This window comes from Caretta caretta, chromosome 2, assembly GCF_965140235.1.
Source record: "Caretta caretta isolate rCarCar2 chromosome 2, rCarCar1.hap1, whole genome shotgun sequence".
NCBI lineage: Eukaryota > Metazoa > Chordata > Testudines > Cheloniidae > Caretta > Caretta caretta.
This window is the reverse complement of record NC_134207.1, coordinates 52,120,172-52,192,260: the sequence shown is the minus strand read 5'-3', so window position 1 is coordinate 52,192,260 and position 72,089 is coordinate 52,120,172. Positions and strand designations below refer to the sequence as shown.

The 72,089-nt window shown below is 42.0% G+C and overlaps 2 protein-coding genes and 1 pseudogene across 2 annotated transcripts; 1 reads left to right on the top strand and 2 right to left on the bottom strand.

Moving 5' to 3' along the window:
- Positions 1–48,205: 48,205 nt before the first annotated feature.
- Positions 48,206–52,775, bottom strand: LOC125632601 (myelin P2 protein-like). Its single transcript, XM_048841072.2, has 4 exons — positions 52,598–52,775; positions 50,119–50,288; positions 49,754–49,855; positions 48,206–48,458 (listed from the first exon to the last, which is right to left on the bottom strand). The coding sequence occupies exons 1-4, from the start codon at positions 52,668–52,670 to the stop codon at positions 48,408–48,410; spliced, it is 396 nt and encodes a 131-aa protein (XP_048697029.1). The 5' UTR covers positions 52,671–52,775; the 3' UTR covers positions 48,206–48,407.
- A 10,003-nt stretch (positions 52,776–62,778) lies between these two features.
- On the bottom strand, positions 62,779–65,810 carry LOC125632607 (fatty acid-binding protein, adipocyte-like). Its single transcript, XM_075124726.1, has 4 exons — positions 65,723–65,810; positions 64,181–64,353; positions 63,857–63,958; positions 62,779–62,968 (listed from the first exon to the last, which is right to left on the bottom strand). Exons 1-4 carry the CDS (start codon positions 65,793–65,795, stop codon positions 62,918–62,920), a joined length of 399 nt encoding a protein of 132 aa, XP_074980827.1. The 5' UTR covers positions 65,796–65,810; the 3' UTR covers positions 62,779–62,917.
- Positions 65,811–68,523: 2,713 nt separating this feature from the next.
- Positions 68,524–70,744, top strand: LOC125631064 (myelin P2 protein-like; annotated as a pseudogene).
- The last annotated feature ends 1,345 nt before the right edge of the window (positions 70,745–72,089 follow it).

Sequence of the window (72,089 nt, the reverse complement as noted above, 5' to 3'; positions counted from 1 at the left end):
AAACCATGCTAGTGAAACCTCTCTGAAACATGTTTTCAAAAATAGTTTCCCAGCACAGTCGTATCTGTCGCATAGATGGAAAGGTGATGTCCACTAAGTGGAATAAAAGCAGAATGCTGTGCTGGAAAATAACTGCAGAGATATAGAAAACTAGTCTTTCTGATTTGAAAATAAAATGAAAATAGCTTTAAATAAAATCCAGTATCTTATTTTAAAATAATTAAATTATGCAAACAATAAAAAAAGAAACATTTCAAATGAAACAACCAACCTGCCATTTATCTTTTGACCTTGACATGTTGATTTAGACAAGGACATTCTCGTATTCCAGGGGTGGGCAAACTTTTTGACCTGAGGGCCACATCTGGATATGAAAATTGTATGGTGGGCCATGAATGCTCACAAAATTGGGGGCTTGGGTGTGTGAGGGGGTGAGGGCTCCGGCTGGGGGTACAGACTCTGAGGTAGGGCCAGAAATGAGGAGTTCAAGGGGTGGGAGGGGGCTCCGCACTGTGGCAGGGGGTTGGGGTGTGGGTTCAGAGGTGAGGGCTCCAGCTGGGGTTACGGGCTCTGGGTGCAGGAGGGTGGGACTGAGGGGTTCAGAGGGTGGGAGGGGGATCAGGGTTGGGGCAGGGGGTTGGGGTTCAGGCTCTGGGTGGCGCTTACCACAATCAGCTCCCGAAAGCAGCAGCATATCCCGCCTCCGGCTCCTAGGCGAAGGTACAGCCAGGCGGCTCTGTGCACTGCCCCATCCACAGACTCCACCCCTGCAGCTGGCCAATGAGAGCTGCGGGGGCGGTGCTTGGGGTGGGAGCAGTGTGCAGAGCCCCCTGGCTGTCCCTACGCATAGGAGTGGAGGGGGGGACATGCCGCTGCTTCTGAGAGCCGTGTGGAGCAAGCCCCCAACCAAGAGGAATTCCAGCCAAACCCATAAAGCATGCAGAGATGATCTCATCAAGTCTGGTGATGTCACCTTTCATACAGTCAGGGATGTGCAGCATGAAGTACACAGAAACAAACCCTTAATAACAGAGGGCCTTGTCCAAGTAGGGGCGATGGGAGGACACTGCCACGTGATTCTCTCTGCAGAGATTTCTCCCATCATTCGGTTATGGGGGAGGTGAATGAAAAATTAATTCTTCATTCCTGAGTGAGCTCATAGAGAAGCTAGCCAAAGGCAATCAATACATGTTCATCTAATTTAAATTAATATCCTAGGCCTGGCATAATCTGGATTCAGGACATAGGATGGAAACAGCTTTAATGGCACTGATGGATGATCTACTGCTATCAGTGGATGCTGGGCACACATCCATTCTCATTCTCCTGGATTTGTCTCCAGCATTGATACTGTCAACCATGAGATATTGCTGTCCTGCCTGGGTGAGTTGGGGGGGGGGGGTCCAGAGGAACGTGGGAGGAAGTGGCTAGTGGACAGAGCATTGGACTGGGACTCAGAAGACCTGGTTTGCTGTGTGACTTTAAGGCAAGTCATTTGATCTCCTTGTGCCTCAGTTTCCTCATATGTAAAAGTGCTTTGTGATCTGTGGATGAAAATCATTATATAAGAGCTAGGTAGTATTTAAAAGGGTTAAGTCCTTCCTGGATAGATGCATCTAAAGAGTAATGATGGAAAATTGAACCTCCATCACTAGAGCTCTCCCTTGTGGCATCCGTCAAGGACCAACCCTCTCTCCAGTCCAGTCCCACAACTACATACAGTGACTAAGATGACAGGGACTCAAGTGCCAGCAGTATGCAGATGACACAGAGTTCTAGCTATCCTTCATCACTTACAATTACTACCACCAGGATGGCCCAGTGCATGGATGAGATCAGCTCATGAATGTAAGAACAGCTGTTGAAGCTGAACCCAAGCAAGACAGAGATGATGCTAGCGGGCAAAGAAATGCATTCTGAAGAGTTTACAGCCAGGATGCAGTCTCCTTTTGCTGAAGGCACACACCTACAATTGGGTGTATGTCTTCAGCACTCTATGATCACTCCATAGTTCAGGAACGCTCCCGGATTCCTTGCTGATGAGCTCTCACATAGCAGCTTCCATTAATAATACTTTGTCATTTTCAGTTGACTAGGAGACTCTGTCTCACCCTGGAGTACAATGACCTGGCTTCAGCTATACATCTTTGACACCTTGCATCCCAAGAAAGGGGAAAAAATTCATAGGCAGGAGTTGTAGACCAAGCTGGATGAGCAAGCATCTCAGAGAGGTGATTAAGAAAAAGCAGAAAGCGTACAGGGAGTGGAAGATGGGAGGGATCAGCAAGGAAAGCTACCTTATTGAGGTCAGAACATGTAGGGATAAGGTGAGAAAGGCTAAAAGTCAAGTAGAGTTGGACCTTGCAAAGGGAATTAAAACCAATAGTAAAAGGTTCTATAGTCATATAAATAAGAAGAAAACAAAGAAAGAAGAAGTGGGACCGCTAAACACTGAGGATGGAGTGGAGGTTAAGGATAATCTAGGCATGGCCCAATATCTAAACAAATACTTTGCCTCAGTCTTTAATAAGACTAATGAGGATCTTAGGGATAATGGTAGCATGACAAATGGGAATGAGGATATGGAGGTAGATATTACCATATCTGAGGTAGAAGCGAAACTCGAACAGCTTAACGGGACTAAATCGGGGGGCCCAGATATTCTTCATCCAAGAATATTAAAGGAATTGGCACATGAAATTGCAAGCCCAGTAGCAAGAATTTTTAATGAATCTGTAAACTCAGGGGTTGTACAGTATGACTGGAGAATTGCTAACATAGTTCCTATTTTTAAGAAAGGGAAAAAACGTGATCCGGGTAACTACAGGCCTGTTAGTTTGACATCTGTAGTATGCAAGGTCTTGGAAAAAATTTGGGAGGAGAAAGTAGTTAAGGACATTGAGGTCAATGGTAAATGGGACAAAATACAACATGGTTTTACAAAAGGTAGATCATGCCAAACCAACCTGATCTCCTTCTTTGAGAAAGTAACAGATTTTTTAGACAAAGGAAACGCAGTGGATCTAATTTACCTAGATTTCAGTAAGGTGTTAGATGCGGTGCCACATGGGGAATTATTAGTTAAATTGGAAAAGATGGGGATCAATCTGAAAATTGAAAGGTGGATAAGAAATTGGTTAAAAGGGAGGCTCCAGCGGGTCATACTGAAAGGTGAACTGTCAGGCTGGAGGGAGGTTACCAGTGGAGTTCCTCAGGGATTGGTTTTGGGACCAATCTCATTTAATCTTTTTATTACTGACCTCGGCACAAAAAGTGGGAGTGGGCTAATAAAGTTTGCGGATGATACAAAGCTGCGAGGTATTGCCAATACAGAGAAGGACTGGGATATCATACAGGAGGATCTCGATGACCTTGTAAACTGTAGTAATAGTAATAGGATGAAATTTAATAGTGAGAAGTGTAAGGTCATGTATTTAGGGATTAATAACAAGAATTTTAGTTATAAGCTGGGGACGCATCAATTAGAAGTAACGCAGGAGGAGAAGGACCTTGGAGTATTAGTTGACCACAGGATGACTATGAGCCGCCAATGTGATATGGCCATGAAAAAAGCTAATGTGGTCTTGGGATGCATCAGGAGAGGTATTTCCAGTAGAGATAAGGAGGTGTTAATACTGTTATACAAGGCACTGGTGAGACCTCACCTGGAATACTGCGTGCAGTTCTGGTCTCCCATGTTTAAGAAGGATGAATTCAACCTGGAACAGGTACAGAGAAGGGCTACTAGGATGATTCGAGGAATGGGAAACCTGTCTTATGAAAGGAGACTCAAGGAGCTTGGCTTGTTTAGCTTAACCAAAAGAAAGTTGAGAGGAGATATGATTGCTCTCTATAAATATATCAGAGGGATAAATACCGGAGAGGGAGAGGAATTATTTAAGCTCAGTACCAATGTGGACACAAGAACAAATGGATATAAACTGGCCATTGGGAAGTTTAGACTTGAAATTAGATGAAGGTTTCTAACCATCAGAGGAGTGAAGTTCTGGAATAGACTTCCAAGGGAAGCAGTGGGGGCAAAAGACCTATCTGGCTTCAAGATTAAACTCCATCAGTTTATGGAGGAGATGCTATGTGGGATAACATGATTTTGGCAATTAATTGATCTTTAACTATTCATGGTAAATAGGCCCAATGGCCTGTGATGGGATGTTAGATGGGGTGGGATCTGAGTTACTACAGAGAATTCTTTCCTGGGTATCTGGCTGGTGAATCTTGCCCACATGCTCAGGGTTCAGCTGATTGCCATATTTGGGGTCGGGAAGGAATTTTCCTCCTGGGCAGGTTGGAAGAGGCCCTGGGGTTTTTTCGCCTTCCTGTGCAGAATGGGGCATGGGTCACTTGCTGGAGGATTCTCTGCACCTTGAAGTCTTTAAACCATGATTTGAGGTCTTCAATAGCTCAGACATAGGTGAGAGGTTTATCGCAGGAGTGGGTGGGTGAGATTCTGTGGCCTGTGTTGTGCAGAAGGTCGGACTAGATGATCGTAATGGTCCCTTCTGACCTTGGTATCTATGAATCTATGAAAACCTTCTGTCTGGACTACAGCAGTGAAATAGTACTGGGCATGAATCCATCAGCAATAAGGGAACTCCATGTAGTACAGAAAGCTGGAGCACATCTCCATAGTAACATGGGCTACCAAGGGGGCTGGGTGCCAGAGCTAGTGGAAAGGGGGGTTAGCGCCCCCATAATGGAAATATTGCATGTGGGGATGGATCAGCTTCTGTTCCCCCACCCCCAATATATTGTGGAGATGAGGTGAGACTCAACGGAGGGGCTGGAGCAGTAACTTTGTCACACAACATTGGGCTGGCTACCAGAGAGTGGGTAGGATGCCCCGGGTCAGCCTGGTCCCACCTTCCACCCACCACAGGTCCCAGCAGAGACAGTGATCCAGGGGTAGGGGCAGGAGCTAGGGTGGGTAGGGGACAAGGCATGGGCACCTCAGCAGGGGTCAAGTGGTGTCAGTGCACAGGATGCCAGCTGCGAAAGGGGCACAGGAAGCCCTGGGTACCAGCCGCCAAGGAACTGCTGTAAGAGCAGTAGGAATTACTGGCATGTCCCTTCCTAGCTTGGGGGCAGCTTCCCTCCCCTCCCCCCAATCCAAGTCTCAATAGCTCCTGTCACTCCCCCACTTATCCCTCCATGTGACACTCACAGGGAGCTTCTCTTCCCCCTCCCTCCCCGGGGGTTACCATAAACACCCCCGTTCTCTATGCTAGCTTCCGTTGGAATATCGAGTCAAGTTCATGGTCTCAGTCATCATCAAGGTACCCAGTAGCCTGGGCCTAGCATATCTAAAAGTTCACTTAAAGCCCTGGGATAAAGACTGTGGTTGTAAATGACACAGTGGAACTTTCCAGCACAAGGATAAACCTCAGCTTTGCCAGAGGATCTATAACACAGTTCAAAAAAGAACTAGATAAATTCATGACGGACAGGTCCATCAATGGCTATTAGCCAGCCTGTGTTTGCCAGAAACTGGGAATGGACAACAGGAGATGGATCATTTGATGATTACCTGGTCTGTTCATTCCTCTGGCATTGGCCACTGTCAGAAGACAGGATACTGGACTAGATGGACCTTTGGTCTGTCCCAGCATGTTCTTATGTTCATCTGTTCATGAGACAGAGCTTTCTCAGGGATTGATCCAAAACTGAGGCACAAACTCCCACAGAGACTTGCAACCTTAAGAATGTTCTTTTAATGTAGTTTTTTGTGTGTCATAGTAAAATATTGGCCATTGTTCAGACTGTTCTACAAAGACAAAAACCTCTTCCTGTATTTTGTCAGATTTATAAATGAAGACAAACTGTGTCTATTGCATTTTGTAACAGGCCTGCCTATCTTTATGAACATGTGAAATGGTACAATGCACAGCAATAAACATAAAATGAAAACTGATGTTATATGAGTTGCCATTAGAAGAAATGTAAGGGCTTGATTCCAGAGAAAATGTATCCGCAAGAAAGATCTGGGGCACACGACTTTTTTTAAAAGATTTTGTTTCTTTGCATTGGCTTTTTGATGGAAAAAGCAGTAGCCCTTCATAAATGAAACAGTTAACTTTCTCTATTTCTCTTTTCACAAAATCCCCAGTTGGAAGATTTGATATGTGACTGAATGCCATTAAAAACCAATGTAAAGCTTGCCATCTGGCTTAACCCACTTCCAGAGTGTAACTTCATAATCTCTAGCTCTGTTAACCTATCTATATTCTCCAGTGTTACTTTTGTAGCACTAGGCTACAAAGTACACTTAGCGCTATGAACAGCCATTTTGACCAAAATGTTTGTATTCACACTGGGAATTTTAGGCACATGAAGGTAAAACACATTCCTCAAGATCTTTACCCTCCTTGAAGATTAAGATTAAGATTAAGAATACAATAGATTGAAAGAATCCAGGAGTCAGCTGGGCTCCAGGGAGTAATCACAATATTTTTGTAAATCTAGAATGATTTGATTTTTGGATCATTTACAAAAATCTTAATAGAAATATTTGAAATATTTTCCAGACACCTTTATTACATGAAGAAAAGCTGTGGCTCACGAAAGCTTATGCTCTAATAAATTTGTTAGCCTCTAAAGGGCCACAAGTACTCCTTTTCTTTTTGCGGATACAGACTAACACGGCTGCTACTTTGAAACCTTTATTACATGGTCTTACTTTCCATCAGCTTTTAGTTTTGACTGAAATCCCCCTAAACAGGTTGTGCCCTTGTTCATGCTGTCCAATTTTTTTTGGTTATACAGCACCCTAATTAAGTGTCAGAGGCCCATCATGGTTTATCTTCACCCTGATTAGCATTTCTCATTCTCTGCTGAGATGTCAGCTCCTGCCTTCGATGGGCCCATGATGCCAGCTTCCGCTACCCACTTGTTACATTTTCAAACAAGTATCTTCAAGATTTTTCCCATGCTGCTCCTTATGCCTGGGAGGAGCTCCCTATAACCTGCACAAACTAACATATTATCTACCTACAAATTCCTCCTTAAAAACCTTTTGCCATGATGACAAAATCCTAACAGGCCACTGGTGTGCTGAGGCGATTGCCGACCATGCTGACCAATATTGTTTCCTTGTACTCCCATCAGTCTGTCTGCATCCATCTGTTTTCTCTTGTCTTATACTTCAATGGTAAGCTCTTTGGAGCAAGGTCCCTCATGTTGTTTTGTGTGTGTATAGCGCCTAGAACAATGGGGGCTTGGTCCATGGCTGGGAGTCCTAGGCATTGCGATAATACTGATAATTAGTAATAAAGTTACACAGATTTATTAAAGCTGGAGTTTTATTCCCAGAAAGCCAGCATTTCAGAAGTGTAGTTGTCTGATTCTAATAATCAACACTTTTGTTTAGCACTTGTGTAACTTGATTATCAGTAAGTTTGAGGAAGAATGACAACGTGATTCTTATGGTTATTTTATTAATGACCATTTTATGTATCAAAGATGAGCGATATGAGATAACAAAGATGAGCGATATGTCTGTTTAGCTCTAAAACCCAAGTAAACACTTTGGGGAAGATTCACCACAGTCAATGGAGCTATGCTGATTTACACCAGCAGAAAATCTTGAGCATTATCTAGGTCACATTAAGAAATGAAAATTGATGTTGGAGTCTTATTTCAGTAACGGTTAGTGAAGGGTGTATTAAGGTAAAATAAGATAAACTCATTGATCTTTTTAAAATATAGAAACCAAACAGTACATATGACAAAGTCACTGAGCAGTTGCTAGCTCGAAAAATAATAAAAACAGCAGCACTAATAAACTGTGAATGGCTCGATTGCACAAAGAATTTATAATTTATTGTTTGTTATGGGTAGCTTGAAAACAGTCAGAACTCTCTCCTGGCATTAAGTGATTCTTTCTGAATAACATCTCTAAAATTCAGCTTTTCTTATCCATCCACACAGCTAAAACTATCATCTTGTGTCTCGATTACAGTGTCGTGATTACAGGTGTCTTAGTTGCCTCTGTCCTGAGCGAATGCAGCTTTTCCCTGCTCTTAGCCATTCAGAATGGTGCTGCAATGATCATTCTCCTAGCCTGTTACTTTGACCATGTTACCGTCTCTTTGTATCCCTACGCTTGTCTTCATTTTCAAGGCCCTTCATGACCTATGCCCACCTTTGTATCCTCTCTCTTTCAGTATTGAAAGAAGAAAAGGAGTACTTGTGGCACCTTAGAGACTAACCAATTTATTTGAGCATAAGCTTTGGTGAGCTACAGCTCACTTCATTAACTCCTGTCTCCAGTTGGTCCATAATGCAGGTCTTTTATTGTTCCATTTGCTAAATTTTCAAACAGACACCTTCCTGCTTTCTCCCACTCTGCCCATGATGCTTGGGACAATCTCCTTATAAACATCTGAAAAACCAACTCCCTTTCCACCTTCAAAGCTCTCCTTAAAACTCCCCTTTCCTATGATGCCTACAAAAAACTTAACAATGGCTAGGCTGCTGGTGCACTGATACCATTGCTTATCATGCTGACCAATAGTGTCTCATTGTTTCCTTGGACTTCCCCATTGGTTTGTCTGTTGTCTCTGGTTTTCTACTTAGATTGTAAGGTCTTTGGGGTAGGTACCATCTTTTTGTTATAAGTATGCATGGCACCTAGCATTATGCGGTCATGGTTTGTGACTGGTGCTGCTAGGTGCTACAGTAATACAAATAATAAGTGCTATTTTAGTAATGTTCATACACACTGAGTGTACAAAAAGAAGTGTCTGTCTCTTTTATGATGGGACAGTATTGTTTTGCATCTTTGCTTGGAACTTTCATTTTCAGCTGAAGGCAGAATCCTAAATTCAAGGTATATTTTGTAGTACATCGGCAGGCTTCCAGTTATGAGAAATTTCAAGTCAAAAGCCAAGAGCTAAATGAAAATCTGCTTTGGGTGAATTTCATCCTCATATATGAATAGTTACATCTTCATCTTTGAAAAAAATATATTTTTCTTTGAAATGGGACAAAATACACCATAAAAGTAATTGTGAAGATTCATTTGATTGAAAATCATGACGTCACTACAATGATATTTACAAGGTACCCATTTTGGGGTAAATATTTATAGAGGTGAAGTTTGTTTGCAAAAAGTGAAAATACGCATAAATATTCATGCAAATATGTCTCTGCATGAACAATTGGGAAGAAAGTGTTCACATGGCCACACTGAAAGCTCTTTGAAAGATTTCAGGGAGCCAAAACACTCCTGTGTGATATAGGATTAGACTATTTTATTTTCTGCCAAGGGTCAGAAACTGGAATTCATACATTTACTTTTTCATTTGGATGCAAGTTGAGAGCACAACATTGTCTTTAGCAAAATTTAAGTACTTAGAGCCTGATCCAAAAGCCTTTGAAGTAAATGGCAAGCCTCCACATATTTAGCAAAAACCATGACACTTGCAAACACTGGAATCTACACTAGTAATTAAATGCAGACAGTGCTATAATCAGATGTTGTTTGTTAATAATAAAGACATAGTTAGACTTGCCCTTTACCCATTTACCCCAGCCCTTTGCATGAATGCCAAGCACACTTCACTTGCTCACATATACAGTTTTTTGAAGTAATTTGGCGTTTCCACATCCTGATGGTTATTCATAATCTCTCTTGTGAGTTTAAGGGCTCCCAATGCTATAGCCTGGAGGGAAATGCAGGCTGGAATGGTTCTATCTGACTCCTCTACAAATGCATGGAGGGGCAGGTCTGCAGCCCCTCAGAGGGTACTGAGGGGCATCCAGGGGACAGCCTGGGCCTATGTTGACTCTGCAGCTGGGAGTGAGCCTCCCAGCTGGGCTAAATGGACTCACAGTAGTGGGGCTTGAGCTAGCACATGAAAAATAGCAGTTTGGACATTGCACTTGGGCTGGAGCTTAGGCTCTGAAACCTAGGCGGTTGGTGGGCTTGAGAGCCCAAGCTCCAGCCTGAGCTGCAATTTTCACACAGCTGTTTTTAGAGTCCTGGAGTGAGTCTGTCTACCTGGGCTGGGCCGCTTGCTCCCAGCTGCAGTATAGCCATACCGAGGCCATGGAGCATTGGTACATGCATCTTAGCAAGCACACCCCTTGATACACCCACTTCCCCTCATGCAGCTTTCTTGTGGTCCTGACAGGAATAGTCAGTCTAAGAAAGAAAGGGGAGAACTGCTGCGGGTATGGGCAAATAGAATGTAAGGGCAAATGGATGCTCCTTTGCAGCATTAATCTGAGCCTATTTTAGGGGCAAGAAAGAAGAGGTACAGAGTTTGGTGCCATAGGGTCTGTTTTTCCATATGCCACTATGTACAAGCAATTTTTTTAGCATATTCCACCTTTTAGGGGCCAAGGGTCTATTAACAAAAAATTAAATGCTTCATTGTTTATGCTCACATGTTTTCTGCCTAAAATTAGAGGTAGATTGGTGCCAGTGGGAAAGTCACTTAAATCTAGCCCAGATTCATTTCTGTGGATTCTGAACCTTAAGATCCTATCTGCTCCAGCAGCCATAGAGCCTGCTTTGTCTTTGGAGAGGGCACTTACTTCTTGGTAGTGGTTGGTGAAGTGCCTACATGGGCCCTGAAGGCTCTCAGACTCAACCCAACCTCTACTTACGGGAATGAGGTCAGAGAAAACTCCTTGAGCAGGATCAAGGAGTCCCTCCTGAAGTTTTAATGTAGTGTGGTGGGTTCTTCGTTGGCTGATAGGAATCATCCAGGAAAGAACTGGAAAGGGGTCACGTCCAAGCGATCTCTGATTTGGCTGTGAAATAGCACTGTTAACCTGTTAGATGATGCGGGGCCATGTAGCTTCCAAGATTACTGCCACCCATCCATCCCCTGAAACAGCAATCAGAGTAGTGAAAAACCTGGGACCCCAGCAGATCCCCTATTTGTTCATAGTGGACATATGATATGTATTTGATTAAACCATTGTCCATACAGAAGTGAGCAGTTAATGGGCTGTGAAACTATAATAATAATAATAATAATAATAAATTCATGCATCCAATGAAGTGAGCTGTAGCTCACGAAAGCTTATGCTTAAATAAATTGGTTAGTCTCTAAGGTGCCACAAGTACTCCTTTTCTTTTTGCGGATACAGACTAACATGGCTGTTACTCTGAAACCTATAATAAAACTGAGTGTGCAACTTTAATCGTGAAAAACTGTCTACGTTTAACAATTGTGCATGTTTTAAAAACATGACTAAGCAATTATCCAAATTGACCAACACGATGAGTAAACATAATAAAGGTTGTTCTTAGTGATGCAGTAATCTGCAATCAGCCTGTTTTGATTCATGTTGCTAGGAGCACAGGAATTACCATCCTGAGTTAGACCAGTGGGCAATTTAGCCAGGGCTTTGTGTCTGACAGTGGGTGAAATCTTAGTCCTATTGAAACCAATGTCAGATGATTTAGAGGACAGTGTGAGAAACACCATGGTAGAGGAATCTGCCTATTGGGAAAGTTTCTTCTGAACTCCCCACAGTTAAGGGTTGGCCAGGAAGCATGAGAGTCATATCCCTTGTATATTGTTATCCTTCCTACTGTAACTTTGTCAACACTTGTATAGCTGGTCACGCAAATAAAGTTTCATTGAATTAAAATGAATTGGGAAGGAAAGGACTGAGTGCATTTTTGGGGGGAGGGGAAGGCTTTCTTTTGCCAATTTTGGCTGGTCAGCTATCTTACATAGTGCGATATTTCAACAACAAATTAAAAAACAAAAACAGCGTTTATAAGAAATTCTGCAGAAAAATTGAAATATTGGTCCATGGGGAGGACTTGCATTTTTTTTGTGAGGAACTCTTTTGATTTTTCAGCTGGTTCCAGTGGAGCATGAAGGTTCAGTCCCTACCTCATCAATGTAAATGGAAATGTTGTCCTAGATTCAAAGAGATGAAATCAAGCCCTCATTGAGCTTCTAAGATCAATAGAGGATATTTACTAAATTTAATTGCAAGAGGCTGGATTGCATGTATCAAGACCATTTCTAGCCTGTGATAATTAGATATATAGCACTTTTCAAATATACAAGGAAAAAATTGTAATGAACCGAGTCATCAATATGCAATAGTGCTGCATCCTTGCAGTAATGAAGGACTTTTACTGGCTAAGATTAACAGAAAATCATTTCACTTCTTGGTGCAATTATCTATGTGCTTCTAACCTGAGGTTCCAAACTTTGCCATGGAGGAGTCAAAGTAACAGCAGCATAGGGTTTACAGTACCATGATCTAGTCTGTAATTGGACACTTGACAATCTGCAACATCAGAATGTATGGATGAGCTCATTGAAAGAGTAGGCTATCCACTATCTGGAACAGTTCCACTGTGTGAAACTTCATGGACAATATAGTTGAGGTGAAAAGTGAGTGTTCAAAAAATCTTAATGTTAAAATGTCCATTGTATGGATGAAAAAACTGAGACCTAAAAAGATTCAGTGCAGGGCTGGCCTTAGGGAAAATGGCACCCTGGGTGAACTTGTATTTTGGTGCCCTTGGACCCTGGTGCCTCTCTGGGTTCCCCACCCATCACTCCTGGCCCCTGCTGCTTCCCCAGGATCCCCACCCACCCCACATCACCCCCAGGCCCATTGCCTCCCTCTCCTCCCAACCCGTGCATTGCCCCTGGCTCCTGCTGCCTCCCCATCCATGTCGCCATCCCCCTGGCCCCTGCTGCCTCCCTGGGCTCCCCACAGCCCATTGCCCCAAGCTCCCTTCTCTGGCCTCGCACACACAGCCCACCCTGCTCTTTGCCTCTTGACCATGGCGCCCACCCCCCACGACCACGGCACCTGGTACAGAAATCACCTTCCCTACTTAAACCATTGGAGATCTTCCTGCACCTCCAGTCTTACTGCTGGAAGAGATAATGGTTATTACATTTCCCCAAGAATTCTGGGTCCCAAGCAATTGCTTGTCTTGCTAATGCTTAAGGCAAACTCTAACATCTCTAAGTAAAGAGTAGCTAGACACAAAAATAGAAAGCTTTTTTTCAAGGCCCTGAAAAATGATGCCTGCAACTATTCGCCATCAGCATTTGTGCATGTGCTGATCTCTAATCAGATACTGATCTGTTTCTTTGCTGGGTTTTGTTTTTGTTTTAAATCACAATAAATTCAATACCATCTCATGAGCGCTGTGCAGATCAAAATGCTTTTTGTTTCCTTTTTCCATCCACAATAGCCTGCTTCACCAACTAGCTGCGGAAGACAAGGGCACACAAAGTGAATTCCTAATCATTCCGGGATTTGCTCAGCCTAGCAGTTAATATAACACAGAGACACCACTGCATTAGCACTGCCTTCACACAACACAGCATTGTTTGGAAGCCACAGCAGGAATCTGACACAACTGACTATATTCAGAGCCCTCCTGGGTGCTGATGGAGAATGTTCTTACACAGAAAACTGATTCCCTCCTCCATTTTCTTTTATTAGCTGTGAGACTTTCTATTCCTGACCAATGCTTTAAGCCCCGGGCTTCTTTTATGAACATCTGGTTCAGTAAAGTATGGTCCATCCTTACAAGGGACAAACTTGCTGCTCTAAAGAATAACAAATAGTCATATACTACCATGTGAGCGATTTAGTACATTGAAAAAAGAAAAGGAGTACTTGTGGCACCTTAGAGACTAACAAATTTATTTGAGCATAAGCTTTCGTGAGCTACAGCTCACTGCATTGGATGAAGTGAGCTGTATCTCACGAAAGCTTATGCTCAAATAAATTTGTTAGTCTCTAAGGTGCCACAAGTACTCCTTTTTTTTTTTTTGCGGATACAGACTAACACGGCTGCTACTCTGAAACTTAGTATATTGACTGAGTATAATTTAAAGGGCAAGCACAGTATTAACTGTCTGGCATAATGGAGCAGTCTGAGGCTAGTTTATAAGGATTCTGATAACAAACACAATATCAGAGAGAAATGTTGCTCACAAGGTAGATGATCAAGTATTTTACAAACCTAGGCCATGATCCTGCAAAGCACTGAAGCCATTAACATCCCTGGGATTACCTAAAATTAGGTACACACTTACATGCTTGCAACTGTAAGGAATGACACTGAATCCAAGCTACCAAAGACCATTGGAGTATTAGCTAATTAATACTTGTCAGCACACAGGGCAAGCACTACAATCACTGCATAAACCTCTCCTTGTCTGGCTTTGCACAGTGTTTGGGCCTGATCCAAAGTGCACTAAAGTCAGTGGGAGTCTTTCCATTGAGCTCAACAGGGCTTCTGATCAGGCCTTTTGCTATTCTTTATTTACAGGCATTTTTATATCACTCATTGCCATGATAACTGACTCCCACAATTTGGCCATGTTGAGCCTGAATGGGAAACTATGACCAACACAGTTACAAATGTAATTAGAATGGCTAATAGGTAGGAAATCTGCATTTCATAGTGAACTCTGCCTTGGATGACCAGATATCCCAATATTATAAGGACAGTCCCAATATTCGGGGCTTTGTCTTATATAGGCACCTATTACTCTCCACCTCCGACACAGCTTTTCACACTTGCTATCTGGTCATCCTAACTCTGCCCAATGGCAAGAACCCAGGGAAACTTTAAAACAAAACTTTGTTGAGTGGGGATGACTAGGGAAAGGTTGAGCCTGTGCTACTAAGCCAAAGCAGGAGGTTAGTTCAGATTTTGGCAGGAGCAGCCTCTTTTATCAAAATGGCAGTTTTCATAGTGTAATCAGGAGCCCTTGACCCACCACTGGGTGAAATGCAGCAACTGTTTAACAGGGCAAAAACCACGACATTGCAGATCAGTGGGAATTGAAGTAGGCAGAATATAATGACTAGAGTCTGAGTTTTATAAAAATGACATGAGACCTTTAGTGACCACAATGGCCTCTCCTTTACACCTCAAAGGAAGGAAGGTACCTATAAGAGCATACAGCCCTTCCATCATTTCAGGACAGTGTTTCTTAATTATGATTAATTATTAATTATTATAATTTATTATTAATTATTATTATTTACATGGCACCACAGAAGTGTCTGGCACTTTAAAGACAAAGATGAAGTCATTTCCCTTATTCTCCTAGGTTAAGACAAAACCCTCAAGAGATGGCAGAGACTGCAGTGAAAAGTGGTAGGGCAGGGAGAATAACAGTGGTAACAGGGATTATCTGGTAACTTTTTCCTTAAAGGTTTAACTTCTCTCCTCTTAATTCAGAAGAGAAGTGCAGGGTTTACAGTTCTCTTTAAAAACGTGTGTTTGGATATTAGACCGGGCATTTGTGTCAAAAAGCCAGTGTTGTGCCAGCGGTGATTCAAAGAGCAAAGCGGCACCAACCAGCTCCAGTTCCCGCAGCTCCAGTTCCAATTCCTGCAGCTCCAGTTCCTGTTGCACCATTTTTACTCTAGTTGGGCAGAAAAGTATCAGAAGGATATCTGCAGTGTTGTGTTTTAGATTCATTTGTGCAACCACATCACAGCTACCTGCATCTCTGGTATAATGTGACCCATGAGAGAAAGAGAAAGAGCCCAACCAATCTTTGTGAAATACCATTTGCCCTAGTGAGGCGGTGTCCTAGCCTGGGAGTCAGGAGCTCTGGTCTTACCTCTTCTACTGCCTGGTGTTAATATTTCTGTGAAGTTCACACTCATTAGTGCTGATCATGGCCTCATACCCTTCCCCTAGGAGTCTGCATTTATCATTCGCCCTGTTTAAGGTAAAGGAGAGGATCTTCTGAAGATCACTTCTGTAAGAGCTGGGATTGGAACCTCTACTACAACAGACCCAAGTCTCATCCACAATACCTTTCAGAATGAATGTGCCAAATCTATGTGCTTGGATCTGCCACTAGACCACAGTCTGTTTCTAGAACTAGGAATAGAGACCAGGAATCTTGGTTCCCAACATTGCACTGCTCTTTCACAAATACTTGTGACAAAGTATGTGTCTTGTCTCCCTCTAGAGGCTGGTCCACAGAGACAATAGACTATTTCTGCTGCCAGTAGTCATTCGGCTCAAGTAGAATGTGACCTCTGAAGGGCCTGGGTTCAAATCACCCTGACAACTCATGTGGAAAAAGAAGCATGTGATCTTGTAATTCAATATTGTATCATAATGCATATACACATAAGGTTATTGGATAACCTTAATTCAGGCATTTCCTAACTGCTGAATGCTTGACCTTGTACTCATGCTATTCTTTATACATTATATGGCTACCTATAAAACCCTCTCTTAAGTGAGGCCTTAACTTGATAATGAACCAGAGAGTCTTTCACCTTCAGGTCGATAGTTTGAATCCAGCCCAGCAAAGCAGGAGTTCAAAGTTGTTCGCTTCCTATAGGTGTTTGGTGGCCGCTCTGAGATGAATTTGGTGAGTGTCATTTCCATGTCCCACATCACTAACTCACCACCAGACTTTGCACTAACTGGCCGATTTGGCAGCGAAGCCAAGAGCTGTACAAGCCATGGAGAGAGAACGACCTTTGTTTCAGTTCAGCCCAATCATGGGTAAAGTATGCCAGCAGAGACGTGGGCTTGAGAAACTTGTCCTACTGCTGCCCCATAGCTAAACAGAAGCCTTCATTCACCAGGGCTGTCAGTCACATACCTTTCACCAGCACTAAATCAATACAATTTTTTTAAAAGTGAAGTTTATGACTGTACATAAATTATATATAAACAGGCAGATTAGCACAAAATGTAAATTGTAAGTGCTTTGTGTGTGTACAGCGCCTAGCACAATGGGGCCTGATCCCTGACTTGGGGTCTCTAAGAAATAACTGCATTACAAGTCATAAATAAAATAAAATAATAACAACAATAACAATAATAATAATTTGCATAAAATCTCTCTCATAGAGCTGCACAAAACTTGGCAGCTGTGGACTTTATGTAGCCAGCTGTGGCCTTTATGCAGCAGGATTGGGATTCTTAATACCAGCCTTTGACTTCTAAAAATTCCCTCTGCACCTGCGATGTTCACCTGCCCTTTCTACTGCCCGCAGAATAGTCTTTATTCCTTGTGCTCTGTCATACCCAGGTTCCCAGTCAGATAATTTAAAATGGCAATGACAGTCAATGATAAAGCGATAGTGACACAGGATGAGGCTTTCAAGCCAGAAAGAAGGCTCTAGAGGTTTTGCCTTGTATTAAGGGAAGGTAGCCTCAAAATTTGACCTACCATTTTAAATTTAGTTTGCAAAGTCTACACAATTCTTCATACTGTTGCTCCACCACACACGTTTCTCTTTAGATATAACTTCAGTAACCCTCTCCCCCACATCATTCATCATCATCTCCCAAAGAGATGTAGCCTCCTTCCAGACTGAGCACTAGATCTCTAGGTAGGTACTTAAGATGGTCTGGCTGGATGCTCAGTCTGTGTCTGTCATTTGCAATCTTATTATGCTACCAAACCTTTCGGGGACCTCATGATCACCAGCCCTGTAGAGGCGTCCTTTGGTAAGCACGGCTTGTAATTTGTTGGTCTTCCATCCATACCAAGAAAGCCACTGAAACTGAACCAGTGCCAATGACTAATGAAAAATAAAAATGAAACTTTGTCTCCCCCCCATGCACTTGAGTAACTCTACAACAACAAACCTATGTGAGTGGGAGGAGCTGTAAAATAGAAGAAAGACAATAAGGCCAAATGCTGGAATCAGGATTTAACCCTTCATTTCAGTTTCAAGCATCTAAATGTTATAAATATAATGTCAAATACGTAAAAAACAACAGCAACAAAATAAAAAAACCAAAACCAAATAATGCAACTACGCCATTTAAAAATTCTTCATGTGCCCCCTTTGGCCAGTAGTGGCACTCAATTAGCATCAGATACCATAAGCAGTAAAATAGTTACCCTACAGGGATGTCTCACTGTCTTCATTCTGAGTAAGTTCCAACTTTTTTCCCAGCAGATGTGGCCCAATATCCAAAGTTTTGTTTTGTTAATGTTATTTTATTGCCAGGAAGTTAGAGTGCATTCCTTATAAGCTGAGAATATAATGTCTTGGAACACATATGGCCATATGACTAAACTGGAAGCAAAGTAATAAACATTCTAAGAATGCTCAAACCGCTCCATGATACCAGGCTCACTGTATCGTAACAGGTTGTGTTATCAGTATTTGACAATGCAAGTTCTTATCTAGTACTAATGATATGCAGCCAGCTATTTTATAAATCATCTATTATTATATATATCTATTATTATATAAATCATCAATAATATATATATATAGTATATATATATTATTGATTTTCAAGGCTTTGTGAATCATCTTTCGTCAACTGCATCCTTATCCAAAGAGCTTTATAAAATAAAGGAATCATACGACCAGAAGTGGTCCCTGGCTCAGGACACATGTGACTTTTTAACATAAACCTTAATCCAGGGCACATGATTATTTCATACATATTTAAAATACCAAGAAAGAAAAATGACTTGAACAGATCATTCTTTTACTCTTTTAGTCTCCGACTAGTGGTGATGAATTAAACAGTATGTTATAGATTATATATATGCAGCTACTTGGTCCATTTTTAAGAGACCCAGAATACTTCTTGGACTTGAGATGAATCATGCAATTTGCAAATGATTTTCTGGCTAAAATTTCTTTGATGACTTAATCCAGCCCACCCCCAAAGTAGCTATTGAACTGTAATGTCAAGGTATCTCAGAGAGAGAAGTTTGGTGAGGTAATATCTTTTATTGGACCAACTTCTCTTAGTGACAGAGATACGCTTTCAAGCTACACAGAGCTCTTCTTCAGGTCTTTCATCAACAGAAGTTGGTCCAATAAAAGATATTATTTCACCCACCTTGTCTCTCTAATATCCTGGGACTAACATGGCTACGAAAACACTGCAAACAAGATATCGCAGAGCTTTTCTAGTGAAACAATAAAATACTTGATGTGTATATGGGTTGCCTTAGTAAACAATATTGTTTGTATTAAAAAGTGAAATCAAGCAAGCACAATATCAGTCTTTATTACAGACTCCATAGTAACCTTTTGGGACACAGTTTCTGAGAAATTAACAGTGAGCACTAAGGGACTGCTGCTCCTGATGATACTCAGACAACCACTCCTCAATCAGTGAAAGCATAGTGACAGTACAGCAGCAGCAAGGAGGGCCTACGTGGTTAGAAGTGGAAATCTGGTACAACAGAGCAAGCCTGCTGTGGCAGTCTTACAATCTTGCTCGCACCCAGTGAAATTACTATAGGCTCAGTATGGGTGAAGGACAGGGAGAAAGAATCCTACAAAATAAAATCCTTCCATTACATAGTGTCCTATAGCCCTGCAATCTGCATTAACTGCATTTGCAGCAGACAAGGCCAACACATTCTTGTGACTGTGGCTTTCTTGAGAACTTGCAGTCAGGACCAGAGTGGATCAATCCAGAGCATTGTAAGTGTATGCTCCCCTCTCTGTGGGTAAGCATTTTCCTCCTGCAGTACAGCAGACTTAGAGAGCTTGGGCTGCAGTATATTAAGCTACAAACTCTCAGACTGATCTTGTTATATGTTTTTTTCTATATGTTTCATACACTGCCAAAGCCTATCCCAGCTGGCACATACCCAGCTCTCATGAATATTCAAATTATACATTGTACTAATGTAATTACTTTTAACATCCTGTCCTAAACTATTGGGCTACTAGCTTTCAGTGGGAGGTGAATGGATTCAATCTGCCAGTCAGTTGGCATATAGATATTATGCTGATGGATGCTGCTTCAGACATGCACACACATGAAAAAGAGATTGAAAGAGAGAGAGAGAGAGAGAGAGAGAGAGAGAACATTTTGTTACATGCTACAGCAGCGGTTCTCAACTGTGGTCCACTGCTTGTTCAGGGAAACCCCCTGGCGGGCCAGGTCGGTTTGTTTACCTGCCGTGTCCGCAGGTTCGGCCGATCGTGGCTCCCACTGGCCGTGGTTCGCCGCTCCACACCAATGGGGGCTGCGGGAAGCAGCACGGGTCGAGGGATGTGCTGGCCGCCCTTCCTGCAGCCCCTATTGGTCTGGAGCGGTGAACCGCGGCCAGTGGGAGCTGCGATCGGCCGAACCTGCGAATGTGGCAGGTAAACAAACCGGCCTGGTGCGCCAGGGGCTTTCCCTGAACAAGCGGCGGACCACAGTTGAGAACCACTGTACTAGACAGACAGTTTAGGAAATCACTCTTTGTGGCAGCAGCATTTCTATAGTTAGTTTGTTTTAGTGCAAGTTCTTCAATACATAAAAGGGAGCTGGCAGAAAATATAGCAGGGCTAAAGCATCTGAGCAGAGAACAATATTCTAATTTCCTTCAACAGCTTTTAGATTTAAATCTATTTTTACAAAGAGTTTGTGACAGAGTCCAGAAGTCGCAGCAACACAGTAAGCTGCTGAATTAAAAACTCCTCCTAAACATCACCTGAAACAGAAGGCTGCGTTTCAAAAAGAAATTGGCCATGATGAAGGACTGTTCACTTATTGTCTTTCTGGGTCATGAATGGAAGCAAAATACACACTCACTGGATAAAATGGGCCTATGAAGATCACACGGATGCCCTGATCCTATTAGTTAATGCAAATGGGTGTCAAATAGCTTGGTAGATCATTAACTTTCTGATGTAACAAGTTAAAATTAGCCCACCGTTTTCCAATCTGAATTTTGACAATCACTATTAAAAATGTGATGCCTCGTTGTTGTTGTTAAAGTAGTGGTCTGTGGTATGTGCTGAATTTAAGAATATACAAATGGCCGTACTCAATCAGACCAGTGGTCCATCTAGCCCAGTATCCTCTCTTCTGACAGTGGTCAGTGCCAGATGCCTCAGAAGGAATGAACAAAACAGGACAATTATCAAATGACCTGTCCCTGTCGTCAAGTCCCAGCTTCTAGAAGTCAGAGGCTTAAGACACCCGGAGCATGGGGTTGCATCCCTGACCATCTTGGCTAATAGCCATTGATGGACCTATACTCCATGAACTTATCTAATTCTTTTTTGCACCCAGTTATATTTTTGGTCTTTACAACATCCCCTGGCAATGAGTTCCAGAAGGTGACTGTGTATTGTGTGAAGAAGCACTTCCTTTTGTTTGTTTTAAACATACTGCCTATAAATTTCATTGGGTGACTGCTGGTTCTTGTATTATGTGAAGGGATAAATAACACCTCCTTATTCACTGTCTCCACACCATCCATGATTTTATAGACCTCTGTCATATCCCCCCTTAGTCATCTCTTTTCCAAGCTGAACAGTCAGAATCCTTTTAATCTCACCTCATGTGGAAGCTGTCTATACCCCTAATCATTTTTGTTTTGCTTTGTGCTTTTTCCAATTCTAATATATCGTTTTTTGAGATACGGCAACCAGAAGTGCACACAGTATTGAAGGTGTGGGAGTATCATGGATTTAAATAGTGACATTATGATGTTTACTGTCTTATTATCTCTCTCTTTCCTAATGGTTCCTAACTTTCTGTTAGTGTTTTTGACTGCCACTGCACACTGGACATATTTTTTCAGCACTCAGGGAAGTTCTAGATTTGGAATTGCCATTAGAATTAAGGGAACCAATGGGGAAGTAGAAATCCGAGGCAAGAGAGATGTTTTGAGGCACACCACTGCATTGTATTAGCGGGTGAATCAGACTCAGCATTGATTTAACATTGAGCACATCCTATTGTATAGTGAGAAACCAAAATGTGATAGCTTGAATTTCATTAACAAATGGGTTGGCATAGATTGAGAAGTCCAAGAAGTGTTAGAGAGCACTACAGCAGTGTAATCAGCATCCAAATCTCACTGAAACCCACACTTATATAGACAAAGGAATCCTAATTAAAATACAGATGTATTTGATCAAGTTTGGCCTTTCCAGACCTCAGGCAGTGCTAGCCAATTGGATCACCGCAGACCACATGCTGTTCTAATTAATCCATATGTTGTGCTACACAACCATCTTAATGCGTTAGTTGTTGAATTAAATCACTGTGAAAAGCTATAAAATATTCAGAACTCAAGAAAAAGGAAATTCTGAAAACCATGTAATCAGAAAGTCAGCGTGCCAGAAAATACAAAAGATAGGCTAGGGGAAACAATTGTTTGAAATCAAATAAGAAAAGGAGTACTATTGGCACCTTAGACACTAACCAATTTATTTGAGGATAAGCAGCTTATGCTCAAATAAATTGGTTAGTCTCTAAGGTGCCACTAGTACTCCTTTTCTTTTTGCGAATACAGACTAACATGGCTGCTACTCTGAAACTTGAAATCAAATGTATGTCCTGCCATCATCTCAGTGGTGCAAGATATATGAAAGGCAAGACAACAGGACCCAAGAACTTTGGCAGCTAGGAATTCAGAAAAATGACGTTTTACTTTTAAGTGCTCCTGTAAAAGAAATACAAATAAAAATCTAAAAATGAATGGTGAAAAAAAGAATTTAATGAAATGCAGCTTATGCAATGGGCTTCCTGTAGGATATGTGAAATAAAAGACTCTCCCTTTCTTTCCCTTGAAATACAAAGGGACAAAAGTGCTTTTAAAATATATTGTTTATTAAAATAATTAAATCAGGAAATATTTATCTAAGTCAAGGCAGTACAGCTGAATTTGAGTAAACATGATAACATGGAAACTACTGAAGTCAATAGGACTGTCAGCCAATTTGCTCTGTATTGCCCCTTTGTCTCAGCAATAACTTTGCCTTCATTTGCTTTTTCTGACTCAGATAACTCAATCCCTCTTTTTTTCTGAGCTTCATACTTTCACTAAATACCCTTCCTTTTAGGATTTTGGAAAATCTACATCTCTTACAAAAAAAATAGCTTCCAATCATGTTTTCCTTCCATATATGTCATCCTGTTTACTCAGTTTCAGCTGTATCCCCTCATGTTCATTTGGGAAGCATAGGTTTCATGAGTCCTGCAAATATCTTCTGATCTATCCAAAGGCAAGTTCATTTTCCACAATACCTTGCTCTGACCTGGATATCAGCAGGGATCCTAGTTTTCCACGATAAACCCCCCAAAATTTGCAGATAAAAAACCATAAACATTTGCATTTTTCCACAATTAAAATTAAATCTGACAGTGGGAACCCTGCTGCCCGGGGCTGAAACATCAATTTCCCATATTCCTATGTGAGCACTTGTGGCATGGAGTACTACTGTATATGTTTATATTTTTTCACAAACTGTAAAAACTAAAGATTCTCTCTAAAAATGCAAATTGCACATTTTTCCATGGCAAAAGAATTTCTAGGATCCCTGGTTATCAGTTACATCACAGATAATTCAGCCTCTTATTAGTCCATCTATTAACTGTTCAAATTCACATTACCTAACTTTTTAATGCAACTCTATGATCCATAATGGAGGATGGTGTGGATTGCACTCTCAGCAAATTTGCGGATGATACTAAACTGGGAGGAGTGGTAGATACGCTGGAGGGCAGGGATAGGATACAGAGGGACCTAGACAAATTGGAGGATTGGGCCGAAAGAAATCTGATGAGGTTCAATAAGGATAAGTGCAGAGTCCTGCACTTAGGACGGAAGAACCCAATGCACAGCTACAGACTAGGGACCGAATGGCTAGGCAGCAGTTCTGCAGAAAAGGACCTAGGGGTGACAGTGGACGAGAAGCTGGATATGAGTCAGCAGTGTGTCCTTGTTGCCAAGAAGGCCAATGGCATTTTGGGATGTATAAGTAGGGGCATAGCGAGCAGATCGAGGGACGTGATCGTCCCCCTCTATTCGACATTGGTGAGGCCTCATCTGGAGTACTGTGTCCAGTTTTGGGCCCCACACTACAAGAAGGATGTGGATAAATTGGAGAGAGTCCAGCGAAGGGCAACAAAAATGATTAGGGGTCTGGAACACATGACTTATGAGAAGAGGCTGAGGGAACTGGGATTGTTTGGTCTGCGGAAGAGAAGAATGAGGGGGGATTTGATAGCTGCTTTCAACTACCTGAGAGGTGGTTCCAGAGAGGATGGTTCTAGACTATTCTCAGTGGTAGAAGAGGACAGGACAAGGAGTAATGGTCTCAAGTTGCAGTGGGGGAGGTTTAGGTTGGATATTAGGAAAAACTTTTTCACTCGGAGGGTGGTGAAACACTGGAATGCGTTACCTAGGGAGGTGGTAGAATCTCCTTCCTTAGAGGTTTTTAAGGTCAGGCTTGACAAAGCCCTGGCTGGGATGATTTAATTGGGGATTGGTCCTGCTTTGAGCAGGGGGTTGGACTAGATGATCTCCTGAGGTCCCTTCCAACCCTGATATTCTATGATTCTATGATTCTATGATAATGATCCATGGCCTCACTTAGCAGCTAGTGTCCTGTAAGAAAATGTACATTTCCCATGTGTCCTTCTTGTATGGATCAAAGAGTTCTTGAAATTTCTGAATGACTTTGTTTAGTAGTTTGTTGTGCCCTTCATACTCCCACAGAAATGCATTGAGTCTTTCTTTTGCCTCTGAGCCTACCATATGTGGTAGTGAGGAGAATTTCAACCTCTCCGTTTTCTCTTCTATACCACTTGCTTCCAAGAACATTTGAAAGTGCCCAATGACCTCCTGTAGTTCTCCGCCAGATTCCCTTCCAAATTCAAGGAATCAGGGCCCAGATCCTCAAAAGTATTTAGGCGCCTAACTACCTGTGAATTCAAAGATTCTGCTTATGTCTGACACCATACTATATAATAGAGCTGGTTGGAAAATGGCAAATATGTTTCACGAAAAGCAAAACAAAACCCCAATTAAACCCTCTAAATATGTAAGATTTTTGTGACTATTTTTCCAAAATTTTTCATTTTTCAATGAAAAATCTAAATGATATTTTCTGAATGAAAAAAAAATTAAAACATTCATATTACTTTGATGGGAGAAAAACGCTCTCTCATTTGTTTACTTTTTCCCACTGGGAAAAGGGGGGGGGACAGAGGAGAGTACAAGTATGAGAGAAAATTAGGGAAAAAACCCACTTTCTTCTTAATTTTTTAGCTCCTGTCCTTTTTTCTCAAATGAAAAAAAAGGGGGGAAAGTAAAAAAAAGTGAGAGGAAGTGCTTTTTTTCACCTTAAAAATAATTTTCATTTTGGTCAAAATCCACAATTTTTACTCAAAATTATTTTCATATGAAAGATTTCAACCAGCTCCACTGTATATAATAAATGTGTGACATACAGGAGTATTGGTAAGAGGCTAGTCTTTATTTCCTGGCTGCAGTCATCTCCCATTGTGTTGTAGAGGAACAAAAGGTCAATACCTCTCTCACATGGCAGGGGGCATTATTCACTGAGTCCAGTGAGTACTGTTACACTGCTGATCCTTTCTGTATATCTATCTTGAGTGAAAGTCTTAGGATGATGTTAAAACAGAATGTGTTGAAATCCAGGCTGTGCAACTGCACTTCAGAGCCTCTGATTAAGCTGAGTGGTTTTGAGATTAATTTTTTATGGGTGATTTCAACATCCATGCAGCGACTAACTCTAATTCAAGCTCAAGATCTCAGGACTATCATGACTGACACAGGATTGTCCCAGGTTATTTCTGGTTCAATACCTACAGCTCAACACATTTTGGATCACATCTTTGCGCTAAGGTTAGCAGTGGAGAGATGGAAGTTATACCATTTTTCATGGAAAGAGCATTATTTCCTCCATTTTGAGGTCAGAGCCAACTTCTTGATTCCATCCTGAGCTAAGGCCCTGTGCAAATATCTTGTGAGACTGGTCATCATGTCACCTGGGATGAAAAATAAGAGCAGTGGGCTCCCAATGGGTTCCAATTGCATACTAGATACACCAGTGATGGTATTTCACCTTGCCCGGTGAAATCTATGACTCATTCTTTACTACCATAGATTTGCTGCAACAAATCACTGTATTCTAGTTATTAGCCACGTGAAAACTACCAAATTTTGCTTTGTGAATTTTTGCCTGTGAAAATGACCAGAGGCAAAAGTGGCATGTAGTTTGCCTTTTTGTTAATGCACAAAATCATAGCCGAGCAACTAGGGAAGATCACTATGTTCTTGAACAACTAATGCCAGCATGTCTGACTGCTGCAATTGAGAGGAGGAGGGTACTCTGCCTTTGAAATCTATATAGCATCCTTTTTTGTTTTGTTTCTATCAGCATCATTTCACAACAGCTGTGAATAGCAGTTATTGCTGTTTACTATGGTTATATTTTACGTACTGTTAGTTGATGAATATTGACCCACTCAGAGACTGTACCTGGATTGTGTGACCATTTCTACACTTATAGACTGAAAGTCATCGAGCCAGAGACTTTCTCTGAAAAAAGACCGTTCTATTGTACTTGCCCCTGAAGGGAAGGGACAGGGGAAAGTACAGTTTAGAAGTGAGAAGTACAAAAAAATCAGTGTACCGCTAGTATAAGAAAATATGGCTGTAATTCTCAGAGAGAACAATGCAGGTGGACCCCTGTGCGGTTTTGTTTTCAGGATCAGGGCCTGTGTTTGTACAGTCCTTGGAAATTACTGGCATTTACATTATAAGGTTTCTTGCTTGCAGTTAGTGAATCCAAATGGAGCTGCTCAGTTTTACTTCAGTATTTCTTTAGGTTACTATTCAGCTGCTATACGGCAGTAAATTCTGAACACTGTATAAACACTGTAGTATGTGATTTGGGAAGCATAGTACTGTACTAAGAAAAGGAGTACTTGTGGCACCTTAGAGACTAACCAATTTATTTGAGCATAAGCTTTCGTGAGCTACAGCTCACTTCATCGGATGCATACTGTAGAAAGTTTAGAAGATCTTATTATATACACACAAAGCATGAAAAAATGCCTCCTCCCTCCCAATAGCTCACGAAAGCTTAAGCTCAAATAAATTGGTTAGTCTCTAAGGTGCCACAAGTACTCCTTTTCTTTTTGTGAATACAGACTAACACGGCTGTTACTCTGAAACCTAGTACTGTACTAACACCCTGGGGCCCTGACCCTGATTGGGTCTCTGGGTGCTACTGCAATAGAATTACAGTGGTGACAACAACAAACATTAATAGCACTTGAGTTGGGCGGGGGAGACACAAAACAGAGTTAAAGGTGGCGGGTACAGCGATGTTGGAAACTAGGAAATGTTAGGGCACAATTATCCTTTCATGCACGCTATCCACTGTCAGTTACACAGAAGGGATGTGTGTGTATGTTGGGTGGAGTGGAATGTTAGAACAGAGAACCACTGTGCACATATGACAGGAGAATTTGCCCTCAGTTAGACAAAAGAATGCATTTATGAAGGGATATTTGTCTTGGATTTACATAGGTCTGGAAGACACAACAAAATACTACTACCCTGGATCAGAGTATACAGGAAGCCCTAAAAAAATGTTGCTGGAGAATAGTGAATTAAGTTGGTTCCATGCTCTACCACCTTGTGAAAATGTCTATATTATACAGTAATTCCCTTGAGATAAGGAAACCATTCACTTCCACACAAAACCTCCTATAATAAATCACTCTATTGTTATTTTACTATAGTTAAGAAAAAAACTCAACAGATTCAGATAAAACATTATTTTCTAGATGATATGGGCTAATAAAATGATCCTCCTGCATCTACTTCTTACTGATAGGAAGGACCGGATGGGGAATGGGAGAATACTTGAAAACATTAGTAGAGTTGGGGGAGGGATAGTTCATTGGTTTGAGCATTGGCCTGCTAAACCCAGGGTTGTGAGTTTAATCCTTGAGGGGGTCATCTAGGACCAAAAATTGGGGATTGGTCCTGCTTTGAGCAGGAGGTTGGACTAGATGACCTCCTGAGGTCCCTTCCAACCCTGATATTCTATGATTCTATAAACTACCTGAATTTCATGTAGCTTAGACTTGCAGGTACAGGGCCCCAGTCAGTATACCCTTCCAGCTTGACTGTGAACAGGGGTGAAAGTAATATAAACATCTTACTGGTATGGGGGCCCGGGTCTGGGCCACCAGAAGGGGTGGGGCTAGGGGTCAGCCTTCCACAGTGTCTGCCTCATGCCACCTGCGGCTCCAGCCCTTTTAAATCGCCGGGGCAGCTGCCCCTGTTGCCCCCACTGTTGGTGGCCCGGGGGGGATGGGGACAAAAAGGGCAGTGACGTTAAAGCTGTGTAAGGCCCACTTTTACCTCTGACTCTGAACTACTAATAACTACTCTCTGGGAACGCTTTTCCAACCAGTTATTCATCCACTTTATAGTAGCTCCACCAAGGTAGATTCAACTCTTCCGTATCACCCATAGTATATGAGTCAATAGAGTTTAACATAAACTATTTTAAAACCAACCAAACAACTAAAAAAAGCAAAACTCAATCAGTTTCACATTTTGATGCAAAGGTGGCTGGCCCTAGATTCTCCATCTTCCACACGTGTTCTCCCTTCCACCACAGCTCATGAAACTCAGACTTGAGTTTCATGAATCCAGGGGGATGCAAACCAGTTTACCCACATATCTCTTGTTTGGGAGTGCATATATTTGTGAATGTGATATAATAATGGACATGTGTGTAAAGGCATGTAAATTTCAAAGGAGTGACCGAATAATTTATGTTATTTCCCTTAACTAATAGCGCCGATTAAATTCCCAGCAGTGCTTTTAGAATTTTCTGCTACTGAATAAGAATTGATTTCCATTTGGCCGCCTTGCATACTTCCACCACACCTGGTTGTGACGCTATTAACATCACGACAAAGATAAATTACCTATTCTTGTATCTCTTGGCTTCGAATCTGAATTTTCAAATGCTTTATTCAATGTTCAGCTCAGGTCCCTGGGGTGATATTTCTATTATTATCAGTAGAACATATAATTGAAAATAAACTCATGAGCAATTTCCAGGTCTGGATTTTCAGTAAACAAATCACTGTCCCAATTTTGAAATATAGTACATGGTTGCTGAACTCTGACATCCTTTCTGTGTTTTCACCCTTTACCCAAATGTTGAGAATGCTTTCTGCAAACAGCACTATGCAATCGTCTTCTGTAAGGCACTGAGTAATTTCCTGCAACTATATAAACTTTCACCCTGAAAATCTTGGAGATGGTTCACATTACGATTTCCTGATGAAAACTGTATTCTTTTAAAAAATGAGAAGCAAAAACTTGTGATGGATAAAGATCAAAAGATTCAAAGATGTTTGGTTCCATTAAGCACCCCAGAGTTTGGATGCTTATCTGAAACCTCAGAACCTCATAGAAATGCCATACTGTGCTACAGAGAGTCACCAGAATAATATTATTTCAGTTATAGAGCACCTTTTAGCCCACTGGATCCCAAGGCATCTTACAAACATATACAAACTACATATGTAAGGATTGTTTCCTCAACCATTGGGATGAAGCCACTGCTGGCTTGGAACGTGACAACTGTTGGAGAGCACACATCACTACTACACAACAATTTATGTGAGTACATAGCCAATTGAAAGAACAGGGTGGATATAAGCAGGCAGAATGCAGCTGGGATGAAATGCATGCAAGTACTAACAACCCCACTATTATGAAAAGAGCCCTGGGACGTTAAATGATCAATGGTCAGTTTGACAGACATTGCAATCCCATGCAATATTTTTGGGGACCATATTGTATTAAAGTTATGAATGGGTACCATAGCTCCTACAGGATGTGTAGATATGATTAAGGTGAGTCACTGAGACTAAACAATTCTAGAGGGGTATCACCCCCTGGAGTGGTTTACATATACTGGTTCAAGCTGAGATGCCCAGAGTCCAGAAAACAAAGAAAGGGTTTTTGGTATAAAAAGATGAGCTTGGACTGACTTGTAGCCTTTTTTCTGATCCAGCAAACAGACAGAACCAGCTGTCCAAAGGGGGTCCCAACCCTTGCGGAAGTGTTGGAAAGACTTTGGCCTACTAGGACCCCATGAGGCTGATGGGTGACTCCTGGTGCTTTTAGTGTGTGTTTAAATCTTTTCTCTGTAACATTTTTGCCTTAAGGATAAATGTGCTTGCGTAGAAAGAGCTGTTCGGTAACTTGTAATTATAGGCACACCGCTGGTCATGGCCCTGGGAGAGAAAACACAGTAGAGAGGTGCTGGTCATTAGGCAGATTGGCTTGCTGCGGATATCACAGGATAAGGCAGGGACCTGTGCAGCCTTAAAAAACCCTGGTCAGGCGGGAGTACGACAAGAGTTCCTCCCAAGACATAGGTGATGGCTGGAGACCTAAGACCTGACTGGGCACTCCTAGAGTGGACCACGGAAGGGGGATGCAGGTGCAGTTATCTTGAAACTGTGACAGTCAGGGCCACCGTTTAACATCTCACTGAAAAACAGTGGGCCAGACTCTCTGCTGGTATAAATAACTGAACTTAATTGGAGTAATTGGAGCTGGACCCATTTATACCCGCAGAGAATTTGGCCCAGTAGCTCTAGACTAGTGTCACGTTGTGCCCTTGGCCCAGTATTGGCAGAGACGTATGAGTGTCCCCATTGCATGACCAACATTACTTCATGCAGGAGCTGGGTGTTCCTTGGAGACCTGCCGAAATACTGATCAACCCTAATCCTGTTTAGTTCATAAGAGCTGCCAGAATAACAACATAAGGTGCTCTAGCTGCAGGACAGTTGGCTTTTACACTAAGTATCAGCTAAACAACAGTTCCCACGCAACTCCACCCAGACCAGAGCACAAGGACATGCTCTAGCTTCTGCTCTGTCATGTAGTCGACCTTTGCAGGGGTATGGTATGTAGTCGCACATGGGGTCAAAAAAGTTTCAAAAGCCAAGATTCAAGAGAATTAAGGCTCCACTTCATCAAAACACTTAAGCAAGTGCTAAACATTATACGAGTGCTTGAGGACTTTGCTGAATTGAGTCCTGACTGAGCAGGAGAAACAGTAAATGTTGGTGGAGTAGATGAGATTGCTGTGATGAAGTTCTTCAGGGTACTTGAAAATACCTGTTGCTTGATGGCCTAGTATCTAGGAAATGAGTTCCTAGTGAAGGGTTCTCTTCAGACCACAATCTGATTGGTACCCTTATTGACTGAACTTAGATCTCTCCTCTGTCAGAGAGCCTTCCAGTTCAAGTTTGAGGCATTAGCAAGACAGCGTGGGAAGCTTGAACTGCTGCTGCCCATGATTATCCTGTTCTTTGGATCTTGCTCCAGGGCTGTGAATTTGGCACCTTTCATACATATTACATTCACTTAAAACGTTACATTTGACCTGGAATTAAAATGTTACACCTTTTTCTCACTTCTTTGATGCCTTTTTTCTGGCCATCAGCAGAAAAAGTATGATTTAGCCAGATCGCTCATATGTTTGCCTGGGTTTTGGAAACAGATATAAGAAGAAAAATAGATGGTCAAATTTCTCAGTCTTCCTTGAAAAAATGTTTCAAACTTCATACTTTCAAGCTATAATGATTACATTTTTATTGTCCAGTGTGGTACTCTGCCCAGCTAGGAACAGAGCCAACATAATGCAGTTGTAATGGGACTTCATGTTTACACTGAAAGAAAGACAGAGGGAGGAACCCAGGCCCACATTCCCTTTGCTAATCCAGATTCTTTATGGAATCTGGATGACGCGCACGCACACACCTTTGTGTATAGTGCCTACTTCTTTATCTCTCGTTAACTAAAAACAGGATTTAGTGTTATTGAAGTAAACTAGTCCTTGAACCTGTTGACTTCTAGTTGCTTGAAAGCTCTCTGAGAGAGCTGGCAGAAAATAATAGTGGAGGACTTTGTCAAAGAATATTTAACTATTGTGTAACACACGTATGCCTTTTTTTACAAACTGCCTAAATTAAATTTACAAGTATTAATACACTGTAAGACCCTGGACTATAAGTGGTATAAAATACAGGAAACAGTGGTGCAGTAATTAAAAATGTTATCCTTTGCTAAGAGACTGTGAAAAATGATACCATGGAGCTCCACATTCATTGTCAGTCACTGCTTTTTCATCTCAAATATGTTCAGTTTCCAAATGTATATTTGTGGTTTTTTTAGATGCCAGCCCTGATAACTCAACCTGGGATTAGAAAGGCAAGCTGCGTTCTCTCTGATTCACTTATTACAGTTGATAGTATACAGTAAGCTAGACACACAGAAACATCAGTTCTTTCCTCACTATATTACTGCTCAATGCAAAATTCACAGTGAAATCCTAAAGCAAGTCAAACTTATTGTAGGCCACCCATTGGTTTGGAATTGCTGACAGGATCTTACACTGCTCCAGTACAGACTTCCCATCTCTGTTGCACTGATGGGCCTCAATCCTGACATGGAGGGACTGGCTCTAGTAGTAGAGTGGAAAGCGTGGCCTCAGTTCTCGTAGCATCTTTGACCTCTCTGCAGAGACCAGCTAAGGCTACAAGGGTACCAACTGTAATACCGACATCTGTCTACTAGGAAGCAGATAGAGACCTCCTTACTCATTTCACAAACAACCACTCTGACCAGCAACGTCTTGGTTAATACTGAGTAGCCCACATTCAGATTGGTGACCTATCCCATTTCCAGTCCCCTGAGCTATCCTGTTTTCTCAATAAAACATTTTAATTTCAAAAAGTCAACAACATATGGGAAAAGCGTATGTAAATGCTGATTTGCTACCCAAATTGTAAAGCAGTTTACTGTTCCTTGCAAAATATTGTATGAACAGTTGTATCCATTTACCATAGGCTTGCCTCGGGGACTACATCATTTTCTAATGTTGTTTTGCCATTAGATAAAAATTACATTGTTATTTTAAGGACTTCTGTTTTCCCATATGCAGTACCATGGCCTATAGCCAATCATGATACTTCACACTGAAATAACAAGGATATGCAGTAATTACCTCCCTAACAAAGAACTTGATTACATCTAAATTCCAGATTTTCTGAAGGTCATTTTTCATAGCATCTTGCACTGGCCCTCTGCTCAAGTGTGAATTCCCCCCCAAGAGAACACTATTGCCCCCAATTTGGCATCCAAGTTCACTTCACCAAAACAGTCTAGGAGAATTAAAAGCTACCATGTACAATGTCTGCAGAGACAAATATTCCCACTGTCACAGGGTAGCTAGCCCCTGTGAGTAGACCAGGCCCAGTGCCACTGTGTCAGAGCAAGTGGGCCCAAATAAGCCACTTAAAGAGGGCACAGCTACAACTGGGGCTATAAAGGCCTCTCAGAGGGCTGGAAGAGGAGGAGCCCCTATTTGGAATATGAGAAAAGCAAACTGGGAACTTTTTAGAAGCAAATGTAGGAAAAGTAGTAATGAACACTGTATAAGTGATGACACTGAGGAGTTTGGTAGCATTATATTTAATGGAATCATGGTGGCAGCAAAGTTAGCTATACCTAAGATATCAAGTCATCCTAAAGGTAGAAATCATATACAGTGATGGAATGAGCAATGTAATAAAGCAATGAAAAAAAGGAACTAAACATATAAGAAAGTGAAAAATACAATGAAGAGTGAGGACTTAATGAAATATAAATGAAGCATGGCAACTGTGAACAGGCCTATTAAAAAGGCAAAAAAAGAAAACTGGATAAAGTATTGTGGGAAAATAAATAAAGATACTAAAATATCGGTGGTATATAGGCAGGTTAGGAAAATGAACGGAATACAGAGTAAGAGCAATTTTTTACCAGACCTCATCGCAGAAGGCCAAGGGCTAAAAAGCTCAAATGAAGAAAAAGCAGAAGGCCTGGCAGAAATATTCCACAATGTTAGTAATGATGAAAATCAAAATATAAGAATGTGCTTAAGGTTAAAAAAAAATTATTAAAGAAAATCATCCGAACTGCAGGAGGTTGGAGGAAGATGCTATTGAATGAAACCTTCTGTATGAGGGAACTTCAAAAATCTACAGCTAAAAGGAAAAACTCTGCACCAGGCAAGGGCGGCATATTGACAAAATGCTAAAAAACCTGGACGAAGGGAGTCTGAAAATATTACTAAAACTATACAACAGCATATGGGAAATAGATAAGCTACCAACGGAATGGATTGTAGTTGCAGTGTGGCAACCAGGGAAGCTGTGAACAAGACCTGATGCATACAGTCCAATTTCCTTCCATGGGTATAGGCATGGAAATAATCATAGGGGGGGTGTGAATTTTCCTTTTGGGGAGGGTCACACGTGAGTGCGGGAAGCTCCTTCGAAGTGTGGGGGGGGGGCGGGGGGGGCGCACAGGCACCTGGACCGTGGCTCTTCCCCCACTCAGCCTTTTCCTCATGAGGCCCCGCCCTCACTCCGCCTCTTTCTGCCCCCTCCCCTGAGGCCCTGCCCACCGCTCACTCCTCTCCCCTTTTTCCCCCCAGGTTCCCTCAACCCATTGCTCGCTCCTCTCTGCCTCTTCCCTCAAGGTCCCCCTGCCCACTGCTTGCTCGCCTGCACCACCTTGCCGAGGTCCTGACCACCCGCCGCTCGCTCCTCTCCATCTCCTCCACTGAGGTCCCCCCATCCACCACTTAATCCTCTCTGCCTCTTTACTGGAGCCCCCTCCCACCCGCTGCTGGCTCCTTTCCACCCCTTTCTCTGAACACGGAGCTCAGGGGGGGCGTGGAGCCATGGCCCCATCACTTTTTCCTGCCTTAGCTGAGCGATGGAGTGGGGGTGGGGTGGAGAGGTGGGGAGTTTTGGGGGAAGAGATGAGTGGGGGTGGGGCAGAGCGCAGGTGGGGCCATGGTCCTGGAGCTGGTGCCCCCCTTTCTATGTAGCTTAACTTCCAGCGCCCCATAGGCGGTGGTGGGGCAGCGTGCCTTCAGAGAAGTGGCTCACGCCGCATCTGCGGCATTTCCTCCCTGCATGGCTGGCGTTTTTTGGGGAGACTTAGCCTCCTCTGGCTTCTTATATGCACTGCCCATGGAAAGAATGATGACGGAAAGATTATTAACATACCTACAGAGAGATGGACTTATCGACAGTGATCACAATTGGTTGAAGGAGTGGAAGGAGTACAGCTGATCATAAAGTAAGAGTAAATAATGAATATATGACAGTAGCTTTGCTACATATTGAAAAAGCACATGACACATTATGGAGAAAGTGCTTATTGCATAAAATATCATCCCTGGGCATAAACCCAAGACTATATTGGTGGTTAAAGGATTTTGTAAGCGAAAGAACTATGCAGGGCAGAGAAAGCCTATTCTAGCATATATACAATCACAAAAGGCACTTCAAGGATGAGGGTCACCCACCCTATCTTATTTAACATAACAATAAATGATCTTCTGAAAAGGGTAAGTGCAGGAATAGGTATTTTCTTGTTTGCAGATGACTGTGCCATGTTGGCTAAAAACAGAAATCAGGAAATAGCTGAAAAGCAAATTAATGGAGCACTTAGGAAAAGTGCAGTATCGGGAAACATGTCAGGCTTTAAATTTCAATTCTCAGAACTAAAGCAATGATAGTCACTAAAAGGAAAACTAAAAAAATTGTCAGCTGTCTCTATATGGACGGCAAATAGGCATAGTTAAAAGCTACAAATTCCTGGGTGTGGCATTTGATAGCAAGCTAATATTTGAAGGATCACACTGAAAATGTAAAGGTAAAATCAGTCTATTTAAAAGTATTTCCAAAACAACCTGTGGCACGGACGAGAAAGAAAGGGTAAAGCTTTAGAGAGCATTAATAAATCTGAACAGAATCCAGATGCTAATCATTTAGTTCAGCATCAAAAATGAACCTAAGGAAACAAGACTCAATCCAAGACCAGGGATTATGCACTGCATGTGGTGTTTTCATCATGACATCTTTGTAATGCAAAGAGCTGCTGGTGAAATGTCTGGAGCATTAAGAATGAAGTTATGGACTTAACTTAACCCATTTGAGCAAATGTCAGAGGAAACAGGAAAAACAGAAACACTAAACAAATATATGAAGAATACTGGACAACATGGGGGAAAAAACCCAAAATGCATCATGTTAATAGGATTAAAGTATGGACAAAGGAACTAAAAGAAAAGAAAGGCCTAAAAGAAAATTAGCATATATAGCCATAGGAACATGCATATGGGTGGAAAATCACTCCCTGTTAAAAATCTGGAAGTATCTAATGAAAGTAAAAGGGGAAAAGGAGAGCTAAAGTATTAAATTTAGCAAATTGATATATCTGTGATAAATTGGGTAATATTGCCAAATATTTATGGATGGTATAAGGATGAAAAAACAGCATTCTGTGTCCCAAAACTTGAAACAAAGAAATCCATTAGACTATCAAATTTTGTACCCATTATGAGAGCAGAACTAGCAGAGATAAAGTTGGTATTATACTTGATATTAGATGTGTAACCTGCCTGACAGATTCATTGCCAGGACTACTGGCTAACAAAAATGGGAATTCAGATAGCAGTATTGATATAATTAATGAAATATTATTACTAACAACAGAATTGGCACAGATGAGAGTTCAAACATTGAAACAGCATGGATCCCAGCACATGTTGGGATAGCAGGAAGTGAAGCAGCTGACAAAGTAGCAAAAAATACTGTAAAAGATGAAAAACTTGACATAGAGATTCCTCTAAGTCAGTGGTCTCCAATCTTTTTATGTACCAGATCACTTTTTGAATTTAAGTGCAACCCAGGATCTACCCCGTCCCTTCCCTGAGGCCCCGTCACTTCCCTGAGGCTCTGCCCTGCTCACTCCATCCCCCACCACCTCCCATCGCTCGCTCTTCCCTACCCTCCCTTACTTTCAGCAGGCTGGGACAGGGGTTTCGGGTGCGGGAGGGGGTGCGGGGTGCTGGCTCCAGGAGGGGGCTCAGGGCTGAGGGTTGGGGTGTGGGAGTGGTGTGGGCTTCAGCCAGGCAGCACTTACCTCGGGTGGCTCCCTGGTGGTGGCATGCCCACCATGCTCCCTGCCTGCCCTGGTCCTGGCCCCAGGCCACTCCTGGAAGTGGCCAGCATGCCCCTGTGGCCCATGGGGCAGCACGTGGCTCTGTGTGCTGTCACTCCCTGTAGGCACTGCCCCCGCAGCTCCCACTGGCTGCAGTTCCCTGTTCCCGGCCAATGGGAGCTGCGGGGTGGTGCTTGCAGGCAGGAGCAGCGCATGGAGACCCCTTACAAGGGCCACAGGGGTGTGCTGGCCGCTTCCAGGAGCAGTGCGGGCCCAGGGAAGGCAGGAAGCCTGCCTTAGCCCCACTGCACTGCCGGACTTTTAGCGGCCTGAGATTGTGATCGACTGTTAGTGGCTCCAGGATCAACCAGTCGATCGTGATCTACCGGTTAATGACCACTGCTCTAAGTAAATAGGAATTTAAAAAGCTAATTAAAAATGAACTAAGAGACGAGTGGCAGGAAGACTGGACAAAAGAAACAAGGGGAAAAGATTTCATGATCTATGCCCTAGAACTGAAAATGCTGACATACTGCAAGAGCCTGAGAGAAAGAGTGAGGTATCTCTACTTCGAGTACTTACCAGACACTGTGGCTTAAACAGTAACTTGACCTTAATTAACAAATACAAAGATGGACAGTGTGAGACAAACAAGGTAAAAAAAATAGTTTATCACATCCTCTGGGAGTTTAAAGAGCATAACATTTGTAGGGGGGTTTTGTATGACAAACTCAGACATCCAGAAGTGACAAAGTTTACACTAAAATACCTTGTAAGAACATCAAGAAAATGGGGCACCATTAAGCAAGCAATATTACAATTTCTTTAAAAAGTACTTGACAAGGAAGAGATTGTAACTATAGATCATGAAATCCAGCACCTGGCGGTCATAGACTCCCAGTGTGAGTCTGCAATGCCATTAAATACAGGATGAAGAAGTAGAGGGAGAAGAAGAAGGATGGGGGCAGGCTATGGCTGGGGAGAGGATCCACAGGGAATGGAACTAACTCCAGTGATGGGTCCCTGAAACAAGGGGCTAGGTGCTGAGGGTGGTAACCCTAGGTCTGGTGTTCCAGAGGTAGAACAATGCTGCCTGAATGAGAACTGACTGTGAGAATGGAGCTGGCTGGGATTTGGAAGCTGCAAGAAGCAGGATTACCAGATTCCCCTGGGACGGGAGGCTGTGAAATCCTAGGACAAAGGGCGAGCTGAGGAACTGTGTTATGTGTTTATGTTTGGACAAATAAATCTACTTAAAGGACATTGGGAACGGCAGTGAGTGCTTGTTAAGATGGGGAGAGGCCCTGCTGTGTCATATCCACACATTAAAATCAGTGGTCTCAATTCTTTGTACAGGAAAAAGATGTGTGTGAGAGGTGGCGGGAGGGACACGGAGGCAGCACCGGTGGCTTTAAACTACTTTTGCATTCTGTCTTTACATGGGACTTTCCCATCCCCTGGCATGAGTGAGAGCATCCTCAGGACAGCTCTAATTTATGTTCTGGCTGCAATGGCCCCGATACTGCCTCCTATGGGTCATCTACATGCCAAGAAAACTGGAACACCACATGCCATGGCCATGCCCACTCACTTGCCTTTCTCAACCCTGGCACAATCCTATGCCAGGGGATGACAGGAAGGACAGAGAAGGGCAATGATGGCAGTGTTGTGCCTGCCCCTAGTGCCACAGGTATTCCTTGAGGGCAACCGAGAGTCCCGCAGAGCCCTGAAAAAGTACAAGTGTTACAGACAGGATAAGTAGGTTGGCATGGTAAGGGACATAAAGCCATTGAAATCAGAGGGAGTCTTTCCACTGACTTCCGTGGGCACTGGATCCGGCCATTAGTGCTGCATAATAGACTAGTGTGTATATGCAAGTTCTGAGAATGAGTTAAGGGTGTTTGTGAATTAACCAAGTTCCTGACTGTATGCCCCATAGGATGGGGAAAGAGCAAATAAACTTGCTTGTCTGGGTGTAAGCACAGGTCGAAGTGTAGACCAAAAACGTATCGATGTAGTTTGTTGCGAGTATCATGGTGTATGTCCCAACAGCACCTGTTCCATTTAAGAAGCATAGAAGTGGAGAAAAACTAATTTTCTGCGGAAAAATATGTTTCTATAAAGTTTCGTGAGGTTTCAGAAAGCCTCAAGTTTCTCCTGATTCTCCCTGCAGTACTTTAAGGAGGTTAGTGTTATAAAATGCTTCTTCACGGCAGTGACTGAATGTAGCACCTATTCCAGCTGTCTCTGCTTTCTTCACTATCAGCTAAGTTGCACTTTTCCGGTTCTGGAAAAATCCCAGCTCCCAGGACAGTTTAAAAATGACTCTTGTGTAGAGTGAACATGCCAAATACTGAGTTCATAACAAGTAGTAACATTTATTCAGGAGCTAAAAACCTAGAGCAGCAATTACCCTGGCCCTAAATTGCTGGGGAAAATTAAACCCAAAAACCACTAGGCAGAAGGGGCAGGGTGTGAGTGGTTAGCCAGATACCAGTGAAAGGGATAAAACAAGGAAAGACAAATAAACCCATAAAGAATTAATTGCAGACAGTGAACACAAGATAAGGGTTTCTGAGTGGACGGCAAATGTCCAGGGAGCACTGGAGTTTATGATTTGTTAGGGAATCTTGAAGACTATAACTTTAAAAAGTTTAGATGATTCAGGACCATCAGGCTGTGCACACTAGGCCTGATGGTACATCCACTGAAGTCCATGGAAAGTCTCCCAGTGGCCTTTGAATTGGGTCCACTAATAGCCTATATAACCACATGATATTGTTACCTTTGTCCTCCTTTCCTACTTCTGTCTTGTTTTTTATTACTCTCATTTGTTGCATCTTGTCTTTATTTAGAATGTAATGGAACATTTGAGTCACCTTCTGGGAGAGAGATGCATGAGAAAAGAGCCCAGAAAATTTTCATTTCTGATCTGTACGGTCAGCACGATGTCAATGTGTCTGGTGACTAGCTTTGAACTGTTCACAAGAACTGGTCTTGCTTATTTAAGGACTAGGTGAAGTGTTAAGTGAATAGATTAGTATTAAGAGGCATGCACTTCGATTGCTGTCATTAACTGTAGAAGACAGTTAAACAGAAACTCTGCAGCTTGGCTGCTTTCCTTTTCATCATGTTCCAAACAGTAAAATGATCGGTTTCAGAGTAACAGCCGTGTTAGTCTGTATTCGCAAAAAGAAAAGGAGTACTCGTGGCACCTTAGAGACTCACCAATTTATTTGAGCATAAGCTTTCGTGAGCTACAGCTCACTTCATTGGATGCACACAGTATGCATCCGATGAAGTGAGCTGTAGCTAACGAAAGCTTATGCTCAAGTAAATTGGTTAGTCTCTAAGGTGCCACAAGTACTCCTTTTCCTTTTAGTAAAATGATCATAGATCTAGTGTAATTCGGCAAGATTAGAGATGGGGCTTAACTGAAACCACCTGAAACTTTGGAAAAGTTTGAATCTAGAGCCAGGTCAGGATTTAACCTTAATAGTTTAGGATCCTCTGTCATTTTATATATTTATAGCATTATTACTATTTACTTCTTGTATTTCATTAGTACCTAGAGAAGCCCAAATTGAGATCAGAATCCCATTGTGTTATATTCTGCACATAATGATAGATGGTGCCTACTTTGAAAGCTTTATAACCTAAACTGACAACACAAGCGCTGTAATCTGCACTCTTACAGATGAGAACTGAGGCTCAGAGAGATTAAGTGACTTGCTCAAAATCACACAGGTAGCCACAAGTCTTGAACCCAGATCTCCCAAGCCCCAGTCTACTCCCTTAACAAGGCAACCTCAGCAATATCTATTGACAAATCACTGTCATCTCACCTAGTTAAACCAGTGATTTTATATTAGTGAAAGGGAGAGCAGAATTCAGTCCAGTGTTGTTTGCCCCCAATAGAAAGTGAGTATGATGAGACAATATATTTTTAAAAAACATGTATAGATGTACAAAGAATGGGGAAATGAAACTTCCTAATCTAAATATGTATATATCTAAGAGTTTATCTACACTGGAGCTGGAAGACATTACTAAATGGAACTGCTAAAATTATCAATAGTAATGCAGAAAAGGCAGAAGTGTTCAATTAATATTTCTATTCTGTATCTCGGGAAAAAAGATGAAGTAGTCATATAATTGAAAACAGTATTTCTATTCCACTAGTATTTTGGGAAGATGTTAAATAGCATCTACTAAAGTCTGACATTTTTAAATCAGAAGGTCCTGATTACTTACATCCAAGAGTTTTAAAAGAGCTGGCTGAGAAGCTAGCTGGACCATTAATGCTAATTTTTCAAAAAGTCTTGGAACACTGGGGAAGTTCTAGAAGACCGGAAGAAAGCAAATGTTGAGCCAATATTTTAAAAGGGTATATGGGATTACCTGGGTAATTATAAGCTGGTCAGTCTGTCATCAATCCCAGGCAAGATAATGGCGAGGCTGATATGGGGCTTATACTGAAAGTAGGCCATACTTAAAGTATAGGGGACTCTGTCCTGGGAAGCAGTGACTCTGAAAAAGATTTTGGGATTGTATTGGATAATCAGCTGAACATGAACTCCCAATGTGATGCTGTGGCCAAAATAGCTAAACCAATTATTGGATGCATAAACAGGGGAATCTCAAGTAAGAGAAGAGAGGTTATTTTTATTCTATATTTGGCACTGGTGCAACTGCTGCTGGAATACTGCATCCAGTTCTGGTGCCCACAATTCAAGAAGGATGTTGATAAATTGGAGAGGGTTCCAAGAAGAGCCACAAGAATGATTAAAGGATTAGAAAACATGCCTTATAGTGATAGACTCAAGGAACTCAATTTATTCATCTTAACAAAAAGATGGTTAAAGGGTGACTTGGTTACTGTCCATAAGTACCTACATGGGGAACATATATTTCATAATGGCCTCTTCAGTGTAGCAGAGAAAGATATAACATGATCCAATGGCTGGAAACTGAAGCTTGACAAATTCAGACTGGAAATCAGGAGTAAATTTTTAACAGTGAGGGTAATTAACCATTAGAACAGTTTACCAGGGATCATGGTGGATTCTCCATAACTGGCAATTTTTAAATCAAGATTGGGTATTTTTTCTAAAAGATATTCTCTAGAAATTATTCTGGGGAAATTCTATAGCCTGTGTCAAACAGGAGGTAAGATTAGATGATCACAATGGTTCCTTCTGGCCTTTGAATCTATTAAAGATGTAATTTCCAGCTCAGGTAGACATATCCTTGCTAGCTCTGATTGAGCTAGTGCACTGAAAACAGAAGTGCAGCCTTGGTGGTGCAAGTGGCAGGACATGCTAGCCACTCCGAGTACAAACCCATCTGAGACTGTAGGCATATAGTAGGGTGGCCAGCCCTTCCCTCTGCTTATGCTGCATGGCTACATTGCTACTGTTAGCACACTAGCTTGATCAGAGCTAGTGCAGGTATGTCTACACAAGCTAGAGATTGCACCTTCCAGCTCCAGTGTAGACATATCCTCAGTGTACATGTATATGACAGCCACACTTCTTTTTTAACTGCGGTTCATATCTTTAAAGTCAACTCCAGAAATTGGCTGTAGTCTGTATGTTTCCCCTGCCCCTAAAACTGGCTGAACCATTAAAACAAGCCTCACTTAACGTTTTTCCCCACAACAGTCTCAGAGTACTGACCACTTAAATGGTATTGATATTAGCAATGTCGATCTATGGTCCCACATACTGTGATTGAATCATAGAATCATAGAATATAAGGGTTGGAAGGGACCCCAGAAGGTTTCATAGATTCATAGATTCATAGATATTTAGGCCAGAAGGGACCATTATGATCATCTAGTCTGATCTCCTGCACAATGCAGGCCACAGAATTTCACCCACCACTCCTAAAAAAGACCTCACATCTATATCTGTGCTATTGAAGTCCTCAAATTGTAGTTTGAAGACCTCAAGGAGCAGAGAATCCTCCAGCAAGTGACCCGTGCCCCATGCTACAGAGGAAGGCGAAAAACCTCCAGGGCCTTCCAATCTGCCCTGGAGGAAAATTCCTTCCCGACCCCAAATATGGCGATCAGCTAAACCCTGAGCATATGGGCAAGATTCATCAGCCAGATACTACAGAAAATTCTTTCCCGGGTAACTTGGATCTTACCCCATCTAAAAACCCATCACAGGCCATTGGGCCTATTTACCATGAATATTTAATTACCAAAACCATGTTATCCCATCATACCATCTCCTCCATAAACTTATCGAGTTTAATCTTAAAGCAAGATAGATCTTTTGCCCCCACTACTTCCCTCGGAAGGCTATTCCAAAACTTCACTCCTCTGATGGTTAGAAACCTTCGTCTAATTTCTAATCTAAATTTCCTAGTGGCCAGTTTATATCCATTTGTTCTTGTGTCCACATTGGTACTGAGTTTAAATAATTCCTCTCCCTCTCTGGTATTTATCCCTCTGATATATTTATAGAGAGCAATCATATCTCCCCTCAACCTTCTTTTAGTTAGGCTAAACAAGCCAAGCTCCCTGAGTCTCCTTTCATAAGACAAGTTTTCCATTCCTCGGATCATCCCAGTAGCCCTTCTCTGTACCTGTTCCAGTTTGAATTCATCCTTCTTAAACATGGGAGACCAGAACTGCACACAGTATTCCAGGTGAGGTCTCACCAGTGCCTTATATAATGGTACTAAAACCTCCTTATCCCTACTGGAAATACCTCTCCTGATGCATCCCAAGATGACATTAGCTTTTTTCACAGCCATATCACATTGGCAGCTCATAGTCATCCTATGATCAACCAATACTCCAAGGTCCTTTTCCTCCTCCGTTACTTCTAGTTGATGCGTCCCTAGCTTATAACTAAAATTCTTGTTATTAATCCCTAAATGCATGACCTTACACTTCTCACTATTAAATTTCATCCTATTCCTATTACTCCAGTTTACAAGGTCATCCAGATCCTCCTGTAGGGTATCCCTGTCCTTCTCTAAATTAGCAATACCTCCCAGCTTTGTATCATCTGCAAACTTTATTAGCACATTCCCACTTTTTGTGCCCAGGTCAGTAATAAAAAGATTAAATAAGATTGGTCCCAAAACTGATCCTTGAGGAACTCCACTGGTAACCTCCCTCCAACTTGACAGTTCACCTTTCAGTAGGACCCGTTGTAGTCTCCCCTTTAACCAATTCCCTATCCACCTTTCAATTTTCCTATTGATGCCCATCTTATCCAATTTAACTCATAATTCCCCATGTGGCACAGTATCAAACGCCTTACTAAAATCTAAGTAAATTAGATCCACTGCGTTTCCTTTATCTAAAAAATCTGTTACTCTCTCAAAGAAGGAGATCAGGTTGGTTTGGCACGATCTACCTTTTGTAAAACCATGTTGTATTTTGTTCCATTTACCATTGACTTCAATGTCCTTAACTACCTTCTCCTTCAAAATTTTTTCCAAGACCTTGCATACTACAGATGTCAAACTAACAGGCCTATAATTACTTGGATCACTTTTTTTCCCTTTCTTAAAAATAGGAACTATGTTAGCAATTCTCCAATCATACGGTACAACCCCTGAGTTTACAGATTCATTAAAAATTCTTGCTAATGGGCTTGCAATTTCTTGTGCCAATTCTTTTAATATTCTTGGATGAAGATTATCTGGGCCCCCCGATTTAGTCCCATTAAGCTGTTTGAGTTTCGCTTCTACCTCAGATATGGTGATGTCTACCTCCATATCCTCATTCCCATTTATCATGCTACCATTATCCCTAAGATCCTCTTTAGTCTTATTAAAGACTGAGGCAAAGTATTTGTTTAGATATTGGGCCATGCCTAGATTATCCTTGACCTCCACTCCATCCTCAGTTTTTAGCGGTCCCACTTCTTCTTTCTTTGTTTTCTTCCTATTTATATGACTATAGAACCTTTTACTATTGGTTTTAATTCCCTTTGCAAGGTCCAACTCTACTTGACTTTTAGCCTGTCTCACTTTATCCCTACATATTCTGACCTCAATAAGGTAGCTTTCCTTACTGATCCCTCCCTTCTTCCACTCCCTATATATATAAGGTCATCTAGTCCAACCCCCTGCTCGAAGCAGGACCAATTCCCAGTTAAATCATCCCAGCCAGGGCTTTGTCAAGCCTGACCTTAAAAACCTCTAAGGAAGGAGATTCTACCACCTCCCTAGGTAACGCATTCCAGTGTTTCACCACCCTCTTAGTGAAAAAGTTTTTCCTAATATCCAATCTAAACCTCCCCCACTGCAGCTTGAGACCATTACTCCTCGTTCTGTCATCTGCTACCATTGAGAACAGTCTAGAGCCATCCTCTTTGGAACCCCCTTTCAGGTAGTTGAAAGCAGCTATCAAATCCCCCCTCATTCTTCTCTTCTGCAGGCTAAACAATCCCAGCTCCCTCAGCCTCTCCTCATAACTCATGTGTTCCAGACCCCTAATCATTTTTGTTGCCCTTCGCTGGACTCTCTCCAATTTATCCACATCCTTCTTGAAGTGTGGGGCCCAAAACTGGACACAGTACTCCAGATGAGGCCTCACCAATGTCGAATAGAGGGGAACGATCACGTCCCTCGACATTTGCTTTAACACATTGTCCTCTTAAAAATGTGGAAAGTCTTGGTATTAAATGTTTATAACTGCGTTCTCCTGTGTATTAAAATCAGCAGTATCTCTTATATATTGAGTGTTTCCTAATGCCACACGGCAGACTGAAGACTCCCAATATGTACAGAAAGCATGGTGTATTAAGAAGGAGGCTACATGGAAATGTTTAGTGCTCTCCATGAACACAGGCCTTATGCTGAGCACAAGCTGCCTCCCTTCTGCCCCTGCATTGGACCCTGCTCTAGTGCAAGGATGAGTCTACCTCTATATCTGCTTCAGGTCATAAGTGTTCATACTTCACTTTCACAAATGTTAAGGCTGGAACTTGTTCGCATTGAAGACAAAGGCAAAATTCCCATTGACTTGTCTAAGGGAATCAGGATAGGAGCCTTATAATTATACATAACTCTTAGAGAGCATTCGTCCATATACCTCGCTGTGTTTTACAAAGGAGGAAAATAAAATTATCCTCACTTTTCAGATGGGGAAATCAAGACCAAGACTTGAAATGATATAGTCAAGGTCACACAGCTGGCCAGCATAAGATTCACGCCACTGCTATGCTGCATATCAAGCCAAAGTAAACACTTATTTCTATCACATCAGTTCTAGCCAAGCAGGAAAAGTCTTGTAATCCAATGTTAACTTCCCACGTAGCTGGGTCATGGCACAGGGGTCAGTCTGATTAACGAGTCAATAGATACTGCTGGATGTACTCACTTTGAATGACTTGGCATCACAAAGTGGAAGAACTAAAGGAAATAAGTATTGACAAGCCAAATACGCAGCTCAATTAAATATATTTACAGGTGTAGTCTAGTTTTGTTACATAAATTACAAGCATGACTGCTAATGGGATTTAGACTGCTAAGTACCTAAATCCCTTTAGAAAGGCATTGCAGCACTGAGTACAGCAATGCCTAAATAACTTTAAAAATCTGGGCCCTGGTGACATATTCTACCCCTGGTTATCCTGGTATAAACCTCCAATGAAACTTCATAGGGTGTAAACTGATGGTAGAATGTGACCACCCAATTCAGGATATTGCATTTTCTTTGTGCATCTCACATTCTAGTCAATGTGAGCGCCATGTGCAAGAATAGGTTTTGATGCTACTTTCCTGCTCTGCTTTCATTTAAGCTAGTTCTTGGAAGTGAAGCACAATATGCTTAACTCTAAGTCAAGTCAGGTAAGTGAAAAGGAAGAGTTGGTGTTCAAATGATCTTCAAAATATATGTGCAGTTAAAGTCTGAAAGTATTCTCTTGTGGCGCTCGATCCTTCAAGGTGCAGAGCACAATGTGCATTTAAACACATGCTTAACTTTAAGTATGTGAGTAATTTCATTGAAGTCACAGGGATCACTTGTGCCTAATGTTAAGCACAGGCTTAAGTGCTTTGTTGGATCTGAGCCCGAATGCTCAGCACCTTTAAAGGTCGAGTGCTTGTCGATCTGGGATTTCAAGAATGGATTCAAGACAGCACTTCACATTTCATTTCACAGTGAAAGAAACATTTGACATTAGAGAATCTATTCCTTCCCAGATAGAAATACTGAATGAGACACATGCTGTTTTTTCTCCAGGAAGTGTTTTTGGGAATAAGAGCCAAGATGGCAAAAACATCACATTTAAAGGTATAAACTTGTGCGATCAGATTAGAATTTCAGAGTGAAGTAATAATGTGGTAATACTGATGTACTGCAATTTCTTCTGCAAGCACAATCACTTTACATTGTGTGGAGAGCCTTATGAGTTTTGCAGGGTAAGGATGATATCCTTATGTGTACTGTTCAATAGTAAAACCATTTGAGAAAACCAGCAGGACAGTGGGGTGGGAGTAGGTATTGTTTCATATTCTCTGTGTATATATAAAGTCTGCTGCAGTTTCCACGGTATGCATCCGATGAAGTGAGCTGTAGCTCACGAAAGCTCATGCTCAAATAAATTGGTTAGTCTCTAAGGTGCCACAAGTACTCCTTTTCTATTTGAGAAACTGTAATATCAAAGCCATGAAATAAGGATTATTCTAGATAGGATGCTTTCAGTAAAAGTTGTCTTAACACCTCCAAAGAAAGATAGTGCCTTGCAGTCTGTACTGTAACATTTCAAACAGAAACAGTCTTGTTCATCCATACATCAAGGAAAGTAGATTCATATCTTCTATGCAGTACATCATCCCTAAGCAGTGGGGGCAAAAGACCTATCTGGCTTCAAGATTAAACTCCATTAGTTTATGGAGGAGATGCTATGATGGGATAACATGATTTTGGCAATTAACTGATCTTTAACTATTCATGGTAAATAGGCCCAATGGCTTTTGATGGGATGTTAGATGGGGTGGGATCTGAGTTACTACAGAGAATTCTTTCCTGGGTATCTGGCTGGTGAATCTTGCCCACATGCTCAGGGTTCAGCTGATCGCCATATTTGGGGTCGGGAAGGAATTTTCCTCCAGGGCAGATTGGAAGAGGCCCTGGGGGTTTTTCGCCTTCCTCTGTAGCATGGGGTACGGGTCACCTGCTGGAGGATTCTCTGCACCTTGAAGTCTTTAAACCATGATTTGAGGACTTCAATAGCTCAGACATAGGTGAGAGGTTTATTGCAGAAGTGATAGGGTGAGCTTCTGTGGCCTGCATTGTGCAGGAGGTCAGACTAGATGATCATAATGGTCCCTTCTGACCTTAATATCTATGAGTCTAAGGAAAGGCGTGCAATTCCCAATAAAGGAAATCAAAACAATTCTACAAGACAGACAAAAGCTACATTTCACATGTCCGGAAGCTTTTATTTAAACACCACGATACTTTGGATTAGTTACACTACGGCTTTGAAATATCATTTGATAATTTAGTTGTTTTCCTGATAAAGGAAATAAGAAAAAAAGGTGCATAATAGATAGAGCTTTGCTCATTGAACTGGGTTTCCAGAGCCACTTCTAGTCCCGTGTAGAGATGGGATTTCCTCACACTCTCTCATAGATTCGAGTGCAGACAACACCCTTCATATCACATTCCTAAGACAAAAAAAGAAGGGTTAATAGAAACTTCTGAATGACAGTGCATAAGCATCTAATCCAAAGACCAAGGAAGTCAATAGAAATATTTCCTATATATTATTTCATTAATTTATATAGATCCCCAAACAGCAAAATTATTTTTTATCCTCCAAGTGGGAAAGGATTCTACTTCAACAGCATAAACTTTCAAAAGAGTGCTTAAAGAAAACCATACTTCATAAAATTAGACATGACGTGGTAGCTAGTCACAGATTTCAAATTTCTTCCAAGAACACATGTTGCCTTCATGAGTATTATTGCAATGACAACAATATCAGCTCTTGTAACTTAATATAGAAGTTCACATGACTGCTTTCATTTTAAAAAGAAGTCCCCGCTTCCTTGTAGTGAGTTCAAAGTGTAACTAGATTACAAACATGGACTGTCAATGGAAAAATGAACTTTTCGTTGCAAGGAGACTGATGAACCACCTAAAATTCATAAGTTGCAAATAAGCCAAAGGAGCTTCCTAAGACTGTGGGAGGGGATGGCTGTATATAGCACTTTCTACTCCTTGCTGTTCCCTCATACCCCTCTTATTAAAGGATTGGAAAACATGCCTTCTAGTGAGACTCAAGGAGCTCAGTCTATTTACTTTATCAAAGAAAAGGTTAAGGGTGCTTTGATCAGAGTCTTTAAGTACCTACATGGGGAACAGAAATTCGATAATAGCGGGCTCTTCAGTCTACAGACAAAGGTATAACAAGATCCAATGGCTGAAAGTTGAAATTAGATACATTTAGAGTATGAATAAAGCACACATTTTTACCAGCGCAGGGGCAATTAACTACTGGAACAACTTATCAAAGGTTGTGGTGGATTCTTCATAATGGCAAATTTTTAAATCAAGACTGGATGTTTTTCTAAAAGATCTGCTCTAGTTCTGTCATAGCTGTTGGACTTGAACAAGAATTAATTCCGGGAAGCCTCTGGCTTGTGTTATGCAGGAGGTTAGAATAGATGTTCACAATGGTCCCCTCGAGCTCTAACATCTACAAATCTATGAATCAGTCTTATCTTTAACTTCACCTTAATATAGAGGGTTTTTTAGGTGTGAGTGGAATATAATGTTTACTTCATTCCCACTTGCTTCCTAAAGTCATTTCTTGACCCACTCTCTCACTATTTCTGTCATAAGTGAAACCAAAAAGAAGGTGAAAATTGACAGTATAATTAGATTTAAACTATTAAGCTGTTGCCTACATCGTTGCAGCATTCAGTGATTAATGGTTAGGGATGGTCTAGTCACTTACCACCACCATTTTCCCATCCACCAATTTTCTCCTTATTGTGGTCTCTTTGCCATTCCACTTCTGCACTTGAACCAGCGACCCTTTTTCTAAGGTTACGACACTCTGCAAAGACCCAGAGAATGAGTCAAAATGTGACTATTTCCCCAGAGCCTTGCATATTAAAGAGACAATTCACTTAACATTGAGCAAATTCCACATTCTCGGCACACAGCCCACTCAGCAACATTCGTTTTATACACAACATTTGCTCCTCTTATGGTCCTTTTCACTGATGGTTTGCAGATTTATGCTTTTAAGGATAAAAAAATCCTCCCATTTGTCATCCAGCAGATCAGAAACCCTCTGAAGGAAATCATTACCCTCACCTTGGTTTTCCTGTCATCTGCTGTGGTTTCATCAAACACTTGGCCCAATTTGAAGGAAATCTCTGTGTTTTTGAAGGTGCTTTCAGTTCTGATGGTTATCACATCCCCTTTCATTCTGATGATCACATTGGGCCTGGCCAGGCCACCTAGTTTCCTGGCAAAGCCCACTCCTGCAAATCAGACATAAAAATACCATTATACTCTATGAAGGAAGAAATTCTTTATCACTTTACAGAGCATCAGAGCAATTTCCTTTTAAACAGATACCACAGTTTGGAATGTGACACTAATTCCTCAGATTCAGAGGCAACATATAAAACTGCATTTCATAGGCTGAGGCATTCCCCAGTCCAGTGTATGTACAGTACACTTCTGTTTATCTGAATGGGCTGGGGGACTTCTGACAGTTTTGGATAGCTGGGCATTGAGATAAACGGAAGTGCTATTTTGAGCTGCAGTTACACTGATAGAGAGATATGGGGAATGAAGAGTGTAATGCTAATGTTTGCTTAATAATTTGTACTTTATAAAAGAGTAAAAAAAAACAACTTGAACAACTTTACTGAGTGGTATTAGAATCATTGTGTACATACTTAATACTGATTAATTCAAATTAAACATAATTTAATTAGTCTTTCCAAGCTGCTGTTGCTGCTGAAACTGGATTTGGTCTCAGTAACTGCAGGTAACCTCTCAAAACCACTGCAAAAATACAAAGTCATTGATTAGCACTAAAGCTATGTCTACACTACTGCCGTAAGTCAACCTATGCTATGCAACTCACGTATTTCACGTTATTCACGTAGCTGGAGTCGACTTACCTTAGGTTGAGTTACCGCAGGGTATACACCGCGGGGGGTTGACAGGAGAAACTCTCCCGTCGACTTACCTTACTCTTCTTGTTGGGGGTAGAGTACAGGGATTGACTGGAGCGTGATCTGCTGTTGATTTGGTGGGTCTTCAGTAGACCCACTAAAACGACTGCTGGTGGATCGATCTCAAAGCATCGATCCCAGATGTAGTGTAGACCTGCCCTAAGAGGCTCTCAGAGGCTAATTTAGAAGTTATTAGCAGGTGACTAATTCACATAGGGCTACTTGGGGACACACTGTGGATTCTGAAAACTAGGATTTTCAGATAAAAGGAATTCAGATAACTGTGTAGTTAGAAACCAGGATATACTGACTACACAAGAATTATGTATTTTCAGGTAGGCAGGAACACAGGCAGCTATTAATCTGCACTGCACCTATGTGGAGAATAGAGCTGGTGGCAAACGTTTTTCACAGAAATATTTTTGAAACATTTTCCCCTTGTCTTTTACTAGTCAAAACATTTCAAAATTCAATTTTTTCAACCAGCTGTAGTAGAGAATCAAAGTATCTAGAATCTAGCACATTTCTGTTTGTACTTCACAACATAAGTCCTCCTTTTCTTTTTGCGAATACAGACTAACACGGCTGCTACTCTGAAACTAAACATCAGTGAAAAGTAAACATTTCAAATAGAGAAAAATTCAAATATAAAAGTAAATGGGAGCAAAAAGCTACCAATACAACTGCCATCTACAAGGCTCTTTTTACAAGGTTCACTATACCACACAGCCCACATTCTGGTCAACTAGTTAGAGCAATAGTCTGAGATTTTTATTCTTCATTCTGCCTCTGACTTGCTGCATCTTGGTTTCTTAAATGTAAAATGTGGATAATAATAGTTACCATCTTTGTAAATTCTATGATGTGCTAAATTCAATGAAAGGTACTAGGTATAGTGAGATCAAAGTATTTGTAAAGTACAACATTAGTCACTGCAAATATTCAATGCTGAAATAATTTTCTTAAGACCTGGTATCTTCCCAAAAACCTCCCTAGCAGAATTTATACCCAAAATTGCTTGTAGTTAGTCAATTGGAATTATTCTGCTACTCTCTTTAACCTTTAAAGTAAAGGGAATTAAGGTCTCAGCAATAACAACAGTAATGTTGAGAGTGACCGCTAGTGCAATCATTATAAATTGATGAAGCCAGTATTAAACTAAAAAAAGAATGCCTAATTTGTTTCATTCCCAGAATTGCTCAGTAACAGATGAATTCATTCATGGATTTAGACCCCAGGAAGCTCAGTGTCAGGAGACAGCAGCACCATCACAAGTTGATGGAATACAGTAAGTGATTGTAAGTTCTAAGTTTAACAGTGTATGCAAGAGGGACAAAAAATATGTTTTTTCTCCCATTTCTCATTAAATGGGAATAAGAGATGCAGATCAGGTAGTTAGTAAATTTATTATAACAAACCAGAGATTTCTGCTTTTCATTTTAAGATGCTGAAATTGAAGAGAGAGAGGGAAAAAAATAAAGAACTACACCACAGATATAACCAGAGTGAAGAGTCCCCAGGCCTGGGAAGAAGACATTTTCCAGGAGCAAATAGAAGAAGAAGAGACATTTCCAAACAAAGATTATAAAAATAGCATTTCTCACCCAATTCTTTCATATAATCATCAAATTTTTCACTGGAGACAAGCTTCCAGGTTCCCACAAACCGGTTGCACATTATATTGGCTTTGTGCGGCAGTGTTCCTCAGGAGAAAGGCAATGACAGCAGCAGCTCTTAGTGGGTGGCAAAAGGACTGTGTGAGCTATGCATGCCTCAATAGCTTCTTTATAAAGATGCCCTGAACTTGTAATTCTCAAGACTGACCAACCAGGAGAAACAACATCAGGGGCAAGACAATGCACACCTTGTCCAAAGCCACTTGTGTTAGTACCAAGACTCAGTGTTGTGCCTGCCACTGCTTCCTCCACTGAATAAAGCAGAATAATCAGGAGGGCGTGGGGGCCAGCACATGAGGTTACTGTTGCAGTGCCAGGAGAACATTTCAGTGATGCTGCTGTAGTATCTGAGACAAATCATGATGCCAAGCACGGCACCACCCTACTGTGAACATTAATGCTGCCTTCCTCCCAACACCACCACATCTTCCTCTGCCACCATCATCACTGCTATTGTCACCCTGGTGCCAGTGAATTAAGCTAAAGCCACACAGTGGGTCATCTCACAAGGATCTGAATGTGGGGGAGGCTTGGAATTACTTTGTCAAAGTTGCAGAAGCTAGTTGAAACCTGCATCCCAAGCCAGGAGAAAAAATTCATAGGGAAGGGTTGCAGACCAAGCTGGATGACAAGCATCTCAAATAGGGTTATTAAGAGAAAATAGAAAGCCTGCAAGGAATGGAAGATGGGATGGATCAGTAAGGAAAGCTACCTCTTGCAGGTCAGAAAGCATAGGGGAAAAGTGATAACACTGAGGATGGGGTAAAGATTAAAGATAATCTAGGTACGGCTCAACACCTAAACAAATACTTTGCCTCAGTTTTTAATGAGGGTAATGAGGCATTGGGAGCAGTGGCAGGGCAGCTAATGGGAACAGGTATATGGAAGTAGAAATTACCATCTCTGAGGTCGAAGCCAAACTCAAATGAATAGGACCAAATCGGGGGACCTGAATAATCTCCATTCAGAAGAACATAAAGGAACAGGCATGTGACATTGCTAGCCCAATAGCAAGGATTTTTAATGACTCTTAAACTCAGGGGTCATACTCTCTGACTGGAAAATTGTAAATATAGTACCTATATTTAAGAAAGGAGAAAAAAAGGTGATCTGGGAAACTATGGGCCCATTAGTTTGACCTCAATTGTATGCAAGGTGTTAAAATAGATTTTAAAAGTGAGGGTAGTAAGGACACAGGGGTAATTGGGATAAAATACAACACGGTTTTCCAAAAGATATATTGTGCCAGACCAACCTGATTTCTTTCTTTGAGAAGATAACTGATTTTCTAAATAAAGGAAATGCAGTAGATCTAATCTATCTGGATTTCAGTAAAGCATTTTGTACAGTTCCACATGGAAAATAGGATTAATACTAGAATCAAAAATTGGGTAAGGAACTGGTTAAAGGGGAGAATACAGTGTGTCATGCTGAAAAGTGAACTGTCAAGCTGCAGGGAGGTTACTAGTGTTGTTCCTCAAGGATTGGTCTTGGGACCAGTCTTATTTAACATTTTTATTAATGAGCTTGGCACAAAAGGTGGGAGTGTGCTAATAAAATCTGTGGATGACACAAAGTTGGGAGGTACTGCCAGTACGGAGGAGAACTGGAATATCACACATGACCTTGAAAACTGGAATAATAGAAATGGGATGAAATGTAATAGTGCAAAGTCATGCATTTAGGCACTAACAACAAAAATTTTTGCTATAAGAGGGGATCGTATAAATTGGAAATGACAGAGGCGGAGAAAGACCAGGGTGTATTGGTTGATTACAGGAAAACTATGAGCCGCCAATGTGATGCAGCCATGAAAAAGGCTAATGCAATCCTAGGGTGCATCAAGTGAGATATTTCCAGCAGAGATAAGGAAGTGTTATTACCATTATGCAAGGCACTGGTTAGACCTCATGTGGCATACTGTGTGCAATTCTAGTCTCCCATGTTTAAGAAAGATGAATTCAAACTAGAATAGGTACAGAGAAGGGCTACTTGGATGATAAGAGGAATGGAGAATCTACCTTACAAGAGGAGACTTAAGGAGCTTGACTTGTTTACCCTAACAAAGGAGATATGATTGCTGTCTGTAAATTGATATGATTGCTGTCTGTCCCCCAGCGAGGGAAAGAAATTATTTAAGTTAAGGAAAATGTTGGCACAAGAACAAGTGGATATAAACTGGCCATCAATAAGTTTAGGCTTGAAATTAGATGAAGGTTTTTAACCATCAGAGGAGTGAAGTTCTGGAACAGCCTTCAGGGGACTAGTGGAGACAAAAATACCTAACTGGTTTTTAAGGCTGAGTTTGATAAGTTTATGGAGGGGAAGGTATGATGAGATTGCCTACAATGGCAATGGCCCATCTGTGACTGCTAATAGCAAATATCTCCACTGGGCAGAGATAGGACACTAGATGGGGAGGGCTCTGAGTTACCATTGAGAATTCTTTCCCAGCTGTCTGGCTGGTGGGTTTCACGCACATGCACAGGGTCTAACTGATCACCATATTTCTGGTTGGGAAGCAATCTTTCCCCAGGTAAGATTGGTGGAGACCCTGTTGTTTTTTTTTTTGCCTTCCTCTCAGTGTGGGGCATGGATCACTTGCTGGAGTGAACTAAAGTAAATGGTGGATTGTCTGTAACTTGAAGCTTATAAATCAAGATTTGGGGACTTCAGTAACTCAACCAGAGAGTATGGATTTATTACATAAGTAGGTGGGTGAGGTTCTGTGGCCTGCAATGTGAAGGAGGTCAGATTAGATTACCATGATAGTCCCCTCTGGCCTTAAAGTCCACGAGTCTTTTAGACAGAGAAGAGCTGGAGGCAGAACACTCAGTAATTAAACTACTGAACCACCTTTCTCTCATGAGTCGCCTTCAAAATGACATGTCTATTTGATCTTTTAAACATGTATTTCTTTATTCTGCTCTGTCTTTTACCCTTCCACTTGGAGTTCTCATCACAAACTGTGAAATGCTTTTTTCATCACACTATTAAGACCAAACCCCCACACCTGCTGTTTTTCCCTCCCCCATTACTAGTGGACAAGTGGAGAAGAGAGGTGGTTCATAATATAATGACCATGAGATGAGATGAGACCATTAAGTGGTGATTTGAGAACCCCTGTTTTAGAGTTCCATTATCTAAGTTGCATAACATAGAACCCACCAATGTCCTTGTATTTGCAGGCATATAAAGTTCAGCTTCTAAAAAGGACCATTCATTTTATAACTACAGTGTTGCAGTTAACAAACATGTTTGAAAGGCAGGAGTGTAGATCTCTGTAGTTCAAAGAAATACCAAAAATTCTGGAACACTAAAGTGAACGTATTGTTGTGAGTTGGGTTAAACCTTGTTGTTATGGGTTGGGCGTATCCATTGCTTTTCTTTCAGGATAAGTGTAAAGAAATGGCTGAAACAATCTCAGAAGTACCAAACAAAAGCACGTGGAAAAAGCTTGAGTAGAAAATAAATGATGTGGCCCAAGGGTTTTCAAATGCTGGGACTAGGGCTTTCATTGGTGTACGTGTGTTTGGGGGTGAGGGTGGCGCGGACACAGAGAGAGAGAAGGCACAAGCTAGGTAGACAGACGTAGCAGAAGTGATGGTAATGAGGTCCTGACAAAAAGCTTTTGGGACACAGAATGCTGTCTGGAAAGGCAGGTTTGAAATAGTGCACAAAGTAGCTATCTACTGCTGTTTGAGTCCTACTGAGTGCAGGAAACAGGACATTATGTATAATCTTTGTAAATAAACAAGATTGCATCAAAGAAAATACCGGGCTCTATCAATTTCTCTTTCTACTGGAAACAACCTATAGGGCCCTGAACTTTGACCAGCAGCTTGGGTCCAAAGGAGTAACAGCATCAACATCACTCATATTTTGCCCCTTACCTTCCCAAATGCTCCTTCGTGGGGAGGGAACTATACTACCTGCTCCTTGGAAGAAATGAGTCTTCTTTCTGAAGTATCTGAATTCTGATCAGATGGTCTTTTTTGCATGATTATAATGTGCTCATGCTTCTGGACTATATTACGTACATTGGGTTCTCAGGCTTACACTGTAAGGATATGCAGAATATTGGGAATATAGATGGTGGGGTTGAATCTCAGGTTGTCATGATGGAAAGAAGAAACAGTATTTATATCAGCTCAAGCTTGAGTTTGGGGCTTCTATCTAATATTGAGATGCCAAATGTGGTACCCAGGAGCAATGAAAAGGGAATCCTATTTGAGTGGGGAAATGATGTGAAGGATGGTAGATAACATGCTGTGGTCTCTGGGACATACCATGAGGGTAGGGGGAGGATTGGGCCTTACATTATTAAATACAACTGTATATGTAAAGAATCTACTTTTATTCCATCAAGTATCTCATAATATTGACAAAAGTAAGCTAGTGTAGTTAAGCTTCCATTACTGCCAGTAGAGCTGGTTGGGAATTTTTTGATAAAATAGTTTTTTGTTGCAAAATGCTGATTAGTTAAACCTTTTTCCCATGAGAGGACCAGTTAGGGTTGCCACCTTTCTAATCATTGGTAATCGGACTCCTGAAGCCCCACACCCGTCCCACCTCTTCCCCCCAAGGCCTCGCCCCTGCTCTGCCGCTTCCATCCAAGGCCTTGCCCCTGCTCCACCTCTTCCCCCATGCCCTGCCCCTTCTATGCCTCATCCCCCAAACCCTGCCCCTCTGCCTCTTCCCCTTCAAGGCTGCACCCTCATTGCTCACTCTTCTCCCACCTCCCCCGTTACTCTCTGGATCATTTCCACCTCCCTCCCCCAACACCAGCTGGGTTCCCTCTGCTCTGGGGCTGAGACAGGAGCTGCTTCAGCCTGACAAGGAGCCTGTCTGCACGTAGGGGTTGGCCCTGGCTGAGCAGGGGCTGGTGTGGGTTAATGACCAGGTGCCTCCCCCAGCCCTGCAGTAACTTGGCTTTTGATCAGTACATCTGACTGGACACTGCCAAGTTCCCTTTTTGATCAGACACCTGGCAACTCTCAATGGCACCCTGACACAGAAGCCAAAAACCAGTCAGTCTGGGTAAAACCCGGATGGGTAGCAACCCTAGGACCAGTTTTGGCAAACGTTTTGTCAGAAAGTGACTCTGGGCCAGGATGGAATTTCTGTGAAAGCCAGAGAAACACCCTCCCCACATTCTAGCCTATAGTCCAGCAGTTGTGGTGCTCACTGGGGACACAGGAGACATGGAAGAACTAGGTTCTGGTCCCTGCACTACCTGATTTGGGACAGGGATTTTAACCTAGGTCTTTTGCAGCCCAGGTGAGTGCCCTAACCACTAATGCTATTAGCTATTCTGAGTCGAGCTCTCCTGTTGAAGCTGTTCTACTTTGTATAAATAATTAAATATTCATTATGGGAGAAAGAGTATCAGTCTTTTCAGTTTTCTTAAGAAGAAAGAGTGACCGGGAGTGTAGGGTTGCACCTCTGATATCCGTGAAAATTTTCAAAAAGGTCTCAGTTTTATCCCACTGTGAAATGGGAATTTTTTTGAACTCACTAAACTTCATGCAGGACAGGAAAAGCATTTTCTGCCCTGCTCTATGGCACAGTCCTGATTCCGGTGCTGCAATGGTTGAGCAATATCTGAAATACAGGGGAATGAAAGGTACCAAAAGCAGAACATTTTTTTTAAAAAGTAAAAAAGCGCCAACATGAGAGTAAATCCACAAAATGAAGATTAATGTTAATCTTAGCAGATGTTGTCCATATGACCTGTTTTCCAAAGCACAGATTAATTTATCACATGTTTCAAAGTATAAACAAAGGCAGCCCCCTTAGAAAAAGTGTCCTAGCTTCTTGGGTAAGTCAGATTCTTCTGTTGTTTCACAAGGCTTCCCCATGTGAATTATACAAGGATCCTACTACAGTTAGTCAACTGGAATTCTTCAGTTTTTCCATTTAATGTTCCCATCCAAAGGGCGGCGCTTTTATAAGGTAACTGCTTGTTGCTGTCATTGGGAGTTGAATGTGCTCAGAAACTCGTAGGATCAGCCCTTAAGACATGCAAGGAGAGAGAATTAAGGCTTGTCTACATGGAGTATTAGTCTGCACTAGAGGAGTGTGAATTTGAGCGTGAACTAGCATATACTGGCCCATGTGGACCCTGAAGGTGCACAAAATGTCCCCTAGAGTAGTCCCATTTCAAACAGTACTAAGTTAATGTGCACTAGGGAATGGTTAGTGCACACCAAAAGGGTCCACACAGGCCAGTTAGTGCATCACACATTATTGTACACTAGAATTTACACCCTCTAGCATGGACTAATGCATTGTGCAAGCCCTTAGTCAGAATACAGCAGTTATACTGCAGTACCAGTAATGTTAAGAATGAAAGGACAGTGCATTAATTATACAGACAAAAAGCCATTCTTAAGCTACTCAAACAGTGTCGACATTGCTACCATCCATCCTTGTGTCCCTATGCAGAAACAGCAGCTCATGCAAAGGATTTATAGCTTAGAAAGAAGAATAGCAAGAAATACCAGCACCATCACAAGTGAAAATAGCATATCTTGAAGCCCAAACCTTTTCTCCTAAGCAAATTAAAAAGAGACAGGAATTCCAAGCTCAGGTGAGTGGGGGAAAGATGGTACATTTCCCTTTGTCAGGTTAAGATCAGAATGAAATTCATTTACCTCAGTGAATTAGTAGCAGCGAACAATAGACAGCACAGGAGCCATTAACGAACAGTCCAGGAATAAAGTCTAGATGCAGATTCTCCTTCTCAAAGAGGATGTAATTAGAAAACTGAAAGGAAGCAAATGTGCTTACAAATTTTACAGAATAAAGAAAGAACGAAGATCTGGACAAATATCATCCAGTTAATCTAACTTCATTTCATCATGGAATAATGGAGAAAATAGTAAAAACAAAAAATCTTGGTGAAACTCAGACCCCCACTGAAGTTGCGCTATTTCAGTGGTGCCAGGATTGCACCCTAGAGAATAACAGTGCCATAAGCAGTAAGAAGCATGCCTTTATTTGAAAAGAGTATTGCCAAGCAAACTTGGATATTTTAAACATAGAACAACAAAAAAGTGTGGAAAATATAATGGAGATAATATTTTAGTCAACCATTTAATACATTAGGCTTGATTCATATTTCACACTATTTTTGAACTGGTGTGAACTCTACTGACATCAGTGGAATTACTTTAGATTTAAGTGAGATCAGAATGAGGCCCAATTTCTACATCAGTACCTAATATTTTTAATGACAGGTTTCAGAGTAACAGCTGTGTTAGTCTGTATTCGCAAAAAGAAAAGGAGTACTTGTGGTTAGTCTCTAAGGTGCCACAAGTACTCCTTTTCTTTTTGCTAATATTTTTAAGTGACTAATATTTTTGGATGCCTTGATATTTTTTGGTATCCAAAATAAAGGGGCTTTATTTTCAGAAAGGTTGAGCATCTATATCTGAAAATCAGGCCCCTTTAAGTCACTCAAGCAGGACACCCAAAATCACTATGTTTTGAAAACTTAGACCAAAGTGCCTAAATATTCACCATCAGTTGTGTATGTGGAGGAGCTGAAGTAGGAAATTTCAGCAGAAAACTAACCCTATTCTTCCTTCTTTCATCCCTCAATGACTTTCGCATGATGTTTAAAATCTGAGCCAGTGTCTTGTCTGACTCAAAGAAATGGGTTTAATCATACCATAGGAAAATAGGAAGTTGGAAAAAATCTAGTAGGAGATCACCAGCAGTGACAGAGTCACAATGACAATCTAAACCAAGAGCACATTCAAAAATATGGAGATTACTTTTGAACTGGGTGAATAGTTTGAAGAAGCTACAGCAGAGGACATTAATATCAAGGTAAAAAATAGCTGCTGGATATGGGTGTAAATGGGTGTCTCTCAATGTCACTCATTAATAAAAAATGAAATAGCTGGAGAAAATGTCCTACTGGAACTCAAAGGTACCTTGTGTACTAGGTACATAGACCATGTGACTTGTTGAAAATTAGGTGAACTGCTTCATTTTTAAACTGAAGGATTTTGATGGTAAATACTCATTTCCAACCTGGTGTCTCTTCAGAATGTTGTAACCTTAGAGAATGGCTCACTAGTTCAAGCACAGAAGTGGAATGGACAAGAGACTACAGGAAGCTGGCAGATGGGAAATCACCCCCATTTTTTTTCCTACCACCAATTTTTTGGGGCACAGATCCTCAAAGGTATTTAGCTCTCATGGAAATCAATGGGAGTTAGGTACCTAAATACCTTTGAGGATCTGGACCTGGGTGCTACACAGATACAGAGAATATTGGCGCTCTTTCATGCTGTATATAGTTAGGCTTTCAGATGTAGTTAGTGACAAAAAAGGGGATAGAGTGGGGAAGGAACCCTGGAAAAGAAGGAAAAAGGTAGATGTTGGAGGGTTGACAAAGAAATGGAGAAGCCATAATGAACTGACAGCACTAGAAGCCAATATGCTGCTATATTATTAATTTGCCCTAAGTTGAAAAGCAATCTGAGAAGGATGAAGACCACTCAGTTTAGAGATGGTCTCTAAGTACCCAGCTCACATCTCAGCATCTCCAAAAACCACGATGGTGATCGTGTTCAGGATCTCTTCTCTGGTCATTCTCCAATTGACTTCATTATTAACTTTCTGCCATTGGTGTGCCCTCAGAGAAATCAATTAGAGACTGACCAGAAGAGAGGATACAAGAAAAAAGGCTTTGCTTGTTAATTTTATAGGCTATTTAAAAAAAATAAAATCACAAAATTATACTCATTCCTCTTTCATCTCCTTGAGATGTGCAATGCCCCCTCCAGCAGGGTTTGAGCATATGAGACCATGCCCTCTTTCTGTACACCAGATAAACTCCAGCTAAGTTAAGAAAGTTCCATACTGCTCTTTCCTCAAAAAAAGGACTGTTGTACACAGGCATATTTTAAAGCAGCATCACTAATGTGAATTGTTGACAATGTTAAATTAAAAACACACTAGAGTGCAAGTGTATTGAGTTTATACTAAATGAAGTCCCTGGTTTGTGTTGATAATCCAGCCCTAAGTGCATGCAAAAGAGCTTGGCACCCATTTTGGCATCAAAATAAGCAGCCTGATTTTCAAAAGGAGCTTAAGACATTGGATGCTGAGCTGTTTGGAAAATGGGGTCCTTATGTAGGGGCCTAAAGGAAAGTTGAGTTCTTTTGACAATCTGGCCCCACCTGTGGGCCCTTAGCTTTTTAGGCCACCTTACCCACTAAGACCCATCTGCCTGCCATTCTGAGGGTACTGTTATATTGAATTCACCATACCTTTTCATACTTGTACACCACTTGCCTCCATTAGTGCTCTTGCCCTGGAATGTTTTATACTTCCAAAAAGGTATTCTTCCTGCTTTATGGTTTTCTTAGTAGAATTTTTTTTCTTGCTTGGTTTCAGAGGAAGAGCCGTGTTAGTCTGTATTCGTAAAAAGAATAGGCGTACTTGTGGCACCTTAGGAGACTAACCAATTTGAGCATAAGCTTTCATGAGCTACAGCTCACTTCATCGGATGCATAAAACTGTATGCATCCGATGAAGTGAGCTGTAGCTCACGAAAGCTTATGCTCAAATAAATTGGTTAGTCTCCTAAGGTGCCACAAGTACGCCTATTCTTTTTTCTTACTTGTCACCCAATGATGGAAGTCCTTTAGCCTGAGAATCACATCTATTTCACATTGTTTTCCCATACTAAGATCCAATATTAAAATGGAGGAAGAAAGTCTTCATCTCTGGGGGAGGAATTCCATTCCTGTGGAAACTTCCCCCTTTAGAAAATTGTGACTATTTACCTGTCTCAGGCATATGGAGACTGAGTTCTGTCAGAAGAGCTTTGAGTGTTATAGCCAGATGCACAAAGGTGTTGTCACCATTGCTGCAACCCTATGCATCAGCTTGATTACTTGGTATTTATTAAGATTAAATCTACCTACTCTTGCCATAGTAAGGAAGGGAGTCAAAAGTTACTGGACACCCTGGTCCTTCCCCAGTTTGTTAAGACCCCCCCCCCCATTAGCTAGTGCTATATTGTACAAATTCCAAAACCACCATTTCTAGACAGTTGAATGTTTTATTGCATAACCACAAGAGTTCAGATTAGCTACAACACTGCTTTGGCATAAAGTCTGTAAACAGTCTGGTTCGGTCACAAAGCAGACTTGTGGAGTTTCACTCCTGGAACTGAGCTGGTTCTCCACAACTTAGATCCCAGTCCATTGTGGAGACAGGGTTTCTTCATGCAGTTTCATAGACTCTAGTGCAGATAACATTGTTCATGGTACATTCCTAGGAGGACAGATTGTTGAACAAATGTATGTTAGGCAGCATATCAGGTACTCACTTATTTTAAACCAATAGCAAGCTTTAGATAACACCTCCATTCCTCCCTTCAAGCAAGTTAATAGGGAACAACTCAAACTCTCTGTACCTAAAGAGTGTATAGGCCTCTCAATCACGGTTTGGTCTCAGCAGGAGGCCAACCTGACAGGAGTATTTTTAATATTCAAGGCAGCATGGGGAGGGAGCACAGGCACCATTTACTTAGCATAGGAACTGCCCATATATGTTTTCTCTGCAACATCCTGGGTTCAGAGTTGCTACAAAAATTCCCTTTTCCAGCACCCAGGAAACAAGAGCAGGAAGAAATATGGCAAAGAGCCACATTGTCAATTCAGTAGTGACAGATCACATGTCAGTCAACATACCACAATGACAAGCAATGATGCAAGCTCACCAGTCAGTGTGTTAGACTATCATGCTGGGATAGTGGCTCTGCAGGGGATGGTGGGGAGTGTCTTTTACAACAACATTTACTACAACTGGTCAAGACTTAGATTTTCATGAAAAGGGACACAACTTTCATGAGAATTTGACTTTTGGACTTTTACCCACTCATTGCTACACAGCTTTATGTGCACATTTTTCTTCACTTCACAGTTTGGGATAGGCAGATGGAAGGCTAGGAGAATGCCCATGCCTTGAGGGCTTCTCCAGCTCTTCCATCTTTAACACTCCTGAATTTTAGTGTGCAAGTCTCTCACTAGTTTTGACGTTACAGCCCCACCGCCATTCTATCATAATTCACATCCTACATGTTTCCATCCCACCGCCTCATTAGAAGCCAATATGGAACACATGTTGCATTCAGTGATTAAATACCAGGCATTAACTCACCACTACCAGCTTCCCATCCACCAATTTTCTTATTAATGTGGTCTCTTTTCCATCCCATTTCTGCACCTGAACCAGTGAGCCATTGTCTAGTGTTATGATGCTCTGCAGAGACAAGGAAACAAAGTGTTGCTATTTAGTCTGTGTCCCGCAGATTAAAGGAGGTTTGACCACAAGTCCAACATTAACAGATCCCAGTTGACTGGGTATACCTATAGTTCTGCATAACACTTGTAGCACTTTCTTCATGTTAGACATGCTAACTTCAAGAGCAGTTTTGAAATCCTTTCCCTCCCACAACCCCAGCTGGTGCTAAGACAGACTCACCTTAACTTTCCTGTCATCTGCTGTGGTCTCCTCAAACTCCTCACCCAGCTTGAAAGAGATCTCTGTATTTTTGAGGGTACTTAATGTTCTGAGGGTTATCACATCTCCATTGGTGCTTATGATTACATTGGGCTTGGCCACACCAACTATTTTCCTGGTAGCAAAGCCCACACCTGTAGATCATGCAGGAGACTATATTAGATAGCCTATTCACTTCCAGAACACCCTCTTGCCTAGTGTTATTGCTTTCAACTAAGGGAAGGCAGGGGACCAGGGATTTAAAACATTCATGACTTGTTTCTGTGAGAATCTGCCCCTTGCTCTATTTTAGTAATCCTACATTTCAGAGGCTGCCTGAAACTTCTGATAAGGGCATTCCAAGCCCAGTCCAGGGAGTATGAAGTGAGGATATTTTTGGTACAGCCACTATTCTGAAGTGCAATGCCATGCAAATTCAATCCTTTTACTGAATTAAACATTCAGCTGCATATGCCCTTGGAGTTTAAGGGCCAAGAGAATCCTGGTGAGTCAATTTCACCAAGTTATGCAACCTTTCCTTTCCAGAGAGCATAAATGCTTTTAAAGGGATTTAGACCCCTCCTCCCCAAACAAACAGTTTGCTACAGAACTAGTAGCAGTTGAAAAAAGTGACTAAAAGGCAACACTTGTGCTCTCCATAAGATTTAGGAGAGTTTTCCAGGGTGCTCAAGTCTCATTAAGAAAAACAGGATTTAGAAGTCTGAGAATTTTGCTTCTAGTCTCTAAATGAAAGACTTGCTAGATTACAGTACTAACTCAGAAGAAGCTAGTCAGAGTCTCCAGTCAGTCTATGGGAGAGATAAGACCCTTTAAAGTCAACTTCAATTTAAAACTAGGAGTCTTTAGAGAAGCATATTACCCAGTCAAGACTTCTCCAGGTATCTAGTCAGGAGTCCATGCAATTCCTTAATTTAAGCACACACTAGCCAGCTAACAGCAACTACTTCCAGTCCCTAGGGTACTTAAATTCCAGTTCTAATGAACTAGAAATTCTAGTACTCCAATATCAACATAAGATCATACTTCAATGAAACAACCACTTAGACAGAAATCCAGATTAGACAAGTGTTTAATTACGGATCTTATTATAGTCTCAGCATTCTACTGCTTTGTGTTTCCAAGGGGCAAAGGTACTGAGTACTCCAATGGATTTTTCTACCCTAGACAATAGCACTACTGAATTATTTCTACTAGAAGTTAATTATGCATTATTCAATTAACAGGCTACCACTCCCTCCAGTCCAATTCTTTCTACATTAAGAAGCCTGAACACACTAAACCAAGCAACAGGCTTCCCCAAGAACTCTGCAGTTTAAGATAGTGTGGCTAAGACAGTTAATCAGCTGGGGGGTGGGCAGGAGCAGGGAAGGAAGCCCTCAGTGAATAGTACAGGAAAGTCCCTAAAGCCAGGAAGAAGAAATCTGGATTAAAATGCAAATTCAGTGATCTTTCCCTAAGAAGACACAGATACAACCAGAAGTAACCCCACATAGCATTCCTTACCCAGTTCTCTCATATAATCCTCAAAGTTTTTACTAGAATTGAGTTTCCAGGTGCCTACAAATAGATCACACATTATGTGAGGCTTGTTAAACAGGCTTCTGCAGGAATCAGGCAACAACTCTCACTATCAGACAAGAAGGTAGTATGACTTCCATAAGACCACATCACCTGTTTAAAAAGGATCCTTGACCATGTGACCCTCTGGGATGACCAATGGTGAGAGAGAATATCAGGAACTCCAATTTGAGCATTGCTCCTTTTTTTTTTTTTTTCCTTCTTAGCAAGTCATAGTGTTGTTATTCCTTTATTTTCTCTCATTGGCACATGGATCACTGTGTCCTCAGCACTTAATGGTCTTTAGCATTCAAAAATACTGTGCATTAAAGAAAAATATTTAAGAAGCATTTTGTTCAGGAAGAAAAGTCTACAGCATTAGGCCCTGATCAGTGGGACAACTCACAGTGCTTAATAAAGTTAAGCACATGTGTAAATTTTTGCAGGATTGGAGTCTGAATCAGTTTCTGTTCAGCTGACATTTCTTGCACCTGCTTAGACCTTGCTATGATCCCAGGAACAGATTTTTGCCCTTTTCCTGCAACTGAATGTGCATGAGTGGATCTCTCTGCCCATTTGGAACCCTGTTGTTAGTTGCAGGATCTGGGTGATAGTTTATCCTAACCCCATTAGGGTTGCACATCTATTAAAATAAATTGTATTGTTCCTATCCACGGAATTCTAGTGCTAATTATTGTTATTTGTTAAGTGCCAATGGTGTGCTTACTGCAGAATGGGACAGCAAAGGAGACAATGTTCCTGCTCTTAGAAGCTTATGCCCAGATCCTCAAAGGTATTTAGGCACCTGAAATTCATTGAAATCAATGGGAGACAGGTGCCTAAATACCTTTGAGGATCTGGGCCTTACAGTCTAAACAGATGGACAGCAAAAAACACACTGGTAGAGCCATGCTAAGGTTTGATCATAGAAATTTATGCTCCCTACCTCTTGTTGCATTTCTCCCCTCTTTATTAAACAAATATAGTTAGAGTAATAGATTTTAAGACTAGAAGGGAGCATTATGATCATCTGACCTCCTGCAGAACACAAGCAACAGATTTCACACAGAACACACTCGAGCACACCTAGCACTCCTAGGCTTCATGTTAGAAGTGAGTTTTGAGGAGAGGGACCTCACTGAGGAGCTTCCTATCAAAGCTGGACCTCTCTGATCAAACCAGGCAGCAGGTCTTTTTTCTGTCAAGGTTTCAGTAGCAGAAAGTGTAGTATGCTTGGGCAGGGCGGAGATTTCAGGTCAGTTAAACTGGTAAATTTCTGCGGCTCTGGTTGGGTATCTAAGAGGATTCTCCAATGAAGCGCCTGCTCTTTGTTGGTTTAAGCCCTGATTCTGTAAGGGGGCTCCGTGGAAACCCATGCGTCTGACTAGATGTTCCTTCCAGCTGCATTACAGGCACAGGCTACACTCTTCTCCACATGTCCCTTCCAACACTTACTTCCAATTCCTTCACATTTCTCTTAACTGGGCTTCCAGCAAGTCTTCATTACTTATACCTTGTACAGACTGAGCATTGTTGTGATGATCACAATCACCAGCAATCTTAAATGGGCTATCTAGACAGTAACAGATTGATTTTAAGGTGGTCTTGTCAGTTTTTGAAGTCATGGAAGGGGTTTGGTGGTATTTGAGACCTAGCTCCCCTGCACACACGCACTCTCCCAGTGAGCAGCATCTTGGCATGTATCTGTGTTCTGGCACCACCCATTGTTAGAAGTTCCACTATTGTGATTTATATCAGGGAAAGTGTGGTCTAGTGATTGGAGCACTAGACTGGGACCCAGAGAAGACTTGGATTTTACTCTTAGCTCGTGGCACTGTGCCTTTGTTTCCCCTCCAACCCTTTGCCTTGTGTATTTAGATTGTCAGCTATTTGGGGCACAGACTGATATGTTTGTACAGCACCTAGCACAATAAGGCCCAGATCTCGATTGGGCCTCTAGGCACTATGTCTAAACACAAATAATAACTAATATTAGTATTAGAAGGCAACTGAGCTTTTGCCATAGTGGCCAATGCACCATTTGCTGGACCCTCTTCCTAACTGCCCTGTGAAGTTCCAGTGCCAGAAAGCAGCACTTCAAGCACTGGTGTCAGCTCCTGCCAGTGGGAACATTCTGCTGGTGTAGAGCCATTGTGGAAGTTAAAGTTGGGCATCTGGGCCCAAGCAGGGGGGCAGGAACAATTTGTACAGTAGGAGTGCTGAGAGCCATTGAACCAAACTGTAAACCCTGTATGTGATGGAAACCACTTCAAGCCATGCGGTCCTGCCACACCCCTAGGACCCCTAGTTCAAGCACCTATAGGCCCAAGTGCTTTAATAAATAACATTATTAATGGCATATGATTAGGAGTTTTTTGAAACAATTAGCTTCTTGAGCCTTCATACATCTCTTTAAGACTGTGCTGCTCTTGTCTTGGAATGGTGATTTTCTTTTTTTGTTTTTTATTTCTGGAGAAGCTATGTTTTAAATTGGGGCTAAAATTGTGATTTTTTTTTTATCCTTTGCTGTATTTACTGACTGTGGGTTTGTGCTAAAAGAAATCAAACTAAAATTCTATTCACTGGAGTCCATGATAACTTTCCTGACTGGTTATCTCATAATGTCACATGTTCAGATCAGCTTTAAAAACAGACTTTCAGGGTGTGTATAGCTTAGGCTCTTTTCTTGGCTCTCTTTGAGAGTTGCTATTGTTTTCTTGAGTGTGTCTACTGAGCAAATCCTCACAATGTGTGACCTGTTCCTAGGAACTTGGAAACTCAGCTCCAGTGAAAAATTTGATGATGACATGAAAGAGCTGGGTGAGAAATGTTGTAATGTGTGGGATTTAGAAAGGATATGTTCTAGTTGAACTCTGCTCCTACATTTCTTCACTCTGCAGCTTCCCAGTGCTCATTTCTTCAGAAGGGACATGAGGGGTTTATTTTGAGAACTGTAAGCTGACAAGGGAAAGTGGCTCTCTGATGTGAACTGTTCTCATGAATGCTGCCCCTTGAGCTGCTCTTAGTGGAAGACTGAGCATGTCTTTTGGGGGTGGGGGAGGTAAATGGACTACGGAAAGGAGAGAATAATAGGGGTGAGGTGCCTGCTGTGTACATAAGTAAACTAAACATTATGAAACTTAAACTCTAGGTAACATGGGGTCTAGAGCTCCATTGCATTGCATCTCATGTAGTCACTTTGCACAGGTGTATCAAATGCTACCTATCTTAACTGATCTTGTTATCACTTTGCATGAATGACTCAAAGTGCAAACTAGTAAAGAATTAGACCCATAGCATTGTTTCAACAAAGCTTTGTTCACCTTACAAGTGAACTGGAATATCTTGCTGACTTTTAGACTCTACCGCAACAAGGAAATTGATGTAGGTGCCTTTCTGTAATTTACTCAAACTATACATGAGAGGACTGCTCTGTGAGACATGATACAAGCACAAGTGTAACATTGATGCTGTTTCTTCGTAAGACTACTATATAAATTTTGCTTCATCTCAGTTGGACTAAAGGATCTAAGCCAGAGGTGGGCAAACTATGGCCCACGGGCCACATCCAATCCACGGGACTGTCCTGGGGTGGAGGTTTGTGGGGGAGGCAGTCAGGAGACAGGGAGCGGTGAGGGTTGGATGGGGGTGGGGTCCCATGGGGCCCTGGGGGGGGACAGAGAGTGGGGGAGTTGGATGGCGGTACGGGAGGGTTGCAGGGGGGGACAGGGAGTGGAGGGGGTGGATGGGTCAGGGGTCCTGTTAGGGGGTGGGGTCACAGGGGGGAAGGGGCAGTCAGGGGACAGGGAGCAGGGTGGGTAGGATAGGGGGTGGGGTTCTGGGTGGGAAGTTGGGGCAGGGGGTCCTGGGAGGGGGCGGTCACGGGACAAGGAGCAGTAGGGGTTGGATGGGTCGGGGATTCTGAGGGGGATAGTCAGGGAGTGGGAAGTCCGAGGGGGTGGATAGGAGGCGGGGGCCAGGCTGTTTGGGGAGGCACAGCCTTCCTACCTGGCCCTCCATACCGTTTCACAACCCCAGTGTGGCCCTCGGGCCAAAAAATTTGCCCACCCCTGGTCTAAGCACTACAGTAACAAACTGCTGGTACAGAGAGCACAGGAGACTAGTCCTACTCTTATTCCTTTAACTTTTATCCCATGACCTTAACGAGTATCTGAGACATCTTGTAACTTGCAGGTGTGAGTTTAGCCACCAGGAAACTGGGCAGCCTCACCAAACCCACTGTGACCATCAGCATTGATGGGGATGTGCTAACAATCCAAACCAAGAGCACTTTCAGAAGTACTGAGGTCTCCTTCAAGCTTGGGAGGAGTTTGAGGAAACCACAGCAGATGACAGGAAAACAAAGGTGAGGGCTAAACAATGGGGGCAAAGTGACAAGCCTTATAGAGGCAAAAACCCCAATCTTTCCTAACCTCCTGCAGACTGAATAACTTCTAACCTGCAGGACAGTGGGCTAAACTCTTTACTTTGAGGTTTGTGTTTGTTTTTGGTAGAGTATTGCAACCTTCGATGATGGCTAACTGACTCAGGTGCAGAAGTGGAATGGCAAGGAGACCACAATAAAGAGAAGATTAGTGGATAGGAAGGTGGTGGTTCCATTCCTGCTATTTGATCACTGAGCAGTGTATCTCCACAGTAAATGCTTCGCAAGTTGAACTGTAGCAAAGATGACTGACTAACTTTTTTTAACCTGAAGGAAACTCTTAGAGGCAAAGAACTCTACCTTATGTCAGCATTGCATTGCTGCTTCTCTAAGTGTTTTCTGAAAACCATGTGTGATAGTACTTGTTGAACTGCATATGGAGGCATTTTAAAATCATACTGTGATAACTTCCCCCTTTTTCGGAATGTACCACGAGCAACGTCACGTGCATCAGAATATATGAGAAAGCAAGAGGACATCAATCCCTGTCCACTGGGCTAGAAGCTCCCCGAGATGGCCCTTGACAAGAAAGCTCCAGTAGAAGTTTCTGTTTCCAGCTCAGGTGTGTACAGGCTTGTCTCGGAGTAACAAAACCGCTTTCAGACACTGAATATCGGAGGCCGCATTCGTTGTTCGCTTGTAACTATGCTTGAAGATTTGACCTTCAGAATTGTAAAAACAGAGCTGAGATGAAGGTGTCTAGTCCACCTTCTCCAGCCTACTCTGTCCTCCTCTATTCTTGTAGAATAATAATGTTTCCAAGTTGCTTGTCTATTCTAGTTTAAAGTGCTTTAAAAATCCCACTAATTCTTTCTAATCTATGTAAGGGGACTGTTGCCCCTTACTAACATTCAGTGGGGGTGTTTTAGTTGCTAGCTCCCAGTACTAAAAAGGGGGAAGGGTCGATGGGGAATCAGGACCCTGAGACTGACAGCCCTCAGGAACAATGGGGAGAGGCCAATGCTCCAGGTCAGCCTGAATGACAGGGCGGGCAGGCTAATCAGGGAGTCAGGAGGCCAGGGAGGTCCCGTGCTCCATGTGAGCTGGAATTTCCTGGGTCAGACAGAGTGGGGCCCAGCTAAGGAGAGAGCAGGGGCCGAAGTTGAGCTGGGGAGCAGAGCTGTGCCAGATCCAGAGGGACCAGACCCTGTCCTGGGAGCAGAGCTGCAGCCCCAAAGCCAGAGGCACAGCCCAGAGAGAGCAGACCTGTCCTGGGAGCAGAGCTGCAGCAACCAGAGGCAGAGGGGCCAGAAAAGCAGCCCAGGAAGCAGGTCAGTGCTGGGAGCAGAGTCACAGAAGCAGCCTGCAGAGCAGACCTGTCCTGGGAGCAGAGCTGCAGCAACCAGAGCCGGAGGGGCCAGAGAAGCAGCCCAGGGAGCTGGAGGCAGAGCAGCAGCCGTGCTGAGGTAGAGTGGAACTGGAGCTAAGACAGAGTGGACCTGGAGCTGGAGCAGTCCAGAGCCAGGTGTCATGAGCAGCTGGGGAGAGCAAAGGGGACTCTGGGCAGTGGGCCCAGCACAGGGAGACGCCTCAGCTAAGAGGCTCTGCAGGCCAGACTCGGAGGGGGATTGGTAACCCTGACAGGGTAGGGGCAATGCTGGGAAGGGCCCTGCTACCTAGAACCTGAGACCGTCTGCCACTGTCTGAATCTGCCACCACCAGAGCAAGTGTCCAACCCACAAGCATCCCTGCAGCACAGCCAGGGCCTGAGGGGAAGGCCTGGGACTTACAAGGAACAGACTGTGAACTGCCCTGACATTCCAGAGACGCTGTTTGTGATGTTTCCCGCCACAGAGCGGGTTGATGTGTTTCCTTTAACCTTTCCCATTTTCCCTTATTCTTTTTAAAATTAATTGTTGATTAAATAAC

What these genes read in the sequence shown, in the direction of transcription:
- LOC125632601 (XM_048841072.2), bottom strand. Translation starts at nt 52,670, where the DNA reads ATGTGCAACCGGTTTGTGGGAACCTGGAAGCTTGTCTCCAGTGAAAAA. An exon ending in TGATTATATGAAAGAATTGG is followed by an intron (nt 50,289 to 52,597) that starts GTGAGAAATGCT and finishes TCTGATTTGCAG; the next exon opens with GAGTGGGCTTTGCCAGGAAA. An exon ending in CAGATGACAGGAAAACCAAG is followed by an intron (nt 49,856 to 50,118) that starts GTGAGGGTAATG and finishes GGGTCTTTGCAG; the next exon opens with AGTGTCGTAACCTTAGAAAA.
- LOC125632607 (XM_075124726.1), bottom strand. Translation starts at nt 65,795, where the DNA reads ATGTGTGATCTATTTGTAGGCACCTGGAAACTCAATTCTAGTAAAAAC. An exon ending in GGATTATATGAGAGAACTGG is followed by an intron (nt 64,354 to 65,722) that starts GTAAGGAATGCT and finishes CATGATCTACAG; the next exon opens with GTGTGGGCTTTGCTACCAGG. An exon ending in CAGATGACAGGAAAGTTAAG is followed by an intron (nt 63,959 to 64,180) that starts GTGAGTCTGTCT and finishes TTGTCTCTGCAG; the next exon opens with AGCATCATAACACTAGACAA.